The sequence below is a fragment of the Thalassophryne amazonica genome, chromosome 12, assembly GCF_902500255.1.
Source record: "Thalassophryne amazonica chromosome 12, fThaAma1.1, whole genome shotgun sequence".
Taxonomy (NCBI): Eukaryota; Metazoa; Chordata; class Actinopteri; order Batrachoidiformes; family Batrachoididae; genus Thalassophryne; species Thalassophryne amazonica.
In genome coordinates this window covers 31,566,393-31,632,814 of record NC_047114.1, presented here as the reverse complement: position 1 = coordinate 31,632,814, position 66,422 = coordinate 31,566,393, and the positions used below count along the sequence as shown (strand labels likewise).

The 66,422-nt window shown below is 40.4% G+C and overlaps 1 protein-coding gene and 1 long non-coding RNA gene across 4 annotated transcripts; one reads left to right on the top strand and one right to left on the bottom strand.

The window, feature by feature from the left end:
* The first annotated feature begins 24,884 nt into the window (after nucleotides 1-24,884).
* LOC117522506 (gastrula zinc finger protein XlCGF57.1-like) lies at nucleotides 24,885-39,185 on the top strand. Of its 3 annotated transcripts, none has more exons than XM_034183941.1 (3): nucleotides 24,885-24,961; nucleotides 36,710-37,540; nucleotides 37,877-39,185. In XM_034183941.1, exons 2-3 carry the CDS (start codon nucleotides 36,712-36,714, stop codon nucleotides 38,380-38,382), a joined length of 1,335 nt encoding a protein of 444 aa, XP_034039832.1. In that variant the 5' UTR covers nucleotides 24,885-24,961; nucleotides 36,710-36,711; the 3' UTR covers nucleotides 38,383-39,185. The 3 variants fall into 3 exon arrangements, with proteins under 3 accessions (XP_034039832.1, XP_034039831.1, XP_034039830.1); XM_034183940.1 differs by having other exon boundaries at nucleotides 36,710-38,221; nucleotides 38,306-39,185; XM_034183939.1 differs by having other exon boundaries at nucleotides 36,710-39,185.
* Nucleotides 39,186-50,319: 11,134 nt separating this feature from the next.
* On the bottom strand, nucleotides 50,320-66,107 carry LOC117522540. Its single transcript, XR_004564230.1, has 2 exons — nucleotides 66,003-66,107; nucleotides 50,320-50,733 (listed from the first exon to the last, which is right to left on the bottom strand). It is a non-coding gene; the product is annotated as an uncharacterized LOC117522540 (long non-coding RNA).
* Between the last annotated feature and the right edge of the window lie 315 nt (nucleotides 66,108-66,422).

The window sequence follows — 66,422 nt, the reverse complement described above, 5'->3', positions numbered from 1 at the left end:
ATTGTGGCAGTCAGTAACGGTTACTTTTTTAGACCAAGCAGAGGAAAAAAATATGGAATCACTCAATTCTGAGGAAAAAATTATGGAATCACCCTGTAAATTTTCATCCCCCAAATTAACACCTGCATCATATCAGATCTGCTCATTAGTCTGCATCTGAAAAGGAGTGATCACACCTTGGAGAGCTGTTGCACCAAGTGGACTGACATGAATCATGGCTCCAACACGAGAGATGTCAATTGAAACAAAGGAGAGGATTATCAAACTCTTAAAAGAGAGTAAATCATCACACAATGTTGCAAAAGATGTTGGTTGTTCACAGTCAGCTGTGTCTAAACTCTGGACCAAATACAAACATGGGAAGGTTGTTAAAGGCAAACATACTGGTAGACCAAGGAAGACATCAAAGCGTCAAGACAGAAAACTTAAAGCAATATGTCTCAAAAATCGAAAAATGTACAACAAAACAAATGAGGAACGAATGGGAGGAGACTGGAGTCAACGTCTGTGACCGAACTGTAAGAAACCGCCTAAAGGAAATGGGATTTACATACAGAAAAGCTAAACGAAAGGCATCATTAACACCTAAACAGAAAAAAACAAGGTTACAATGGGCTAAGGAAAAGCAATTGTGGACTGTGGATGACTGGATGAAAGTCATATTCAGTGATGAATCTCGAATCTGCATTGGGCAAGGTGATGATGCTGGAACTTTTGTTTGGTGCCTTTCCAATGAGATTTATAAAGATGACTGCCTGAAGAGAACATGTAAATTTCCACAGTCATTGATGATATGGGGCTGCATGTCAGGTAAAGGCACTGGGGAGATGGCTGTCATTACATCATCAATAAATGCACAAGTTTATGTTGATATTTTGGACAATTGAAAGGATGTTTGGGGAAGATGAAATCATTTTTCAAGATGATAATGCATCTTGCCATAAAGCAAAAACTGCAAAAACATTCCTTGCAAAAAGACATAGGGTCAGTGTCATGGCATAGGGTCAATGTCAATGAGCAGATCTGATTTGATGCAGGTGTTAATTTGGGGGATGAAAATTTACAGGGTGATTCCATAATTTTTTCCTCAGAATTGAGTGATTCCATATTTTTTTCCTCTGCTTGGTCTAAAAAAAGTAACCGTTACTGACTGCCACAATCTTTTTTTCTTGATTTCTTATAGTGTTTCTTAAAGCCAGAAAGTTGCCATTTGAAATGACTTTAGTTTTGTCATGTCTGTGATCTGCTTTTTTTCTACAAAATTAAACAACTGAATGAACATCCTCTGAGGCCGGTTATTCCATAATTTTTGCCAGGGGTTGTAGATGTTATTTTTTGGTACTCCTATGAAATCTAAAAAAGAAGAACTCTACGAATTTATTTTTATGTCTTACCAAGTTTTTTATCCACAAATGTAGAATCCAAAAATGCCCCCCGAACTCTACATTCTTCACAAATGAATTTAAATTATACATGAAATCCTTGAAATGTATGAATGAACCTAAAGCAGTGAAAATGTATTCCTACTTGTCTGATTGCCCCCTGGACTCCATGGACTGAATGCACTATAAGCTCCTTGCTATTTAATTATTTTATTTATCTTGTTAATTATTGAATTTCTCATTCTGTATCACTTGAATGTTCCCTCATCTTTGTAACTTTTGATGACACACAGCCATGTTTGTAGTAATAATAATAAAAACAAACAAAAAAACTATATACTGACATCAGTATATAGTTCAGTGAAATCACCCTACGTACACTCTCACGAGCGCCACCAGAAGGGACATTGTTCTCCTTTCTGTGGTATTTTCATTCGCCATGTTGGAAGAGGAATCGGAAGAAGTCACATAGATACGTCTATTATTATTATTATTATTATAAAAACACTCATAGCTGTCTCGTTATTGAACAGTGACGAGCATTTTATTTGTAACAACAAAGATATTTTTATTATTATAATTAATCCTTGTTAATATTTCTATTATTTAGTAATAATAGTTAATTTAATAATAAGTTAATTATTAATCATTATTGTTAATGATTGGTCTATGAGAGTGTTTTAGCAGATATTGATGAACATTACAAAGTTTCTGCTGTCATTGCTTTTGAAGTAGTAGTACTGCGAACCCATTGCATCCTCTCGCGGCAGGTGTCAGCCAAATTTCAGGTGACACGCACGAACATCAAACACTGCTCACATGGCACTCTTAGCACAATAACAGACTGCAGACGACCACTGTTGTATTGGCGGAGAAATTTGTCTAAGTACCACATGAATGTGGCTTTGGTCTGTGCGCTGAGAACTGACAGGAGGTGTGGCTATGAAAGAAGCAGCAATGTTGATCTGTCATTCTGGACCTTCCAGCTGGACAAGACCTACTGTGTTTGGACAGACATGAACTACCATCTGTCCACTGTGACAGATGCACTTTCACGCTGTTTCGCCGTAATCGACCAGACGTTGACCAAACTTCGCACTATGTGTGAAGGGGCCCTAAGGAATCACATGTACGTAAGTAAATGGTAAATGGACTGCATTTATGTAGTGCTTTTCCATCTGCATCAGAAGCTCAAAGCGCTTTACAAATAATGCCTCACATTCACCCCGATGTGAGGGTGCTGCCATACAAGGGGCTCAATACACACCGGGAGCAATACAGGATTAAAGTCCTTGCCCAAGGGCCCTTAGTGATTTTTGCAGTCAGGCTGGGATTTGAACCAAGGATCTTCTGGTCACAAGCCCAAAGCCTTAACCACTAGAACATCACCTCCCCTTGAGCAAAGGCTGTAAATAAGTATTCACAGCCTTTGCCATGAAGCTTAAAATTGTGCTCAGGTGCATCCTGTTTCCACCGATCATCCTTGAAATGTTTCTACAGCTGAACTGGAGTCCTCTGGGCATGATTTGGAAAGGCACACACCTGTCTACATATAAAGTCACACAGTTGACAGTGCATGTCAGAGCACAAACCAAGCATGAAGTCAGAGGAATTGTCTGTAGACCTCAGAGACAGGATTGTGCTGAGGCACAAATCTGGGGAAGGGTACAGAAATATTTCTGCTGCTTTAAAGGTCCCAATGAGCACAGTGGCCTCCATCATCCATAAATGGAAGCTGGAAATGGAAGATGGAAGACGGGCGCCCGCCCGGCGCCGGTCTAAACTGAGCGATAAGTGGAGAAGCGCCTTTGTCAGGGACTTGATCAAGAACACGATGGCCACTCTGTCTGAGCTCCAGCATTCTTCTGTGGAGAGAGGAGAACCTTCCAGACAACAATCTCTGCAGCAATCCACCAATCAGACCTGTATGATAGAGTGGCCAGACAGAAGCCACTCCTTAGTAGAAGGCACATGGCAGCCTGCCTGGAGTTTGGCAAAAGGCACCTGAAGGACTCTCAGACCATGAGAAACAAAATTCTCTGGTCTGATGAGACAAAGATTGAACTCTTTGGCATGGAAACCAGGTGTCACGTTTGGGGGAAACCAGGCACCATCTCTACAGTGAAGCGTGGTGGCAGCATCATGCTGTGGGGCTGTTTTTCATCGGCAGCAACTGGGAGACTGAGGGGAGTCTGGGAGTCAGGTTTGAGGATACAATTGAATGCAGCAATGTACAAAGACATCCTGGATAAAAACCTGCTCCAGAGCGCTCTTGACCTTGGACTGGGCTGATGGCTCATCTTTCAGCAGGACAATGACACTAAGCCGTATATGAGTGCCTAGAGACTGCAGTCGCAATGCTGCCTACTTAACGTGAATGTTCCTTCATGGAGAGTGAGCCACCATTTTCACACGGCAAAATATGGTGCCTGGATGTGAAATGTTTTCGTGTGCATTTTCAGTGCGGAAGTAAATACGCGAGTGAACACACATGGAGAAAAGCCTGCAAAATATGTGTTGAAATACCGTTCTTACCTGGATATTGAGCCAGTAAGATTAATTTACATTAAATTATGTAAGGAAAGTATTAAACTTACTCTGATACCCACACATTCCAAAATGTTAGTGTTGGAAGTTTACACAGATCCAATCTGTTCCAGCTTCAATCAATTTCTGTGCGGATGATCATTCATGAGTCACATTTTGTTTCAGGCACTGCCAGGCAATATCAAGGTACAGAAGTTGAAGTTGAACATGTCCGATATGTTCCAGCTTCCAAATTCTGCAGACATAACAAGTCACAATATCATGACACACACAATCCAGACTGGGCACACAGGCTGCATTAATTAATTAATTCCATATGGTAAATCCATTTTTGTATCATACTGAATTAATTCAGCTTTGAGTAAAATTCCATTCTAGATAGTTTCTAAATCTGTCGTATATACAGTGAGGAAAATAAGTATTTGAACACCCTGCGGGTTTGCAAGTTCTCCCACTTGGAAATCATGGAGGGGTCTGAAATTTTCATCTTAGGTGCATGCCCACTGTGAGAGACATAATCAAAAAAAAAAAAAAAATCCGGAAATCACAATGTATGATTTTTTAAATAATTTATTTGTATGTTACTGCTGCACATAAGTATTTGAACACCTACCAACCAGCAAGAATTCTGGCTCACACAGACCTGTTAATTTTTCTTTAAGAAGCCCTCTTATTCTGCACTCTTTACCTGTATTAATTGCACCTGTTTGAACTTGTTACCTGTATAAAAGACACCTGTTCACACACTCAATCAATCATACTCCAACCTGTCCACCAAAGAGCTGTCTAAGGACACCAGGGACAAAACTGTAGACCTGCACAAGGCTGGGATGGACTACAGGACAACAGGCAAGCAGCTTGGTAGAAGACAACAAGTGTTATGATTATTTATTAGAAAGTGGAAGAAACACAAGATGACTGTCAGTCTCCCTCGGTCTGGGATTCCATGCAAGATCTCACTTTGTGGGGTAAGGATTCTGAGAAAGCTCAGAATTACACAGGAGGACCTGGTCAATGACCTGAAGAGATCTGGGACCACAGTCACAAAGATTACATTAGTAACACATGATGCTGTCATGGTTTAAAATCCTGCAGGGCAGCAAGGTCCCCCTGCTCAAGCCAGCACATGTCCAGGCCCGTTTGAAGTTCACCAGTGACCATCTGGATGATCCAGAGGAGGCATGGGAAAAGGTCATGTGGTCAGATGAAACCAGAATAAAGCCTTTTGGAATCAGCTCCACTTACCATGTTTAGAGGATGAGAACAACCCCAAGAAAACCATCCCAACCGTGAAGCATGGGGGTGGAAACATACTCTGGGGGTGCTCTTCTGCAAAGGGGACAGGACGACTGCACCGTATTGAAGGGAGGATGGATGGGGTCATGTATTGCGAGATTTTGGCAAACAACCTGTTAAAGATTTTATATATATATATATTTTTATCACTGTTAAACATTTGTACCTTTGTCTTCTTTCTTATGAAAACGTTATTGTGCTGTTTTGCACCAGTCTTAAGATAACCCTGAGAATGCACATATTATTCAACTTCGTTTTAGCATGCTGGGGTCAGTCTGAACTGGGAGTAAAGAACTGGAGGTTATTTTGACCGTTGTGAATTTATGGCCTTGTGATATGTGATGCTTAGTGTGAAGAACAGGACACTCTAGGCAGATGCAGAACAGATGATAAGTGCAACAAACGAACGGGATGTGCTGACCTTCGACGATAAGATTAAAGGAAAGAAACTGTTTTTCCTTACAGCTGCACTTATTGATGTATGTGTTTATGTCACGGGAAGAAACTTGTCTTGCGTTGTCCCCCCCACCCTTAGGACAAGTTTTATGATGTGGTTAGGGCTTCTCCAATAAAAGAGCAGGAGCGCAGGCCAGACTTTAGTGTAGCTTTGGTGTACAGCCTGACTTGCACTCCTCGCGAGATAAATTTGACTTTCTGTCTCACTGGTGGTTCTTGACTCTGTTTGTCTTGTTAAAGGTTTTAAGAATGTTTGGAGGAGAAAATACCCAACATTGACTGGGGGCTACGTCCGGGATCTCAACAATACCGGAGGTGTCCGGCGGGGGTCGCCAAGTCCAGACGGAAATCCTTGGCCAAGGTCCGATCGATTGATCGTGTCTGCAATTGTCGACCGCCGGTGGCATCGTCTGGTTGACGAGATTTTCCCGAAGAAGACAGACAGGAAGTCGAGTCAGTGAGTAGAATTTCTTTGTAACAGTACTGAGTGAATGGTGATCAGATCACATAAACAGTTAAATTCTGCAAGCGATGATACAGAATCGTCTGTTAATGAAACACAGTTAAACTCTGTAAGGAGGTCGGACTCCTCTACGATGGCGAGGAACGCATGTAGTTAAATTCCGAAGGAGGGTGCGGACTCCTCTGTTTATATACGCGTACCGGTAGGGAATAAAAGTGTGATCACATAAACAGTTAAACTCCGTAAGCGATGGCGTGGAATCGTCTGTTAATGTAAAGCAGTTAAACTCCACGAGGAGGGCGGACTCCTCTACGGTTGCGAGGGACGCACGTAGTGAAATTCCGGAAGGAGGGTACGGACTCCTCTGTTTTAATACGAAGTAATACCGGTTTTGAGAATAAAAGTGTGAAAGTGTAATACTTTGGACAACGTAAGTGACAAACGTGTGTGTGGAAGCGAAGGCAAGTGATTCCGCTTCCTACGGGGAGGTGAAAGGAATCAACCACACGACGGCAAATTAATTGTCACGTCCAAAGAAAGTGAAAACTTCAGATTTAGAACACCCTAGGTGTGCCCCCGTCTGAAGTCCAAATTATAACAAGGGATAATAAAAATGGGGGGTAAGACGTCTAAAAATAAGGGAAATTTATCAACTGACGACTGGAAATTTATGGAAGCAAAAAATCCAAAAGCAACAAAGAAATTGGAGACCTGGATAAATAAACATGACTTTGACGGACGACTGAACCTGACTAGTATTCAGAAGTTGAAGGAAAGGTTAGAAGAGGAACATAACACTCTGGGGGTGCTCTTCTGCAAAGGGGACAGGACGACTGCACCGTATTGAAGGGAGGATGGATGGGGTCATGTATTGCGAGATTTTGGCAAACAACCTGTTAAAGATTTTATATATATATATATTTTTATCACTGTTAAACATTTGTACCTTTGTCTTCTTTCTTATGAAAACGTTATTGTGCTGTTTTGCACCAGTCTTAAGATAACCCTGAGAATGCACATATTATTCAACTTCGTTTTAGCATGCTGGGGTCAGTCCCAACACAATCTCTTTCCCTCAGTAAGAGCATTGAAGATGAGTCATGGCTGGGTCTTCCAGCATGACAATGACCCCAAACACACAGCCAGGGCAACTAAGGAGGGGCGCCGTAAGAAGCATTTCAAGGTCCTGGAGTGGCCTGGGCAGTCTCCAGACCTGAACTCAATAGGAAATCTTTGGAGGGAGCTGAAACTCCAAACCTGAAAGATCTAGAGAAGATCTGTATGGAGGAGTGGACCAAAATCCCTGCTGCAGTGTGTGCAAACCTGGTGAAAAACTACAGGAAACGTTTGACCTCTTAAATTGCAAACAAAGGCTACTGTATCAAATATTAACATTGATTTTCACAGGTGTTCAAATACTTATTTGCAGCAGTAACATACAAATAAATTATTAAAAAATCATACATTGTGATTTCCGGATTTTTTTTATTTTTTTTTTAGATTATGTCTCTCACAGTGGACATGCACCTAAAATGAAAATTTCAGACCCCTCCATGATTTCTAAGTGGGAGAACTTGCAAAATTGCAGGGTGTTCAAATACTTATTTTCCTCACTGTACATGGTATACAACTTCATGCATTGCACAGACATGACGCTCTGCAAGATACAAAAGGATTATTAACCCAGCAAGTGAGGTTAATAATTTGTTTATTATATGGCTGTTTTTGTAGCTGCCTTGATATTTTACATGTCCACTTCAAGCTTGTTTGCTGTTAATTCCACCAGTTCAAACTCGTCAGTGTAATAAAATTTGTTCAAAATGCACTTGCCCCCTCTTGCTCTCTCTCTTTGTCGCTCTTAATTTCTTTGTTCACTTTTTGTTTTATTTTGCTTTTAAATTTCTTGTTTAACAAGGGAAATGTGTGTCGCCTTGGTTCCTGCTGGGTCCTGCCTCTATTTCTTAGCCCGACAACTGGCCCTGAATTGGGCCAGCCAGATACTGGCCTCTCTCTCCTAGCCTGTGATTGGTTGGTGGCCGAGACGCTAATATCAGCCCATGCGTTAGCCTCACGTTGATGTGGCATGAGCGCTGCTCTCCTATTGCTTGTTTAGGAGTTGGAAATCTCACTTTGAAATGGAGGCCACTATCCGGCCGAATACATAGCCGGTTGTCGGGCTATCTTTTTCTGTGCTGTGGAGCTGATCATCACAGCTGTCACTCATTATCACCTGCAATATATCAACCCCGGTTCTACTTCCGCCTTCGCGAGAAAGTCAGTCCTCACCTCCAGAGATCGCTCACCCCGTCAGTTTCGTGGGCTGTCAACTGGCTTTGGACTTCATCCTCACTATTCCCACTCTGTCAGGATCATCTTAAACAAAGTTGCAAATGTGATATGCGTTCCGGACCGATTGTCATGGTAGACCAGAAATCAGAGCACGCGTAGCGTCGCAGCCATACAATAAACCAGTTTATCACCCAAAAGTCATGGAAAAGTAATAAGAATAACCAAAACTACTTACTTATGGAAGGAAATGTTGTCTCCCTTCTTCCTCATTGTGGCATTGCCAACATGCATTTTTCAGCTGTTTCTTGACAAGATCTATGAGCGTCGGTGTGTGCTAGCCACTGAGTTGCCCGGTGTGAAATGGCGACCACACCGCCTTGCCAGCATGCATCTCAGTGTGACTGTGACTCTAGTACTCATATACGCCTCTGTACACTAAGCACACAGCCAAGATATCAAAGGAGTGGCTTCAGCACAACTCTGTGAATGTCCTTGAGTGGCCCAGTCAGAGCCCAGACCTGAATCGGATTGAACATCTCTGGAGAGATCTGAAAATGGCTGTGCACCGAGGCGCTCCATCCAACCTGATGGAGATTGAGTGGTGTTGCAAAGAGGAATTGGCAAAACTGCCAAAAGATAGGTACGCTAAGCTTGAAGACCTGAGGCTGTAATTGCTGCCAAAGGTGCATCAACAAAGTAGTTAATGTACATGCCATTTCTTAAGTTTTTATTTTTAATAAATTTGCAAAAAAAATAAAATCATTTTGTCCTTATGGGGTGTTGTGAGTTCTGATTTGTCTGATATGAATAATTCTCTCCCATTGGCTACAGCAAATGTAATCTCAAAATAATTTGAAGGTGCTATATATTGGTTTCAAACAGGCCATTACACACACACACACACACACACACACACACACACACACACACACACACACACACACACACACACACACACACACACACACACACACACACACACACACACACACACACACACACACACACACACAGTGTCCAAAGTACCAGCAAAATAAGCAACTACTGTCCATTCAGTTGCAGGGGAGACAGTTACACTTCATTTACAGAACATACTTATGCTAGAATCTGGTGTGATCTGCTTCAATTACTCTTGCGACTGTCTGAAGAATACAGTATATATATATATATATATATTTTTTATTTTTTTTTTATTTTGGGGATGTTAGCCTAACTTACATTCCAGTCCAGTTGGTGGCGGTAATGCTCTGTATAAGATGGTTGCCAACCGCCATTAAATACGAAGAAGAAAAAAAAAAAAAAAAAAAAAAAAAAAAAGAAGAAGAAGAAGGGTCCTTTTACAGAGGCAAGTAAATAGTGTTCAAACGTGGGAAACCCGTTCAGTAGAGGCATAACTCTTATTTTGTACAAGTCATAAAAGGTGTCATGATGTTTATTTCAGCATGTGTTTGTTCTTAAAGTCATGTTTACATACTGTGTAAGGTGCTATTTCGCCGTTCTCAAGCTAGGCTAGCGCTGCTTTCCTGACGTCATTGTGTATAAACGACAGATTGGTTACCTCGTAGTTGTTTTGGTTGTGTAAATTTTGTTTTAATTCATAAATCGTATGTTCGTGTATACATTCTAGCTTTAATGGTAATTAAGAAAAGAAATGAAGCTGCCGTGTGGGAAAATAGGCTTTGAAGGAACGATGTCATCGTGATAATTGGGTGACTACGGGCACTTATGTCCTTTGATCATATTGTATGAAAAACAGAAAAAAAGGGGAAATTTCACACTTTTATAGTTATCTTTACAATGAAAGTGTGTTAAGAACTTTGTTCTAGTAGTCTATGATGACTTTTTCACCTTTTTTCAGCAACATTATATGCAAATATTGCCGTTTTGTGCTTGTCCCACACCCAGACTTTTGATCTTCAATGATAAAAATGAATGGTAAAGAAACGTTTTTTCTAATGTTTTAAAATATCTCTGAATAAAATATCAGTAAAATAATCAAAACATAATTAGGGTATTCAATGTCATACAACTGTTTTTTTTTTTTTTTTAAACAAAATGTAGTTGTCCCACATTATTGCTGTAATTTCCACCACAGCACTGTAATGTCCCTTTAAACAGTTTGTATGAAAGATTGTTTGGGTAGTTTCTATGGAGATAAACAGTGAAATCAGAGCACATGTATATAGCGCCAAATCACAACAAACAGTTGCCCCAAGGCGCTTTATATTGTAAGGCAATGGTGTGGTGGAAATTACATTTACAAGGCCAATAGTGCCCGTAGTTAAAGAATCACCCAATTATTTTGTGAAGCCTGTAGCGATTAGTACGTATTTTTGTGATAGCTACCTTTCAAAAAGTCAACTCCTGGATGGATGAAATAATGTCTTACAAAAGAATCATAAATGATTCATAAAATATACAAGTAGGAAACTAATATTTGAAATTATTCACCACATTATTTTCTATATAAATTAGGAACTGTGATGTAATTATGTATTGTGATACATAGTGAATGTTGATAGGTCTATTGTGGCACTCATGTATCATTAGACTTTACGTTGTTACATAATTTCTGGGAACAGTGATGATATTATATATCGGATTCGTCATAAGTTTTTTCGTGATTTGTATCGTAGAGCAAATGCACGCATTAAGAAGTCACCATGATTATTGTGTAATATTGTGATTGTAATATAGCAAATGTATGTTCTTGTACATTTGCACTCAGGTCTATAAGTCTGGAGACAGTCATTTGGTTTTTGTTATTTTGCCACATTACATCATGGAAGTGGTGTTGAGATGAAATATGTTTGTAGTGTAGACATTTGACTTTAATTCAAGGGATGTAACACAAATATGGCATTAATTATTTTGGAATGACAGCTATTTACAATACTATGCAGTTTCTCCAATTACAGTCACAGAAGCCTATCTCTTCTTAAAATTTGTTATGGGTGTCTTGGTGGCTTCCCTCACTAACACTGTTTAACATAAATTTGCGAGTGAACAGTGCTATTGTACTAGTGCTCCATGCCCCTCTGTTGCCCCACATGGTAAGTTAATTTTCAGGGCCATTAAGAAATCTGGCCATAAATCAATATATTTTTATATATCAATATGTTTGTAGTGTAGACTTTTGACTTTAATTCAAGGGATGTAACACAAATATGGCATTAATTATTTTGGAATGACAGCTATTTACAATACTATGCAGTTTCTCCAATTACAGTCACAGAAGCCTATCTCTTCTTAAAATTTGTTATGGGTGTCTTGGTGGCTTCCCTCACTAACACTGTTTAACATAAATTTGCGAGTGAACAGTGCTATTGTACTAGTGCTCCATGCCCCTCTGTTGCCCCACATGGTAAGTTAATTTTCAGGGCCATTAAGAAATCTGGCCATAAATCAATATATTTTTATATATCACTATGTTTGTAGTGTAGACTTTTGACTTTAATTCAAGGGATGTAACACAAATATGGCATTAATTATTTTGGAATGACAGCTATTTACAATACTATGCAGTTCTCCAATTACAGTCACAGAAGCCTATCTCTTCTTAAAATTTGTTATGGGTGTCTTGGTGGCTTCCCTCACTAACACTGTTTAACATAAATTTGCGAGTGAACAGTGCTATTGTACTAGTGCTCCATGCCCCTCTGTTGCCCCACATGGTAAGTTAATTTTCAGGGCCATTAAGAAATCTGGCCATAAATCAATATATTTTTGATCTACTGATTGGGGATACATGAAACCCAATTCTCTAAATCTGCTTTCCCTCACCTCGTTTCATGTGTGCGGTGTCATTGAAGTGAGCAGGCACACACAGCTCATTGCCTAAATTCAGCACCTAGCACCAATGTTTTAAAAGCACATTGTCACACTACTTCACATTAAATTCGTAACACACCTTTGTTTTAATCACGCACATCATCAGCACTGTGGTCACTGCTTCAGAGCATGGTGCTGATGCAAAAATGATAGGCAGCGCCCCGAGGTGAAAACTTAAAAAAAAAAAAAATATATATATATATATATATATATATATATATTGCTGTCCTTTTTTTTTTTTCCCAGATATGCACCACGTGGGTTTGTCTTGCATGACACCTGGTGGAAAGTTCTTACCATAGCACTTTACACTTAAGTAAGCAAGTTGATCTGTTTGTGGGCTTTCTTTCTGCTCACAAGGGCAAGTGGTGGGAACAGCTCCCCAACCCTCAGAGAGTAAAGATACTTTTTAAGACACTTTGCACATACTAGTACTAGTACTACTACTAATAATAATAATAAGTTTTTAATAACTAAAACTATCTATCTATCTACACACACACAGCAGGTAGAGTATTGGACACGTTGCCATTGTTCTCAGTAAATATATTTCTAAAGGCAGCACAGTGGCTTAGTCGTTAGGACTGTTGCCTCACAGCGAGAAGGTCATGGCTTCGATTCCCACCTGTGGCCTTTCTGTGTGGAGTTTGTGTGTGCTCCACATGTTTACGTGGGTCCTCTTCGGGTGCTCTGACTTCCTCCCACATCCAAAGACACACAGGTTAGGTGGATTGGAAACTTTAAAATGCCTGTAGGTGTGCATGCGGGTATGAATGTGTTTGTTTGTCTATATGTGGCCCTGCGTCAGACTGGCGTCCTGTCCAGGGTGTACCCCACCTCACGCTCTATGACTACTGGGTTAGGCTCCATTGCCCCGCGACCCTTAATTGGAGTAAGTGGTTGAAGTGTGTATATGTCTAAAGGTGCTATTGGCATGAAATTTTCACCAGATGCCAGTAAAAACCCAAGCAATACACACATACAAAGAGACCAAAACAAATAGCTACTGAAATTAAGTTATGTCTAATAAAATGGAATGAGACAGGGAAGAAATAATGACTACACGCTGACTAAAATTTATTTATTACTTTGTACAAAAGCCTTTGTTGGTAATGACAGCTTCAAAACGCCTCCTGCATGGAGAAACTAGGCGCATGCATTGCTCAGGTGTGATTTTGGCCCATTCGCCCAAACAAACAGTCTTCAAATCTTGAAGCGTTCGTGGACCTCTTTTATGATCTCTGATCTTTAATTCTCTCCATAGATTTTTATTGGATTCAAGGTAGGTGACTGGCCGGGCCATTCTAGCAGCTTTATTTTCATTCTCTGAAACCAATTGAGACTTTTCCTTGGCTGTGTGTTTGGGATCATTGTCTTGCTGAAATGTCCACCCTCATTTAATTTTCATCATCCTGGTAGATTTTTATCAAGAGTTTCTTGGCACATTTTTCCATTTGTCCTTCCTTCTATTACATGAAGTTTATCAATTTATAAAAAAAGTGACGTGATGTGCACAGTCAGTTTTCGATGTTAGTCATGCAGACAATTTACTTCACTGAAACATTTTGCACAGCATTTATATTTAAACAGAAGACTCTCGCACTAACTCCTAATTGTTTAAATCCAGGTGACTGCAGTTAAATAATTGTTTAACTGCAGGAATCAGCAGAAACATATGGATTATAAATGGATTTAAAAAAATCCACAGATCCTTTCTATTTCATGACCATTACAGAAGAAGGCTCCCGCTTCTGGATGGAGCCGCACCTTGGACAGAGAAAAAAACACAGTCAGGTGGCAGAAAGACTACAAGTAAGGGATAATTTGTCAGCAATAAACAACAAGAAAAACAGAAGAAATACTAAGGTGATCGCCGGCCACTAGCCCTAAGCTTCACTAAAAGACCCAGACTTTAGGTAAAGTTGAGGCCGTGACCTGCTTTGTTTACCAATAAAATTAATTTTAAAGGGTAGGAAGTCTAGTACCATACTATGCCAGTATGCTAGCCAAACGAAAGGGAAAATAAGTGAATCTTAAGTCTGGAGTTTAAAGTCTTTGCAGAATATGAGTGTTTTATTGACACAGGGAGATCATTCCACAAAGCAGGTGCATGATAAGAGAAAACTCTGTGACCCACAGATTTTTTTTTATTTTTTATTCACCCTATGGACACTAAGTAGCCCTGCACCCTGAGAACGCAGAGCCCGGGCCGGTAGATATGGTTTAATTAGGTCAGGTAAGTAGGGAGGTGCTAGGCCGTGAATAATTTTATAGGTTAATAGCAGAACCTTAAAATCTTATCTCACAGGGACAGGAAGCCAGAGAAGAGATGCCAAAATGGGTGTCATGTGGTCAAACTTTCTGCTTCCTGTCAAAAGTCTGCCAGCAGCATTTTGAACCAATTGGACAGCGCAGTCTCATTTGAGGGTGGGCGCTGAAGGGGTAAAATATGATGCATATGATGTAATTTCTCTACTTACGGGGACAGAAACATGGCACTTCCTTTGAGTTTTTGGATAACACACAAACAAAGTGAAAATGCAAAGAAAACGTGAGGATGTGGTGAAAAGTGGATATGTGTTGGGGTTTATTTTTGACCCGGAGCTCAAACGTGTCAAGGTGGTTGTGCAGGAGAGAGAACGTAACTACAACCCCTGGCAAAAATTATGGAATCACTGGCCTCGGAGGATGTTCATTCAGTTGTTTAATTTTGTAGAAAAAAAGCAGATCACAGACATGACACAAAACTAAAGTCATTTCAAATGGCAACTTTCTGGCTTTAAGAAACACTATAAGAAATCAGGAAAAACAATTGTGGCAGTCAGTAACGGTTACTTTTTTAGACCAAGCAGAGGGAAAAAAATATGGAATCACTCAATTCTGAGGAAAAAATTATGGAATCATGAAAAACAAAAGAACGCTCCAACACATCACTAGTATTTTGTTGCACCACCTCTGGCTTTTATAACAGTTTGCAGTCTCTGAGGCATGGACTTAATGAGTGACAAACAGTACTCTTCATCAATCTGGCTCCAACTTTCTCTGATTGCTGTTGCCAGATCAGCTTTGCAGGTTGGAGCCTTGTCATGGACCATTTTCTTCAACTTCCACCAAAGATTTTCAATTGGATTAAGATCCGGACTATTTGCAGGCCATGACATTGACCCTATGTGTCTTTTTGCAAGGAATGTTTTCAGTCTTTGCTCTATGGCAAGATGCATTATCATCTTGAAAAATGATTTCATCATCCCCAAACATCCTTTCAATTGATGGGATAAGAAAAGTGTCCAAAATATCAACGTAAACTTGTGCATTTATTGATGATGCAATGACAGCCATCTCCCCAGTGCCTTTACCTGACATGCAGCCCCATATCATCAATGACTGTGGAAATTTACATGTTCTCTTCAGGCAGTCATCTTTATAAATCTCATTGGAACGGCACAAACAAAAGTTCCAGCATCATCACCTTGCCCAATGCAGATTCGAGATTCATCACTGAATATGACTTTCATCCAGTCATCCACAGTCCACGATTGCTTTTCCTTAGCCCATTGTAACCTTGTTTTTTTCTGTTTAGGTGTTAATGATGGCTTTCGTTTAGCTTTTCTGTATGTAAATCCCATTTCCTTTAGGCGGTTTCTTACAGTTTGGTCACAGACGTTGACTCCAGTTTCCTCCCATTCGTTCCTCATTTGTTGTGCATTTTCGATTTTGAGACATATTGCTTTAAGTTTTCTGTCTTGACGCTTTGATGTCTTCCTTGGTCTACCAGTATGTATGCCTTTAACAACCTTCCAGTGTTGTTTGTATTTGGTCCAGAGTTTAGACACAGCTGACTGTGAACAATCAACATCTTTTGCAACATTGCGTGATGATTTACGGTCTTTTAAGAGTTTGATAATCCTCTCCTTTGTTTCAATTGACATCTCTCGTGTTGGAGCCATGATTCATGTCAGTCCACTTGGTGCAACAGCTCTCCAAGGTGTGATCACTCCTTTTTAGATGCAGACTAACGAGCAGATCTGATTTGATGCAGGTGCTAGTTTTGGGGATGAAAATTTACAGGGTGATTACATAATTTATTCCTCAGAATTGAATGAGTCCATATTTTTTTCCCTCTGCTTGGTCTGAAAAAGTAACCCTTACTGACTGCCACAATTTTTTTCCTGATTTCTTATAGTGTTTCTTAAAGCCAGAAAGTTGCCATTTGAAATGACTTTAGTTTTGTGTCATGTCTGTGATCTGCTTTTTTTCTACAAAATTAAACAACTGAATGAACATCCTCCGATGCCAGTGATTCCATAATTTTTGCCAGGGGTTGTACTCTGGTTAGCTGTGTAGGTTAATGCTTATCAACACAATTTCTCACATTTGCCTTGTCTTCCCTTCTCCACTGGGAACTGAAAAAAACTGCACTTTTCGTGACTGCTCGGTGATTGCAGCTGAAAACAAAACCGTACACCATTGTTTTTCGTGTGAACTTATGCTGTGTATATGCTGCAACGGGAGCGGCTGTCCCCATAAGTGGTCAAATATCACTCAGGGTTCAAACCAGACTTCGCTGCCCTATAGGAGACCCCTAATGCTGGACTTCGGTAAACCAGAAACTAGAACATTGCAGTAGTCCAATCGAGAAGAGACAAATGCATGAATCAGGGTCTCAGAATCAGCCATAGACAGGATGGGAGGAATCTTAACTATATTTCGCAGGTGGAAGAAAGCAGTCCTCGTAATATCTCTAATATGGAGGTCAAAGGGCAATGTAGGATCAAAAATTACCCTAAGGTTCCTCACTTTGTCAGTGTGATGTATGACACACGAGCTTAGGCTAAGCATTAGCTGGTTAAATTAATGCCGATATCTCACTGGACCAAGAACCATCATTTCAGTCTTGTCAGAGTTTAAAAGTGGGAAATTGCTGGACATCCATCTTTTCACTGATGCAAGGCAGTCCTCTAAGGATTTTATGTTGATGAGATTACCAGCAGTTATCGGCATGTATAACAGTATCATCAGCATAGCATTAAAAGGCAGTCTGAGGTATGTGCCCAAGGGGGTGCTATATAAAGGGAGAAAAGCATTAGGCCTAAGATGGACCCTGTGGAACCCCAAATTTCATGTCACTAAGGTAGTGTTACTGTACAAAACACAGTGAGAATGATTGGTCAGGTATGATGTCAACCATGCAAGAGCACTCCCAGTAATCCCAAAATGATTCTCCAACCTGTCGAGTAGAATACTGTGATCCACGGTATCAAATGCAGCACTAACATCTAACAGCACCAGAATCGCAGTTGTGTGTGAATCCATTGCAAGCAGAAGTTCATTCACCACTTTAGTGAGAGCTGTCTCTGTGGAATGATATGTTCTAAAAGCAGACTGCAGTGGCTCAAAGAGATTATTCTCAGTAAGGTGGTCCACAGGTTTTTGTGAAACCACCTTTTCCAGAATTTTAGAGCAAAATGATAGAGTTGATATCGGTCTATCTTTTTTTCAATATACTAGGGTCAAGATTAGATTTCTTAAGTAATGGTTTAATCACTGCACATTTGAAACATTTAGGAACAGATACTGAAGTTCATGACAGATTAATAATTTCCAACACAGCTGGCCCAAGAGTGGGCCACAGGTCCTTAAACAGTTTTGTTAGTATTGGGTCGAATAAGCAGGTTGTGCTTTTAGTAGCCATTACAAGTTTTGTCAGCACCTATTGAGATCCTATCAAATTCTGTAGGCAAATGAGGATGATACGATTTGCATATTTATGCTCAATATGGCTGTATCTAACGGTGCATTACACAGCAGAAACAAATCAGAGTACAGTGTCTGTAGTTTTAGCCTTCACAACTGTACGACCATTTTATTTCAGCATTGTTGTATAAACCTGAGGAAGTTATTCACAAAATATATTTTAGAGGGTTATTGTTGCATTTATATTTATCACAGATAACAGAATAGTCAATGGCTCAGTTGTGAAAACAGAGATTAGAGAAGACCTTTTTCCAATGAAGTCAGTCATCCAGTGACATCCAAGGAGAAACAGACACTCCTGTTCTGACCTTTCACAATATGTCATTGATGGTAAATTATTTGTCTACAACAGGTTTCTGAAATCCTGCTCCTGGAGGGCACCTGCCCAGCATGTTTTACAGCTCTCTCTACTCCACCCACAGCTAATTAAGTCAGGTGTGCTCAGTCAATCAAAAGCTGGGAAACACCAATGTTAATTGAACAGGTGTGACTAAAACAAGTAGACATGAAAAATATGCATGACAGGTACCCTCCAGGAGCAGGGTTGTAAAGGCCTGGTCTAGAACTGTCGATCCTTAAATACAATGGGCCTCATGTATCAATGTTGTGCACTTGTGGCGTAAATTTATGGCGTAAACTTGAAATACACCAAAGTCGCCGTGACATGTATCAAGCAGTGCGCACCTGCCCATTTCTGATGTACGCCTGACGTGATCTTGATAAATGCGGCGGGTGGAAATGATCGTAATTATAATAAACACGCCCATAAATATTCAGACTCCGCTTCAGACACACCCTCATTTTACGACATGGAAGCCAGGAAGATGGCAATGAAAAAGAACTTCACCAATCACGACGCGTGCCAATAGAGCCTCAAAAGCGGCTGTCGTATCAATTGTTTTGTAGTATATAATCAATAAAGTGTTACAGTGGTCCCTCATTAATTGCTGGAGTTACGTTCTAAAAAATAGCCCGAAATACGCGAAACCACGACGTAGTCAGCGTTATTTTTTACAATTATTATAGACGTTTCAAAGCTGTAAAACCCCTCACTACACAGTTTATACACTTTCTCAATCAGGCATGAACATTTTCTCACTTTTCTCTCGTGTGTAAACACTCTCAAAGTTCAAACCTTAGTAGGAAAATAATACCAAACTGTTTCAGGCCCAAACATTTGTTTGAGAAATAAAAATAGAAAGTTTTCCTATAAATAATTATGATGGCATTTAGAACTAACAAATTAATTTTAACGATCAACGAACGAGGTCGGACACATAAGAAATTATTAATAGTGACTCACCAGTATTTCACAGATCGCTGCTCTGCGTCCTGACGCCGCGCCTTTTCCACTCACATCTCGCTGCAGCAGGTGTTTGTTTCCGTGTGACAAACACAGTTATGAGTAGTTGTTGGCGCTCTTTTTTCTTCTGGGCGACAAGATTCTTATAAACAGATACACAGAACACTGTAAAAAAAAAAAAAAAAAAAAAAAAAAAAGGCACGCAAAATTGGACTAAATACTCCGCGAGACTCCGAGGCCACGACAGGTGAATGGCGTTATAGCGAGGGACCACTGTATTGTCTTTTCACATGTCAATAATTCTTGACATGTGGATATTTGCTCGCTCAATTAATAAGAAATGCCTAATCTGTCAGATTTCTTTATTTTTTAAATGTATTTCTGTATTTATTGTGACAACTGAATGGAGATGACAAAACCTGGTTGCAGCATGGGCGAATTAAGGGAATGACGAAACTACAGTTATCATCAATTTCATAGTCTAAAACGATCACACCACATGAAGTTAAGCTCAGTGCTGCTCTGGCTCCAAGCTCGAAGTCTGGAGAAAAAGGCGAGCAGTGCTTTCTTTGCAGTCAGCGCTGTAGCCACGGATCGTGCTCCATAACAATCCCGCAAAAGCGGGATTTGTATTGATTATTATGTAGTATATTCAGGAAAGTGTTATTTATGTAACATATGCATTGATTTGTATAATGGCACTGTTTATCATGTTGATCATCTTCATTTTTATGTGGATTCCAGCGCTGGTGTTGTGGGCTGGGGTGTTTGGTTGGTTTTGTTTTTGTTTTCTGTTTCTCCTTCCAGGTGGTATGCGTTCAGGACTGAGTGGCTGAGTTGAGGACCTCACCCTGAACACCTGAGGCTTGTTATCACGTGCAGTTCATCAGGACTCACAGCTGTGGTGCATCTGTCTTGATGAGGGCATGGTTGCATTTAAACCTGGAATACACAGTGTGTATTTGCCAGAGACTCGACTTTGTGACCAGACGGGTGAGATCGACGTTGGGAGAACAATCTCACCACTACGGACGCAGAGACCGCTCCAGGTTTGACGCCACGGTCTGTGAAAAGAGGATTGGGTGAGGTCTCACGCTCTTCAGCACACTTCCTGAGGTATTTTGGGTTTTTATTGACTTTCATGAAGTAAAGTCAGTAAATTTGGTGTCCCTCACACCTTGTTATATGGAGCTGTTATGCTATGCTAATTGTCTAAATCAGCTTCTACTGCAGTGGAGTTTTGAACTGAGTGTTCCGTGCCTGCAGGGAGAGAAGCTGATTTTATATTTAGGCCAGGAAGTGTTTTGCTGATTGTGTGCACCTTTGAGTTGCTCTCTCAGTGTGGAGAGTGTTGGACTCACCTTACGGTTTCTTCTTTCACAGACTCGGTTTGTCACGGCCACCTGGGGGGGTGTCGGCGGGGTCCTTGGGTCCAGAATGGCTGTGGCTCCGGACCTTTTGTGCTGCTGGGAGCGCGCCATTTTGTCACCTCGCCAGACCGTGGACTTTGGGTCATTTTCACTAAATACACTATGTTAATTAAAATTGGTTTTCCTTTGAACCGTGCTCTGCTTCTTTTATGCTGGGTCCTGTCAAACACTGGGTCGGTTCTCCGCCCGCGTCCGACACATAACAGCTGGTTCATTTTGGTGTATAATTTACGCCACCTCTCGACCTGGTGTATATTTTCAGCGCAGCGTACGCCAACGACCACATTGATAAATGCCAAGTAGCGCAGCCGTTTTGGCGTACACCCCATATATGCTCAAATATCGCCGTATGCAATGTTGATACATGAGGCCCATTGTGCTTCCCAAAATAAAATACAATGAAAGACAAAAGTTCAACTCATGAATCCTCTAGTTTCTTTAGCTTTCACTCAGTGTAGATACTTTTTAAACACTGTCGGGTTGTGCAGGTCTCACATATAAAATAATCCGATATGTACAGTAGTGTTCAGAATAATAGTAGTGCTATGTTACTAAAAATATTAATCCAGGTTTTGAGTATATTTCTTATTGTTACATGGGAAACAAGGTACCAGTAGATTCAGTAGATTCTCACAAATCCAACAAGACCAAGCATTAATGATATGCACACTCTTAAGTCTATGAAATTGGGCTATTAGTAAAAAAGTAGAAAAGGGGGTGTTCACAATAATAGTAGTGTGGCATTCAGTCAGTGAGTTAGTCAATTTTGTGGAACAAACAGGTGTGAATTAGGTGTCCCCTATTCAAGGATGAAGCCAGCACCTGTTGAACATGCTTTTCTCGTTGAAAGCCTGAGGAAAATGGGACATTCAAGACATTGTTCAGAAGAACAGTGTAGTTTGATTAAAAAGTTGATTGGAGAGGGGAAAACTTATATGCAGGTGCAAAAAAATTATAGGCTGTTCATCTACAGTGATCTCCAATGCTTTAAAATGGACAAAAAAAAAAAAAAGACGCGTGGAAGAAAATGGAAAACAACCATCAAAATGGATAGAATAACAACCAGAATGGCAAAGGCTCACCCATTGATCAGCTCCAGGATGATCAAAGACAGTCTGGAGTTACCTGTAAGTGCTGTGACAGTTGGAAGGCGCCTGTGTGAAGCTAATTTATTTGCAAGAATCCCCCGCAAAGTCCCTCTGTTAAATAAAAGACATGCAGAAGAGGTTACAGTTTGCCAAAGAACACATCAACTGGACTAAAGAGAAATAGAGGAATATTTTGTGGACTGATGAGAGTAAAATTGTTCTTTTTCGGTCCAAGGGCCGCAGACAGTTTGTGAGACAACCCCCAAACTCTGAATTCAAGCCACAGTTCACAGTGAAGACAGTGAAGCATGGTGGTGCAAGCATCATGATATGGGCATGTTTCTCCTACTATGGTGTTGCGACCTATATATCGCATACCAGCTATCATGGATCAGTTTGGGATGTGTCAAAATACTTGAAGAGGTCATGTTAGCCTTATGCTGAAGAGGATATGCCCTTGAAATGGGTGTTTCAACAAGGCAATGACCCCAAGCACACTAGTAAATGAGCAAAATCTTGGTTCCAAACCAACAAAATTAATGCCTCGCAGATGTGAAGAAATCATGAAAAAACTGTGGTTATACGAGGTCTATTAGAAAAGTATCCGACCTTATTATTTTTTTCAAAAACCATATGGATTTGAATCACGTGTGATTGCGTCAGACAAGCTTGAACCTTCGTGCGCATGGCGTGGTTTTTTCACGCCTTGTTGGTTGCGTCATTCACCTGTGAGCAGGCTTTGAGTGTGGAATGGTCCAGCCCGCCCTCGTCGTTTGTTTCATTGCCAGGAAATGGCGGAATGATTTGGGCTTTTTTTCCATCAGAATGTTTTTCAGAAACTGTTAGAGACTGGCAGCTGGAAACCATTAGAAAAATTTATCTGGCTTTCAGTGAAAATGTGACGGGCTTGGGTAGAGAATAAGGAGTGTTTACTGTTGCTTTAGAGATGGCCCCACACGGCTGTGGGGTGCGCCGCGCTCCGCAGCCGCCATCGACAGGCTTAACGACCATTTCATTTCTAAACGGATGGCTGTCTGGATCCGTGACCATCGTGTGCCATTTCTCTGGTTATCACAAGAGCTGGACATCAACCATTTTCTGGCAGATTTCACTTTAACAAGAGATTTGTCATGGAAAGCCGAGCGGGAAGGCTTCGCGCGTCACGATGGATTCGCTACTGGAGCGAGGACAAAACCACCTCCGTTTGATGTCACAGGACGGCTTTGAGATGGCGCTCAGACAGCTGTCGGTGGTTTTTCCATTGAGTGATTATCCGAGAAATTGTAGATGTACCTGGACATGCCAGAACATGTCCTGTGAGGCTTCCATCACGGTGTTGCTGTGCGCCATGCGGCGAGCGCGAAGCCTCCGCGTCCTCTTTCCAGACAAAAAACTCCCTGTATAGTGGAATGTGCCGTTCATTCCAAACTGGACGCTGTGTTTTATCCGGGACGTCGTCTGACTAGTACAGGAATTGTGAAAAGACGTGGACATCAGCACTTTTTTGGCACATTGAGACAGACGTGCGGAGGAATTCCGTGCGTCGCGGCGATGCCGCATGGCGCAAAGCAACGCCGTGATGAAGCCTCACAGGACATGTTCTGGCATGTCCAGGCACATCCACAATTTCTCGGACAATCACTCGATGGAAAAACCACCGACAGCTGTCTGAACGCCATCTCAAAGCCGTCCTGTGAGACCAAAACGGAGGTGGTTTTGTCTCGCTCCAGTAGCGAATCCATCATTATGTGCGAAGCCCCGCTCGGCTTTCCATGACAAAATCTCTTGTTAAAAGTGAAATCTGCCAGAAAATGGTTGATGTCCAGCTCTTGTGATAACCAGAGAAATGGCACACGATGGTCATGGATCCAGACAGCCATCCGTTTAGAAATGAAATGGTCGTTCAGCCTGTCGATGGCGGCTGTGGAGCGCGGCGCACCCCACAGCCACTGGGGGCCGTCCTTAAAGCGACAGTAACACTCCTTATTCTCTACCAAGCCCGTAACATTTTCACCGAAAGCCAGATAAATTTTTGTAATGGTTTCCAGTTGCCAGTCTCTAACAGTTTCTGAAAAAATTCTGATGGAAAAAAAGCCCAAATCATTCCGCCATTTCCTGGCAATGAAACAACGACGAGGGGGCTGGACCACTCCTCACTAAAAGCCTGCTCACAGGCGAATGACGCAACTGACAGGCGTGAAAAAACTCACGCATGCACACGAAGGTTCAAGCTTGTCTGACGCAATCACACATGATTCAAATCCATATGGTTTTTGAAAAAATAATAAGGTCGGATACTTTTCTAATAGACCTCGTACAACTAAATACTAGTTTAGTGATTCACAGGATTGCTAAAAAAGCAGTTTGAACATAATAGTTTTGAGTTTGTAGCGTCAACAGCAGATGCTACTATTATTGTGAACACCCCCTTTTCTACTTTTTTTTACTAGCCCAATTTCATAGCCTTAAGAGTGTGCATATCATGAATGCTTGATCTTGTTGGATTTGTGAGAATCTACTGAATCTACTGGTACCTTGATTCCCATGTAACAATAAGAAATATACTCAAAACCTGGATTAATCTTTTTAGTCACATAGCACTACTATTATTCTAAACATTACTGTACTGAGATACATGGGCATAAATACCATTCAGGAATGATACATTTTATTTTTATTATACAATAATTTTATTTGGTGTAATATTATGAAATTTTATCAAATTCTTTAACATAGACACATTAAATTAGAATAAGCCAAATGTGGCATTGCTTACCTTCAAATATTTCATGAAAGATGAAGGATCTTTTTCAATAGCACATTGGCGATGCCTCTGCTCTCCTTTTGTTCACCACTGGGGGCAGCACTATAAACAGTTGCAGAAAGCACCGTGCAGAAGAAGCCAACTGTCATTAGCCTGTTTGAAGAGCATAACTTTCCTCTTGTGAACTGGCATGACATTTTTCACAAATTATGAACTGGGCAAAAAGTTCATATATATATTTACTTGTTATACTGCCTGCCACTATTGTATATGTTGATTCCTGTTCCTGTGACCTTTGTTGCAAGAGCCTCGTGACCTTTGAACTTTGACAAGAGTTTGAAGATGTGAAAATAGCAAGGTAACAAACACTCAACCAGCTTGCAGTGTTAAAACAGACCAGTCGATTGGTTCATACGAGTGCACTTACAGTTGTGGTTGGAAGTTTACATCCACTCATTTACATTTACATTCATTGACCTTTTTGCTGAACAATAGCTCAAACCATCAAGAAATTCAAAGAGAGCCATACAGTACAGAACAAGCCTGTCAGATGTTGGAAACAAAAGATTCTGGAAACAAAACTACCGAGAGATGTTGTTGTGGAGACATCAGACAGAGTCCTTGATCACCAGACGAGAGTCTAAGTGTTTTAGCTCTGCTCAGTTGTTCAGAAGATCTCGTTAAAAACGTCTATAAAAGATCAAAGTCTCAAAGCAACAGTTTTTATTTGCTGGCAAAGGAAGCAAAATTCACAGAGTCATCAAGAACACTGGAACATTTTTGATTTGCACTTGTTTGCGTTCAACTTAAACACTGTGAAGAGGGCAATGTCTTCACCCCAAAGGGGGGTCTTTTCTATCTATAGCAAGTCTTCCACCAATAGAAAAACACCTGTTGATGCATTTTTGGAAAGTATCCAGGTTTGGTGAGTTCAACTCTGGGTCACAGAAAAATCACCATTCAAGGCTTTGCAGGTGCAGGTCTTGTTTTATTTTTTCTTCCTGCTTTGGCCCTCTGTCAGAGCTTAATCCAATCTTAAAAAAACAAAAACCAAATTATCATAATTTTCCTCTGGTATGGTATTTTCTTTTTTTAAATTAATTAGGTGAGTACTGTTAAGCAGGTTAGGAAGTGGGAACCTGGCCCTCACCATATCATTTTCTCTTAATCAGTGTTCCCCCGTCCATTACAACATGTTCACATTGTATTGATGTCACTCATAGTTTTAAGCTGCCAAAAGGCCTTAGCAGGTGGCCGATTCCATACCAGGCCATCTTTTGCTTTATTATCCCACAGGATGTATAACCATCTACATATAGTGAAGTTGTAAACTGTCACTCAAATTTAGCCTTACAGTTACTCATACATTACTGCTGTTTACTACCGTCGCCCCTAACTTTTGCAGAGTCACTCTCTTAAGTTGTTCCCCTATTTGTTTCATGAGCAGCATTACTCTTCCACTCATGTCATCTTGGCTTGCCATACAAAATGGATGCACCTGACCTTTTTTTTTTTTTTTTTTGAGTGAGTGGCATTGTCGCCCACCGAACGGTCTCCCCTAAAAATCGGCCCACCCTGCCTTCACTGTGCATGCGCGGTTCACCGATTATATATCACCTTGTTTCTGCTTAAAACTGCACTCCAGTCATCATCTATCTCAGCGACAGATAATTGAAGCTTTTGTACAACAATCATTTCCACATAAATTCAGCATTATTTCATAATAAAAGAGGGAGGAAACAGCACGAGCTGCTGGTGCTGCGTTCACTAGACCTCCGTCATTTCAAAGTATCAGTAGCGACTCACCGATTATCGTCTCGTTTCTGCTTAAAATGGCCTAGTCTCTGCTTAAAATGGCCTTGTTTCTGCTTAAAACTGACTTTAGAATGATTTAAGAGGTTTTACCTTGTCATCTGATAATCACATTATTCCCTTTGATCGCTTTGGGTGTAGAGAGTCTGTCTCAGACGAGCTGCTGTGGTCCCAAATGATGCATTTGCAGTGGAGGCAGGGCGGACCAATATTTTTGTGTGTGTGTGTGGTTGTGGGGGGGACCGTTCGGTCTGCGATAGCGGTACCCATGATTCCAAATCATTACTTCCCACTTAAAGTCCTTAGAAGATTGCCTTGGGTCAGTGAAAAGCTGGATGTCTAGCAATTTCCTACTTTTAAATTCTGACAAGGCTGAAATGATGGTTCTTGGACCAGTGAGACATGGGCATTAATTTGACCAGCTAATGCTTAGCCTAGGCTCATGTGACATACATCACACTGACAAAGTGAGGACCCTTGGGGTAATTTTTGATCCTACATTCCTTTAAAGTGTAGGTGACACCAAAAAATGTGCACAAATAATCAGTAAAAATGATGGAATGTTGATATTTTTTAAAATCCTGAACAATAAAAGTTGATAAGTGCGCCGGTGAAGGATAAATGACAGGTGTCTGAAGCCTGCATTCTATTTCAGCCCTCAGCTGCAGCCATATTGTTGCTACATCATCACGAGAACGGGACCTGCTGTTTCAAGCCCAAATCAGTTGTAAACACGCCGGAGGTCGAGCTGTTTTCTGACGATTTGTTTTTTTTCTAGTGTGAAGCGTTTTTTTTTTTTTTAAGTCCAGTCTGAAGATGATTCTGAAGTAGCTGTGGAGGACACAGCCTTATGGCTTTGAGCCTTATTTAAATGACAATGAGGGAGGCGAAACCTTGGGGGAAACCTTCAGTCTGACAGTGACAATATTGGCAGAGTTCAGAACAGAATGGTGATTATAAAAAAATAAATAAATAATGTAGGCAATTTCGGCATGCGGGTGAAGGTGATAAACTGTTTTTTTGTTGTTGTTGTTTTGCCAGCTCTTTGGTCATAATCAGCTGATTAAAAAAATATTTTGTTTTACTATCTGTGACATCAGAAAAAAAGTGATGAGGAAGTGTGGATTTTTTTTATTTCTGTTGTTTTTTTCTTAGAAACAGATACACACATTTAAATATGAAAAATGACACGAGGGACTGATATCAGCTGTTTTTAAAATAAATCTTGTTTCCTTCTTGAATACAGTTAGTGTACTGTACATTAGTCGTGTAATACATTATTATTAAATATTAAAACAATTCACACAAAGAGTAAATAATATAGTCTTACCTGTTCGTTTCAGTGAGATCTTCAGTCTGATGAAAACGTATCCACATTTGGAAAATGTCTGAAAATAATTTAATTCCTTGTGCTGGCTGAAGAAAAGTCCCTTTGTGAGACGGCAGTTTGGTGCTAGGTGACAGCGCCAGCACAGGTGTAATCTGTTAATTGTGTGCCAGTTCAAGCCTCTGCTGTACCGGTGCGAGATCGGCACAGTTAGCTACAGGTGTAATCCATTAATTGCGGCTGATGGATCAAGTCTCTGCTGTGAACAGATCCTCCTCTTGTTCCACAGTGGGCCGCTTTGCACCGCAAGTTGAAAGACTCGCTCATAACATCTCAGTCTGCATGCGATGAAATTATCCCATGATCCACAAAACGGTAAAATAAAATAATGTGAAAATACTTTTCCTCCATGTGGATTGGAGAAGCCGCAGACACCGTGCTTGCACGCCTCGTCATATAGTGTTCCACCTGCCCAGTAAATAGGAATCTGCTGACGAGAATTAACACCGTGCAGCACCAACCCGAACCACTCTGTGGAAATGGGGCTGTCAGTAGCCTGTAAAAATCCATAAATTAATGGGACCATTAAGATAATGGTTCTCAGGCTGATGCCACTTCCTCCTTCTTCTCCAGCACCGTTCAAAATCTGAATATCTAGAATAAATTTAAAAAAAATTTGTTTAATTTTAGTCTTAAATACTCAAAAAAATAAATATTACATATCATGTCACCTACACTTTATCCTCCATTAGAGATATTACGAGGACTGCTTTCTTCCACCTGCAAAATATAGCGGAGATTCGTCCCATCTTGTCTATGGCTGATGCTGAGACCCTGATTCATGCATTTATTTGTTCTCGATTGGACTACTGCAATGTTCTATTTTCTGGTTTACTGCAGTCCAGCATTAGGGGTCTCCAGTTGGTTCAAAATGCTGCTGCCAGACTTTTGATAGGAAGCAGACGTTTGACCACATTACACCCATTTTGGCATCTCGTTACTGGCTTCCTGTCTTGGTGATATCAGATTTTAAGGTTCTACTATTAACCTATAAAATTATTCACGGTCTAGCACCTCCCTACTTAGCTGAGGTAATTAAACCCTACATACTGGCCCAGGCTCTGCGTTCTCAGGGTGCAAGGCTACTTAGTGTCCCTAGGGTGAATAAAAAAAAAAATCTGTGGGTCACAGAGTTTTCACTTTGTGGAATGATCTCCCTGCATCAATAAAACAGTCAGATTCTGTAGAGACTTGCAAGGCCAGACTTAAGACACATATTTTCCCTTGCCCATGGCTAGCATACTGGTATAGTAAGTTACAATGCTTTCTATCCTTTTAAATTCATTTTATTAGTAAACAGAGTGGGTCGCGGCCTCAACTTTATCTAAAGTCTGGGTCTTTTAGTGAAGCTTACGGCGAGTGACTGGTGATCACCTTAGTATTTCTTCTGTTTTTCTTGTTGCTTTATGCTGACAAATTATACTGTATTTGTTGTCTTCCTGCTGCCTGATTGTTTTGGGTTTTTTTTCTCTCTGTTTGAGGTGCGGCTCCATCCAGAGATGGGACTGTGTGTCTTCTTCTGCAGGCCTCTCGTCCTGGACACCAACATGGACTCACAAAATTTTCTGTATATTCCTATTGTCAATTGTGTCGGTAACATGGCCCAAGCAGTGGGTCACCCCTTTGAGTCTGGTCTGCTTAAGGTTTCTTCCTCTAATCATCAGAATGAGATTTCCCTTACCACTGTCACCTGTGTGCTTGCTTTAGGGGCTGATAAGGTTAGAACTTACTTGTGGGAAGTGCCTTGAGGCAGCTTTGTTTTGATTTGGTACTGTATAAATGAAATAAATTGAATTAAATTACCTCGTCGTCTGGGGCAAATTTTTGTATTTTTTTTGTCCAGCTTCTGTTCAGAGAATGGAGAATCTGTATTATTTATCGTACATACACTTCACTGTGAGAGACAGAATCTAAAAAAAAATATCAGAAAAATCACATTGTATGACTTTTAAATATGGTGCACATTTACACATAAGGGGGTTCAAGATGTACAGATTCCCTTCAGATCCCAACAGATGAAAGATTTGGGAAAATAAAGTCAGCTGTGTGGGATGGAAGCTGACTTCATCATTTTCGTGTGTGTGTGTGTGTGTGTGTGAGAGTGTGAGTGAGATGGTACCTGTAACACGGACCTGTTGCTCGTTGTGGTTTACTGATAAAAGAAAAAAATGTTGAAAAGGTTCATTTACTGTGTGCATCGACCAAGAGCCTGTGTGTGTGTTGTGTAAGGTTGTGACCGATCCAATCCAGTATCGGGATCAGCTTCCGATACCGAAGTAATTCAAGTATTGGGAAATACTGATCCAACCCGCAACAGTTTTTAATACGTGAGGAGCCACTGTGAATGCTCTCACTGCTGGTTGTTTGCTCTCTGGTTTTGTTACTTCCAACGTGAGGGGGAAGGTTTCTGAAGCCAAGCAGTTTGAAAGAGCTCTCTTCCACAATGTTCTAGTGGCAAATTTCTGCCCAGCTCTCAGGCTCAAATTGTCTGTTCGTGGAGCAACGATTTTCCAAAAAATGAACTGAATTCTTGCTGAAAATGTGTGCTGAAAAGTTAGTCACTTCAGCGTCTTGAGGCTGGGATACACCAGCTTAACGTGCAGCTGAGGAGGACAACTGAACAGAGATTCTGTCCGCTGAAAGGGAAAAAAAAATCTCCGTTAAAGTCCTGCGCATGAGCGCCAATGATGATACATTTAGAAATTTACAGTTTTACAGTTGAAAGGCTTCATGTTTCCAAAAAGTTTGAAGTTTGCACAGCACGAAAACAGTGAAAGAGAAAGGAGAGAGAGGCAGAGGGAGAGAGAAAAAGAGAAAGAAAGAAACAGAGGGAGAGAGAAAGAGAGAGCAAACAAGAGACAGTGAGGGAGAGAGAACTTTAATTTTTACTCAACACTTGCTTAAACATGTTTAAACATGTCAATAAAGCTCCACTGATATTGAAAATTGAGGGAGAGAGATAGACAGACAGAGTGCTGTCTTTTCTCTTTAAGTCTATAAAATAAGGCTATAAGAGTCTATTAAAAAATAAATAAAAGTACTTAATTCTGTCACCAAAACATCAAATCTAGGCTTTCATCTTAGATACACCTTCTGGCAAACTGGAGCTGAACTTTCAGGTCTCCTCTTAAAAAAAAAAAAATCCTCATATAAAATCAACAATCATCATAATAATATTAAAACAAACACAACTCTGGATTTGAAAAGTATCTGCATCATCCAAATTCAGGTATCGGGATTGGATCGAAAGTGAAAAATGTGTGTCTTAATGTGTTATGTTTGTATGTATGAGTTTACTGCCGCTGAAAACCTGTTAAGTTTATTTTTAAAGAAAAAGCAAAGGTATATATTTTTTTAAAGCCCCTCCTATCCAGTTAATTAAAGCAGTTAAGTCATTTTAAGTTCCAAGCCCTACTTTGTTTCATGTAGTGTGTTCAGAGTGTTTCCAGGTATCATGACATAACCCAAATTATTATTGCTACTCTCATGGAGAATTACATGTATTCACAATCATCAATCTTCTCACTTCTTATTTCCTGCTCAATGTTTCAAACAAACCAATACAGTGGGGAAAATAAGTCTTTGACCCCCCTGTCAGTTTTGCAGGTTTTCCCACCTACAAAGAATGGAGAGGTCTGTAATTTTTATCATAGGTGGGTGATTCTTTAACTACGGGCACTATTGGCCTTGTAAATGTAATTTCCACCACACCATTGCCTTACAATATAAAGCACCTTGGGGCAACTGTTTGTTGTGATTTGGCGCTATATACATGTGCTCTGATGTCACTGTTTATCTCCATAGAAACTACCCAAACAATCTTTCATACAAACTGTTTAAAGGGACATTACAGTGTTGTGGTGGAAATTACGGCAATAGTGTGGGACAACTACATTTTGTTTAAAAAAATCACAACAGTTGTATGACATTGAATACCCCAATTATGTTTTGATTATTTTACTGATATTTTATTCAGAGATATTTTAAAACATTAGAAGAAAAACGTTTTTTACCATTCATTTTTATCATTGAAGATCAAAAGTCTGGGTGTGGGACATGCACAAAATGGTAATATTTGTATATAATGATGCTGAAAAAAGGTGAAAAAGTCATCATAGACTACTTGAACAAATTTCTTAAAACACTTTCATTGTAAAGATAACTATAAAAGTGTGAAATTTCCCCTTTTTTCTGTTTTTCATACAATATGATCAAAGGACATAATGAGTGCCCGTAGTCTAAGAATCACCCAGGTACACTTCAGCTGTGAGAGACAGAATCTAAAAAAAAAAAAAATCCAGTAAATCACACTGTATGATTTTTAAATAATTAATTTGCATTTTATTGCATAAAATAAGTATTTGATTCCCCTAGAAAAATAGAGCTTAACAATTGGTAGAGAAACAGTTGAGGTCAGACGTTTCCTGTAGTTCTTGACCAAGTTTTCACACACCGCAGCAGGGATGTTGGTCCACTCCTCCATACAGATCTACAAATCTTTCAGGTTTGGAGTTTCAGCTCCCTCCAAAGATTTTCTATTGATTTCAGGTCTGGAGACTGGACAGGCCACTCCAGGACCTTGAAGTGCTTCTTATGGAGCCCCTCCTTATTTGCCCTGGCTGTGTGTTTGGGGTCATTATCATGCTGGAAGACCCAGCCATGACCCATCTTCAATGCTCTTACTGAGGGAAGGAGGTTGTTTGCCAAAATCTCGCAATACATGACCCCACCCATCCTCCCTTCAATACGGTGCAGTCGTCCTGTTCCCTTTACAGAAGAGCAGCCCCAGTGTATGATGTTTCCACTCTCATGCTTCAGGGTTGAGATGGTTATCTTGGGATTCTCATCCTCTAAACATGGTAAGTGGAGTTGATTCCAAAAAGCTCTATTTTGGTCTCATCTGAACACATTACCTCCCATGCCTCCTCTGGATCATCCAGATGGTCACTGGTGAACTTCAAACGGGCCTGGACATGTGCTGGCTTGAGCAGGGGGACCTTTCTGCCCTGCAGGATTTTAAACCATGACAGCATCATGTATTACTAATGTAATCTTTGTGACTGTGGTCCCAGCTCTCTTCAGGTCATTGACCAGGTCCTCCTGTGTAATTCTGAGCTTTCTCAGAATCATCCTTACACCACAAAGTGAGATCTTACATGGAATCCCAGACCGAGGGAGATTGACAGTCATCTTGTGTTTTTCACACTTTCTAATAAATAATCATAACAGTTGTCTTCAAAGTCAAAGTGTCTTTATTTGTCTCCCTAATGAGAAATTTTGGCTTGGACAGAGGGGTCTGCTACACAACAACACATCCAGTACACAGCACCCATACATCAAAACAACATTCTTGTACAGCCTTGTGCAGGTCTACAGTTTTGTTCCTGGTGTCCTTAGACAGCTCTTTGGTCTTTGCTATAGTGGACAGGTTGGAGTGTGATTGAGTGTGTGAACAGGTGTCTTTTATACAGGTAACAAGTTTAAACAGGTGCAATTAATACAGGTAAAGAGTGCAGAATAAGAGGGCTTCTTAAAGAAAAATCAACAGGTCTGTGAGAGCCAGAATTCTTGGTGGTTGGTAGGGGGGCCAAATACTTATTTCATGCAATAAATGCAAATTAATTATTTAAAACTCATACAATGTGATTTTCTGGATTTTTTTTTTTTTTTTTTTTTTTTTTTTTTTTTTTTTTGGATTCTGTGTCACAGTTGAAGTGTACCTATGATAAAAATTACAGACTTCATTCTTTGTAGGTGGGAAAACCTGCAAAACTGACAGGGGGTCAAATACTTATTTTCCCCACTGTATCCCTTTGCAGTCAATCTGATATTTGAGCTTATACTCATAGACCTCTCAGGTATCCATGTCATGAATTAACTTTTTCCCCATCTGAATGATGTGTCAGTGACCTCTGCATGAACTCTTCAACCTGTCTTAAAGTCAGCTGCAGAAAACACCCTGTGCTTTGTTTGAGGGCACTACAGCAGACACAAAACCTATGAAAAATCTTCTGTCGCCCCCACCCCCTCACATTATTTTTGAGCTCATGGAGGTGACTGTGGGAGACTGTAGTGTTTTGTTACCAGCGGAAGTATCATATTGGGTCTCCCAGTTCTCTTTTCCCAACATTTTTCTGCTTTTGAGTGTTACACCCTCTTCTTGAAGGTCTGGTTCTCTCATGTAGCTTTCTTGGTCGTTAGCATGTTCTATGAAGAGTTTTTGCTGGATAACATCCAGATGGTGCCGAAAATCTCTTATTTTGTCAGTGTCTGCTTTTGGGTAGCTTAGCTTCCTTTGCATTACTGTTCATTCTTTCTCCAGTGTATCCCATTCCTCCAGTTTTTCTTGGAGTTCTATAGTAACATTTTCCCAGTCTTCTGAAGTAATGGGATGTGACTCCCATTGTTGCTGTTGTTGTGCTTTAATGCCTTCATAGAAGGGATTTCTTCCTTTTTCGGGGGTGGTGAACCATGGGCCTGTCGTCTTGTTTGCTTTCTAGCGCTGGACTCCTCAGGCCAGTTCTCTTGCTGTGGTTTGTAAGGATTTTTGTGATTGGTGCCATTCTCTGGTATATTCTGTGGCACTCTGTGGTTGCTGACGTTCCATCAGCTGTTGATATTGTCTTTTATCATAGTCTGATACACTTTTCTTTAATGTAGCTTTCACATATTCCCTTCTATTCTATTCTTAGTTCTTTTTCCCCACTGCAGTCTGTCACTGCCTTTTCCGCTTGAATGTGTATTTTCTTCACTGGCCTCTATGGTTGTAGACACACTCTCTTTCAACATAGTCTGATGTTTCTTTCTTCACAGGAATGGTGTTGAAATATATCGACAGTTGCCCTTGAAATGTAGAAATGTAATAAAACCTCAAACATTTTAATTTAAGAAGCTGAAATCAAGGAATTTTGACTTTTTTAAAACCAATAACTGACCCAAAATGATTAATCAGTTCTTCCTATTGCATATAGTTATTATTATTTTTATTTCTACTTCTATTTTGTCAGTTTATTTTTAAATGGACCACAATGTAAATAAATGTTTTTAATTTCTTGTGTCATCCATGTATTTTTAATACATTTACAGTTATATTATGTACATATATTACATACACACATATACGAGGTCTATTAGAAAAGTATCCGACCTTATTATTTTTTTCAAAAACCATATGGATTGAATCACGGTGTGATTACATCAGACATGCTTGAACCCTCGTGGGCATGCGAGAGTTTTTTCACGCCTGTCGGTTACGTCATTCGCGTGTGGGCAGTCTTTGAGTGAGGAGTCGTCCACCCGCTCGTCGATTTTTTTCATTGTTTAGGAATGGCTCAGAGACTGTTGCTTTGTTTGATAAAATTTTTTTCAAAACTGTAAGGCACAACTGAGTGGACACCATTCAATAAATTCAGCTGGTTTTCGGTAAAAATTTTAACGGCTGATGAGAGATTTTGGTCTGGTAGTGTCGCTTTAAGGACGGTCCACGGCGTCTGACAGCGATCTGTGCTTCGAGACGGCAGCGTCTCGCCGTTTCAAGTTGCAAACTTCCACATTTCAGGCTCTGTTGACGCAGTAAGTCGTCAGAGAACAGAGAACTTTCAGAAGAAGTCGGCATGAGGAGTTTATTCGGACATTCCATTGTTAACGGTCATTTTGTAATGAAAGAACGTGCGGGCAGAGTCGCATGTCGGGCTGGACCCAACCGCGGGGGGTCGCGGCAGGAAAAACACCTCCGTTGGAAATCTTAACAGGCAAGTTGGAACATGCCCAAGCTGTTAAACAATTTCTCAGTTACTCACTTGTTGAAAGCCATTAAAAGCCGCCTGAATTCTACAAATGGTTTTCAACACGGAGGTGTTTTTCCTGTCGCGGCGCACACAGATTTGCCGAGTCGTCACGGAAACGACTCGGCGAATTTGCGCGTACGTCTTTCATTAAAAAAATGTCCTTAAACAGTGGAATGTCCGCATAAATTCCTCATGCCGGCCTCTTCTGAATCTTCTCTGTTCTCTCACGATGTCCTGGGTGAATTAAGCCTTAAATTAGGATGTTTTCAGCTCGAAACAGGCCGACGACAGCGCCTGGAAGCGCTGCAGGACGTCCCGCTCCGTGGGAAGTCCTTACACCGACAGAAACACCCCATAATCTCTCATCAGCCGTTAAACTTTTCACAGAAAACCAGCTTAATTTCTCGAATAGTGTCCACTCGGATATTCCTCACAGGTCCAGAAAAATTTTTGATAAAGCAACGCGCGCCGTCTCGAGCAGTGTGTGAAACAAAGGAATTCAGCCGAGAGGGCGGGACCACATCTCACTCAAGGCCTGCCCACAGGGAAATGACGTCACCGACACACGTGAAAAAACTCACGCATGCGCACGAGGGTTCAAGCATGATTGGTGTAATCGCATGTCATTCAAATCCATATAGTTAAAAAATAAAATAAAAGGGTCGGTTTATTATCTAAGAGACCTCGTGTATATATATATATATATATATATATATATATACTCAACAAAAATATAAACGCAACACTTTTGGTTTTGCTCCCATTTTGTATGAGATGAACTCAAAGATCTATGAACTCTATGATCTATTATGATTTAGAATAATTAAAACAAAAAGATTGGCCAGAACATTTGACACTCAGCTTTGATTGTTCAGGCCACTTCTGTCATGTTTTATAATACCAAGGTGAAAAATGTATCAGAGGTTCAATTGAACTGAGCATGAGTTGTGAAAATGTTTCAGTCCAAGAACTTGTGAAATTGAAACCAAGCAGTCCTGATGTACAAGTCCACAGCATCAATTCCATCAGTGCAGTAACTTACTGTTGTCAGCTGACACTCTTGCTGTCTTTATTTCAATTAATATTATTATTAATTTTGATTTAATTTTCCTCCTTACAGACATGCTGCATCTCTTACTAACCAAAAAAGAAATGGCTTCTGAACAACAGGACCTGAATCTGAGATTTGACCAGAAGGATATTAAAGAGGAGCAAGAGGAGCTTTGGACAGATGAGGAGGGACAGCAGCTTTACCAGGAGGAAGAGGAGGATATCACACAGTTACCTTTTACTGTTGTCCTTGTCAAGAGTGAAAATGAAGAAAAACCACATTCATCACAGGTTCATCAAAGCCAAACTGTGGAGAGCACAGAGGCAGAGTCTATACCTGGTAGCTCAACTGCACACAGACCGTTGACAGCACAAGCTGATGGGGAGGACTACAGAGGACCACAACCGTGCAGTAACTTGCATCAGTGTCATTTTTTCCTACCATATGTTAATGACGGTTCTGAAACTGAGACCGATGATAGTGATGAATGGAAATATACCAGCAAATGTTGTTCAGATTTAAATGGTCTGAAAAATAGTGATGCCTCTGTTAGTGACAGCAGGTATAACATTGCTAGGAAACAGTTTAATTGCTCTGAATGTGGAAAAGCATTTGGTTTCACAAACTCTTCAAAACAACACCATGGAATTGAACCAACTGCGAAACTCATTAGTTGTTCTGACTGTGATGGTAGGTCGAGGCAAAAGGACCATCTGAACACACAAACAAAAAGCCAAAGAGCACAGAAAATGTTCGGCTGCTCTGAATGTGGTAAAAGATTTGAATTAAAGGGCAATTTGAACAGACACCTGAGAATTCACACAGGAGAAAAAACATTTGGTTGTTGTGGATGTGGTCAGAGATTTGGAGAAAAGAGTCATCTGAACACACACATGATAATTCACACAAGAGAGAAACCATTTGACTGTTCTGATTGTGGGGAAAGATTTGGACGAAAGGGCAGCTTGAACAGACACATGAGAATTCACACAGGAGAAAAACCATTTTGCTGTTGTCGGTGTGGTGAAAGTTTTGGATATAAAAGCAGTCTGAATACACACATGAGAATTCACACAGGAGAGAAACCATTTGGTTGCTCTGAGTGTGGTAAAACATTTGGACTCAGGAGCAGTCTGAATAGACATACAAGAATGCATACAGGAGAGAAACCCTATGGCTGTTCTGAGTGTGGGAAAAGGTTTGTAGAAAGGGGCAATCTGATTACACATATGATAGTTCACACAGGAAATAAACCATTTGTGTGTTCTGAATGTGGCAAAAGATTTGGACAAAAGGTCCAACTAAATGTACACTTAAGAATGCACACAGGAGAGAAACCATTTGAGTGTTCTGAGTGTGGTAAAAGATTTGGCGACAAAAGCGTTCTGAACTCTCATAGAAAAATTCATACAGGAGATAAACCATTTGGCTGCTCTGCGTGTGGAAAAAAATTTTGGAAAAAAAGTGATCTTGGCAGACACATGAGAATTCATACAGGAGAGAAACCATTTGCCTGTTCTCAATGTAGTAAAAGATTTGGACAAAAGATCCAGCTGAAAGTACACATGAGAATGCATACAGGCAAGAAATTATTTGGCTGTTCTGAATGTGGGGAAAGATTTGGACAGAAGATAAAGCTGAATTTACACATGAGAATGCATACAGGAGATCAGGACAATGCTCACCCAACACAAACTTGTTTACAGAAATCAATGCATGGACAGAATATATCTCCCTTTTAGAGCAGGTGGTCTAGGTCTCACTGAAATCAACCAGGTTTACAGAGCATCTATAATACGTATTGGCCAGTACTTAAAGATTTCTGAAGTAGTAGTGATGAAAAAGGTAGCGCTTGACAATGAGACCTTCTCCCAACAGGCCTTGGTTATAAAATTGGCAGTAAACGTTGGGAGAGACCTCTTAGAAGAAAGAGTAAGCAATGATCTGACACATGCAACAAAACTAGCAAGACAGACCAGGGGAAATTTATTAAAAAAGAACAAATCTTACAGTGGACAGATGGAAACAGTACAGAAGGGCTGGATGACTCCAAGAAGAACTTGAAAATAAATACATGGGTAAATAAGGAGCAATATCTTGGCTTAAAAATGGGGAACTTGATTTTGATGGAGAAATATTTATAGTTGGAGCACATAGGGGCATCTAACAGAGGGTTTAAAAAATGGCAGGGATTACACAAAATAATCAATGCTGATTCTGTCAGTGTAAACCATCAAATATCAGCATGCCAGACCCTTGTAGACAGACATTACACATCCCGGTGCAGTAAGATCTGTCAATACCTACACTGGAAAGTATGCAAGGAACTGGAGGAAGTAAAGGAAAACATCTGGGAGCATGAGCCAGTACCAGTCTCTTCCAATGGAAAAGAAACTCTCCTATGACAAAGCGATCCCAGCAGAAAGACATATCGAAGGAGGTGCAATAAAACCGAATATTGTCATCTGGAACAAGCAAGGGAAAACAGACAATATTATTGATGTAACAGTCCCCAGTGAGTATGGCTTGAATAGAGCTGAAAGGGGAAAGTTAACAAAATACCAAGACTTTAAAAATGACCTAAGAACAACATGGTCATTGAAAGAAAAGGATATAATACTAGTTGTGATGGGGCAACAGGGTTTATGAAGAAGAACCTGAAGAACTACCTTGGGGCAATTCCTGGTCACCCAAATGTCCATGAGATGCAGTTATCAGCAATTAAGGGAATGGTCACCCCCAAAATTATGCAGTTGTCAAAGATGAGTACAGCATTTCAAAGCTTTATGTAAATTGTAATCTAAGGTTGTTAAAAATATGAAATTATCCTTTAAACACAAGTGAGCCCTTTGTGTTGTCAGGATATTTAGCTGAATAAAGTTTTTGGTGGTATTCACAGTATTGTTATTTTCATAGTGTAACGCAATGGAGCATCCATTGTGGAGGCTGAGATGAAATGCAATTGTGGTTCTGTGCAACTACGTACATCAGCCAACCAAACATTGTGTTCACTCATGAGCACTTTATAATGCACTTTCAAATTAAGGTGTTTCTGACATGTCCAGATTTTAAAATGTGCACAACTCAGTCCTCCACTGTGGATACAGTAAGATCATGGTTGCTAAAATCTTTCCCTGAGACCCCTTGGGAACGTACAAAATAAAAGTATACCTTCAGTGTAGAAGGTATTTTGTGTGCCTTACTACATTTGATAAGTGGAGCATTCCACTCTGCACACCTACTCCCTCCAGATCTCCAAAGTAAAGCAGAGTAAGTCTTGGTCGTACTCAGTTGGGAGAACACTTAAGAACACCTGTGTTTCTCCATGTAGATCTGGATTTGTCATAAAGTGCATCTGATGTAAAACGTGTGCCGGATCTTTATGTGGGCCTCTTCCTGATACGATGTGATGACCTTGAACAACTGGGACAAGTAAATAGCCAGTGCACAAAGAGTTTTTCCCCTTCATACTTCATCTCATGTTTAAAAAAAAAAAGTCATTGATTTTGGCATATATTCATGTGATCAGAAATGTGCCATCAGAAGCTTAAACTTTACAGTGTACAATGTGGATGCAGTATGTATGAGGGGCAAATGAGACATTTTGAGCCTGACCCAGAAAAAGGGCATGGTTCTCCATCTTTTGCATTCTGAGAAAGCAGCATTGCACTCAGTCAGTCAAAATGTCACATATTCTTGAGAAATGGTGGTTTCTGAGAATGAAAAAGATGGAGAACCACGCCCTACTTTTTTTGGGTCACGCTCAGAGCTTCGCAATGACACCTCGTACAAATGTTGCTTATATGACAAAAACCTTTAAGATACATTATTTGTGTATAAGCATTTCACACTAAAAATTGCATCCCCATGCAAATTAAGTGGAAGCCATCTTAAGATACCAGTGACCACACACAAGAAGAAGAAATAAAGGCAAAGAAGAATACCCAGGGAAGGGCTAACCAAAGATTTGGTTTCATTGTGATGATAATTTATTTACATCTGTGTTCTTTTGTTTTTCATATACCATCTGATGGTTCCTAAAGAAAGCTCAATATTTACACTTTTGGAGGTCAAAGATGTGTGCTGGGGCCATAGTGTATTATGATATACAAGTAAGAAGGGCTGGTGTAAGATTTTTTTGGAAGGGGGTTTGGCAATTTTGTGGAGTAAATTAGCAGACAAATTAGTGGTTGAATTTTTTGTTTGTTTTTTGTGTTTTTTAGAACTTTTGGAGTGGTGCTACATTCAGTCATGTTGGCTAAAGTGATCCCAGGTAAAAGACCAAAATTTATGTCCCCACAGGGTCATAAATGATCCCAGGTGTCATCAGATCAGGTGTCTAATTTGTTTATACTGTATATATATATATATATATATATATATATACACTCAACAAAAATATAAACGCAACACTTTTGGTTTTGCTCCCATTTTGTATGAGATGAACTCAAAGATCTAAATCTTTTTCCACATACACAATATCACCATTTCTCTCAAATATTGTTCACAAACCAGTCTAAATCTGTGATAGTGAGCACTTCTCCTTTGCTGAGATAATCCATCCCACCTCACAGGTGTGCCATACCAAGATGCTGATTAGACACCATGATTAGTGCACAGGTGTGCCTTAGACTGCCCACAATAAAAGGCCACTCTGAAAGGTGCAGTTTTATCACACAGCACAATGCCACAGATGTCGCAAGATTTGAGGGAGCGTGCAGTTGGCATGCTGACAGCAGGAATGTCAACCAGAGCTGTTGATCGTGTATTGAATGTTCATGTCTCTACCATAAGCCATCTCCAAAGTTGTTTCAGAGAATTTGGCAGTACATCCAACCAGCCTCACAACCGCAGACCACATGTAACCACACCAGCCCAGGACCTCCACATCCAGCATGTTCACCTCCAAGACGTCTGAGACCAGCCACTTGTACAGCTGCTGAAACAATCGGTTTGCATAACCAAAGAATTTCTGCACAAACTGTCAGAAACCGTCTCAGGGAAGCTCATCTGCATGCTCGTCGTCCTCATCGCGGTCTCGACCTGACTCCAGTTCGTCGTCGTAACCGACTTGAATGGGCAAATGCTCACATTCGCTGGCGTTTGGCACGTTGGAGAGGTGTTCTCTTCACGGATGATGCCAAGGAGATGTGTTGCACTGCATGAGGCAAATGGTGGTCACACCAGATACTGCCTGGTATCCCCCCCAATTAAACAAAATTGCACCTTTCAGAGTGGCCTTTTATTGTGGGCAGTCTAAGGCACACCTGTGCACTAATCATGGTGTCTAATCAGCATCTTGATATGGCACACCTGTGAGGTGGGATGGATTATCTCAGCAAAGGAGAAGTGCTCACTATCACAGATTTAGACTGGTTTGTGAACAATATTTGAGGGAAATGGTGATATTGTGTATGTGGAAAAAGTTTTAGATCTTTGAGTTCATCTCATACAAAATGGGAGCAAAACCAAAAGTGTTGCGTTTATATTTTTGTTGAGTATATATATATATATATATATATATATAGTGAGGAAAATAAGTATTTGAACACCCTGCGGTTTTGCAAGTTCTCCCACTTAGAAATCATGGAGGGGTCTGAAATTTTCATCTTAGGCGGATGTCCACTGTGAGAGACATAATCAAAAAACATTCCGTTAATTACAATGTATGATTTTTTAATCATTTATTTGTATGTTACTGCTGCAAATAAGTATTTGAACACCTACCAACCAGCAAGAATTCTGGCTCACACAGACGTGTTAATTTTTCTTTAAGAAGCCCTCTTATTCTGCACTCTTTACCTGTATTAATTGCACCTGTTTGAATTTGTTACCTGTATAAAAGACACCTGTTCACACACTCAGTCAATCACACTCCAACCTGTCCACCATAGCCAAGACCAAAGAGCTGTCTAAGTACACCAGGGACAAAACTGTAGACCTGCACAAGGCTGGGATGGACTACAGGACAACAGGCAAGTAGCTTGGTAGAAGACAACAACTGTTATGATTATTTATTAGAAAGTGGAAGAAACACAAGATGACTGTCAATCTCCCTCGGTCTGGGATTCCATGCAAGATCTCACTTTGTGGGGAAGGATGATTCTGAGAAAGCTCAGAACTATACACAGGAGGACCTGGTCAATGACATGAAGAGAGCTGGGACCACAGTCACAAAGATTACATTAGTAACACATGATGCTGTCATGGTTTAAAATCCTGCAGGGCAGCAACGTCCCCCTTCTCAAGCCAGCACATGTCCAGGCCTGTTTGAAGTTCACCAGTGACCATCTGGATGATCCAGAGGGGGCATGGGAGAAGGTCATGTGGTCAGATGAGACCAAAAAAGAGCTTTTTGGAATCAACCTACCATGTTTAGAGGATGAGAACAACCCCAAGAAAACCATCCCAACCATGAAGCATGGGGGTGGAAACATCATATTCTGCGGGTGCTCTTCTGCAAAGGGGACAGGACAACTGCACCGTATTGAATGGAGGATGGATGGGGTCATGTATTGTGAGATTTTGGCAAACAACCTCCTTCCCTCAGTAAGAGCATTGAAGATGGGTCATGGCTGGGTCTTCCAGCATGGCAATGACCCCAAACACACAGCCAGGGCAACTAAGGGGGGACTCCGTAAGAAGCATTTCAAGGTCCTGGAGTGGCCTGGCCAGTCTCCAGACCTGAACTCAATAGAAAATCTTTGGAGGGAGCTGAAACTCCAAACCTGAAAGATTTGGAGAAGATCTGAATGGAGGAGTGGACCAAATCCATGCATGCCAAAATCCATGCTGCAATGTGTGCAAAACTGGTGAAAAACTACAGGAAATGTTTGAATTTTTTTTTTTTAGATTATTTTTTAGATTCACAGTGGACATGCACCGAAGATGAAAATTTCAGACCCCTCCATGATTTCAAAGTGGGAGAACTTGTAAAATCACAGGGTGTTCAAATACTTATTTTCCTCACTGTATATATATATATATATATATATATATATATATATATATATATATATATATATATATATATATATATATACACACAAAGGGAGGAGCACAGGGTGTCTCACCAAAATGAGACATGTCTCGCCCCCTCCAGACTTCCAGCTTTCTCTCACACAGCCCCACCGACCACTGAGGGACAAAGAGGGGGTCTCTACCAGTCGGGCGCATGCCAGTCTGGGTGCCCCATGCCCTGGCTCCCTGGAGGAGTTTCATTCATCCAGGAAAAGCTTAGGGGAAAATCCACACCTTGTGTCACAGTGCAGTGTTGACGGTTACAAATGGGCTGATTTCGATTATGACTTGGGAATTCTCACGTTTGTCTTTACTGAGGGACTGGAAGTATGGAAGCCCATTGTATGGAAGTTAATAAAAAAAAGAAAAAAAATAGCTTGATCTCATAATTATGAGATCTTTTTTGTAATTACAGTAGTGTTCAGAATAATAGTGCTATGTGACTAAAAAGATTAATCCAGGTTTTGAGTATATTTCTTATTGTTACATGGGAAACAAGGTACCAGTAGTTTCAGTAGATTCTCACAAATCCAACAAGACCAAGCATTCATGATATGCACACTCTTAAGACTATGAAATTGGGCTATTAGTAAAAAAAAAAAAAAAGTAGAAAAGGGGGTGTTCACAATAATAGTAGCATCTGCTGGTGACGCTACAAACTCAAAACTATTATGTTCAAACTGCTTTTTTAGCAATCCTGTGAATCACTAAACTAGTATTTAGTTGTATAACCACAGTTTTTCATGATTTCTTCACATCTATGAGGCATTAATTTTGTTGGTTTGGAACCAAGATTTTGCTCGTTTAGTAGTGTGCTTGGGGTCATTGTCTTGTTGAAACACCCATTTCAAGGGCATGTCCTCTTCAAGTATTTTGACATATCCAAACTGATCCATGATACCTGGTATGCGATATATAGGCCCAACACCATAGTAGGAGAAACATGTCCATATCATGATGCTTGCACCACCATGCTTCACTGTCTTCACTGTGAACTGTGGCTTGAATTCAGAGTTTGGGGGTTGTCTCACAAACTGTCTGTGGCCCTTGGACCGAAAAAGAACAATTTTACTCTCATCAGTCCACAAAATATTCCTCCATTTCTCTTTAGGCCAGTTGATGTCTTCTTTGGCAAATTGTAACCTCTTCTGCACATATTTTTTATTTAACAGAGGGACTTTGCGGGGGATTTTTGCGAATAAATTAGCATCACACAGGCGTGTTCTAACTGTCACAGCACTTACAGGTAACTCCAGACTGTCTTTGATCATCCTGGAGCTGATCAATGGGTGAGCCTTTGCCATTCTGGTTATTCTTCTATCTATTTTGATTGTTGTTTTCCACTTTCTTCCACACGTCTTTGGTTTGTTGTCCATTTTAAAGCATTGGAGATCATTGTAGATGAACAGCCTATAATTTTTTTTTGCACCTGCGTATAAGTTGTCTTGCTGAAATAAGCAGGGAAATCTGCCGGAAAATGGCTGATGTCCAGCTCTTGTGATAACCACAGAAAGAGCACACACGACGGTCTCGTATCCACACAGCCATCAGCTCAGAAATGGTCCGGTGGCTTGTGCCGTGTCGTCGCAGCTCAGAGCGCGGCGCGCTGAGCGTCCTTAAAGGGGTCCTTAAAGCTGTACTAACAGACCTTATTCTCTGTGAAGCCCGTAAAATTTTCACTGAAAGCCAGATAAATTTTTCAAATAGTTTCCAGGTGCCAGTCTCTAACAGCTTCTGAAAAAATTCTGATGGAAAAAAACCCCAAATCATTCCGCCATTTCCAGACAATGAAAATCCGACGACGGGGCAGGACCACTCCTTCCACAAGGCGTGCTCACAGGCGAATGACGTCACCGACAGGCGTGGAAAAACTCACGCATGCGCACAAGGGTTCAAGCTTGTCTGACGTGAAAACATATGAATCAAATCCATATAATTTAAAAAAAAAATAAAAAGGTACAATACTTTATGGACAGACCTCGTATAGCATTTGTCGTGTTTTTAATAGTGTTTCAGATTTGTGTATTAGTGTTAATAAATTTGCTGCTAAGATATTTGTTTTGCAAGTAGAACAAACCTCCATCAACCTTACAGCTCTCTCAGCTACTATGATTAGAGAAGCATTTCACAGCTTTGGGACACTTAAGTTTGGATATTGATGACAGCAGGACTTCATAATCTGTCTCTGAATAGTGTTGGTTAGAAAACCAGGCCCGCGACCATGTAGTTGCAATGAAATCACAAGTTACCCTCAGCTGTTCTCGCCACTTTGCAAGAAGGAAAAATGCAATAAGTGCTACAATTCCTCGTGAGTTCCACCTGGCACTGAGTGTTGGCAGCTTGTGCCATTTGATGTGAGGCCATTTTTCCTCCATTTTGTAAAACTTGTATGCTTCACAAAGCTCAAAAGGAATTTAAAATCATGTCTCCAGCCAAGGTTCTCATATTCTGGTATCAATTCTGTGCCCATGTGTGCATTTTGCAAATCATCATACTGTTCTAAAATCTCATCAATAAACTTGTAGTTAATGTTAGGTGACCGTATAGGAAAAAAGAAGTCCAACACATGTTGCAGAACAAGATCAAGAATGTGGTGCTGGCAGCCGATGTATTGAGGTTCATCGAATCCCTTGTGTCGAAATGTTCTCTGAAGCCTGGCTACAATACAATTTTTGTGACCAGTATTGACTGCTGTTGTCAGAGATGATCATCTGAATACTGTTCCATGCACTGTACTCATCAAGCAGGTCATTGGTATATAGATGTCTGCAGTGGTTCTACTGTCACAAGCCAAAATGCCAAGTTGTAATGTTCTTCTGTCATTTTTCAAGTACACAACTTGGTACTCATTGTCAATTTTCTTACCATCAAAATGCAAACAAAATTTCTCTTCAGAGATCAGTTCCATGAGGCGGTTCTTAACTTGTTCTGCATCTCTGATTATTCGACGCCAGACAACAGACTGTGATGGTGTTGGGACACTAACTCCATCTTCAGCCAGACTTTGAAGCACCTGTGACGCTTTTCTGGTTGACAAAGAGTGTTTAGACACCAGTTTGGCAGACTTTGTTGAGTGGCATGTTCATGTTTATCTATAAATGGACTGCATTTATATAGCGCTTTTCCATCTGCATCAGACGCTCAAAGCACTTTACAATTATGCCTCACATTCACCCCAATGTCAGGGTGCTGCCATACAAGGCGCTCACTACACACCGGGAGCAATAGGGGATTAAAGACCTTGCCCAAGGGCCCTTAGTGATTTTCCAGTCAGGTGGGGATTTGAAACCATGATCTTCTGGACTCAAGCCCAACACCTTAACCACTAGACTATCACCTCCCCCATCATCTATTTTACCTTTATTTTTTATTTAATTATTGTTTGATAATATATTTTAGCAATATTTATTTGTATATATTTTCTTGTTATTTCTTGATACTTGTTAATTCTTTTCTTGGTACGTTATTTTTAAATAGTATAGTGTAAACTCATATATTTTTAAAAGTGATGTGGTGCTAGGTGCGGGAGGTTTTTTCATGATCCAATGAAATAAACTTCAAAAAAGTGATCTATGGGTAAACATTCATCAAATGCAACATCAGGAAAATAAAAGTTTTGAAAAAGGTTTTGTAGTCATAACCCTAGTGGACATGCACCTAAGATGAAAATTTCAGACCCCTCCATGATTTTAAAGTGGGAGATCTTGCAAAATCGCAGGGTGTTCAGATACTTATTTTCCTCACTGCAACTGTGAAAATATCTAATAGATATATGTGTCATCACTGAGACATTCCACGTACATTAAGTGGCAATAAACAGCTGACGTGAATAAAACAGCATAAGAGCCATTTTAACCCACGTCAGCTGCTTTTTTTTTTTTAAAGGGATTATTCAACATTAATTCTCTTTTAAAAAAGTTCCTTATAGAGATTGACAGTTTTATGACATTTGAGAGAGTCAACAAGCTTAATACTGATTATATATTGTTCAAATTCAGCCAGAAGTCCTTCTAAATTAAAACAAATGCATTACGATCAGGCGGGTCGTTTTGTCCGATGTGAGTGAAAATCCGTTATACACGATGTTTATTACATGGAAAGACATAAAAAAAGCATTGGGACTTTTTCTTATGTCTGCTAAGTGCAAATATAGTTTTTATACATTAACGCTTTAGGTGAGTTTTACTGTACATTAATACATGAGAAACATCCCTCAATAAGAAGTATTAGAACAGAAATACAGGTGGTAGATTTGTTTTAATCACAGAAAAAAAAAAAGAAAGATCAAGTAGTCATTTTTTGTTTAACAGTCACTTTTTGTATCAAAACTACACTGATTACAATAAATCAAATCATGCAACTTCTAACCAGTTTTACAATAACAATGTGTTGGCTATAACATTTTGTATAACTTAAAACAATGTGTTAAACACAATATGATAACGATAGCAAAGAAATACTCTTTGTCCAAGACACAGTTATGCTGGCCATCATGTTAGTCATTTGCTTGAGCACTGAGCAGCTACATTATTCTGGGATGCCTGGGCTCCTTTTGGCCCATTTGGATCCACCTGTGCATACTAACTCACACATGCCCTCTTCTCTTATTAACACTAGTAACCTCCTTTCTTGGATGACATGAATAATCAAGGTATTTAGCCATCACCGGTGTGATGGCTAAATACATTAAATACAGGCGGCCCTTCACTTACAATTACCCTCTTGTGCTTGCAAATAAATGAGGCAGTTGTGCCTCTCCAGATTGTATTCATCAGTGTGCAGCTGAAGCATGGAAATACTTTAAAACTAAAATTCAGACAGCATTTCTTTATCATATAACTGCAGTCACTAAAGCATGAATATAAGCATTATTTAATGCCTATGTGGGACTGGACCATTCTCTGACTCATGGAAATTACCTCTTATCTGCCCCAAACAGGCCAAGTTGCCTTTGTAGGCCTAACAGCCAAATAGTTTATCTTTTGTTTTTCATTTGTCTCGAGTTTCCTTCTAATAGAGTGCGCTGTGCTCCAGACCTGGGGTCTAAAGTTGCTCTATATTTTTTTTTTTATTTCTCTTCAATTTCTTTTTTTTTTTACAGAGTGTAATGGGCCCCAACCCTGGGGTCTACAGTTACATCCTAATCATTAATCATTATTGGCATTGTATCCGAGGGCTCTCTTCAAGATGGTAACTGTTCCTTTAACTGCGGATATCTGCACCTCATGGGCACTTGGGTGACCAGGGATTGCCTCAAGATATTTCTTCAGGTTCTTCTTCATAAGCCCTGTTGCTCCCACCACGACTGGTATGATATCAATTTCTTTCAATGACCACGTTATTCGTAGATCATTTTTAAGGTCTTGGTATTTCGTGATATTCTCCCTTTCAGCTCTATTCAGGCCATAGTCATTGGGGACTGTCACATCAATAATTTTTGCTGTCTTCTCTTGCTTGTTCCAAATGACAATATCAGGTTTTACTGTACCTCCTTCGATATGTCTTCCTGCTGGGATCTCTTTGTCATAAAAGACAGTCACTTTTCCATTGGATGAGACTGGTGCTGGCTCATACTCCCAAACGTGTCCCTCTACTTCCACCTCCAGTTCCTTGCATACTTTCCAATGTAAATACTTACAAATCTTGTTATGCCGGCTTGTGTAATGTCCGTCTGCCATGAGGATCTGACATGCTGATACTAAGTGGTTTACACTCTCAACAGCTGCATGACAGAAACGGCATTGATCATTCTGTGATATTCCTGCCATTTTTTTGAAGCCATTTGTTAATAGTCCTTGGTCTTGCGCTCCAACTATAATTCTTTCCCCATCAAAACCAAGTTCTCCGTTTGTAAGCCACCGCACAGATCCTTCTTTGTCTATGTATTCTTTTTCAAGTTCTTCTTGGAATCGGCCAGCCCTTTTGTGCTGTTTCCATCTGTTCATTCGATGTCTATATCTTTATGCACTTTCATGTGCTTGTTCAGATAACTTCTTTCTCCAAATCTTTTATTACATTGGGGACAGACAAATGGTTTCTCTTCTGAATGACTTCTCATGTGTGCAAAGAGATTACTTTTTTTCCTAAAGCTTTTGCCACACTGAGAACAGCCAAAGGGTCTCTCTCCTGTATGAATTCTCACGTGCCTGTTCAAATCAATTTGTTGTCGAAATGTCTGACTACACACAAAACAAACAAATGGCTTGCCTCCTGTATGGATTCTCATGTGTACATTCAGACTATCCTTTACTCTAAATCTTTTGCCACAGTTGGAACAACCAAATGGTTTCTCTCCTGTATGAATTCTCATGTGTCTGTTCAGATCACTTTTTTGACCAAATATTTTACCACACGTCGAACAGCTAAATGGTTTCTCTCCCGTATGAACTCTCATGTGTCTTTTCAGATCTATTTTTTGTCCACATCTTTTACCACACTCAGAACAGCCATATGGTTTCTCTCCTGTATGAATTCTCATGTGTGTGTTGAGCTCAATCTTCTGTCTAAATCCTTTACCACACTCAGAACAGTCAAATGGTTTGTCTCCTGTATGAATTCTCATGTGTCCTTTCAGGTTGCTCTTTTGTCCAAATCTTTTGCCACACTCAGAACAAGCAAATGGTTTCTCTCCTGTGTGAATTCTTTTGTGTCTGTTCAGGTCACTTTTTTGGCCAAATATTTTACCACATTCAGAGCAGCCAAACAGTTTCTCTCCTGTAATAATTCGCAAGTAAGATTTGCTGGCTCGCTGTGTTCCTCCATAGTCCTCTCCATCAGCTTGAAGTGTCAGTCTTGTGTATGCAGATGAGCTACTGGTCTGAGCCTCTGCCGCTGTGCTTGCCTCAGTTTGGCTTTGTTGAACATCTGATGACTGTGGTATTTCATCATTTTCATTCTTGATGAGGACAGCAGTGAAAGGTAAGTTTGTGATATCAGCCTGGGGAAGCTGCTGTACTTCCAGACTTGTACAGGGTTTGTCTTGTTCCTCTTTCATGTCCTGCTGGTCAACACTCAGATTTCCTCCTGCTGTTGAGAAAGCATTTCGTCTTTGCTCACCAACAGCTTCAGCATGTCTAAAAGGAAGTAAATAAATTAAACATACAATTAAAATATAGCAGCAGAGTGGTGTGTGTGACCTGCAACACAAAAGGAAGCCATATACACAAAAATGCAACAACAATACACACCGCACCTGGATCATAGACAAATGCACACTGTTTGTCTATGATCCTGCATGAATGTGCATGTTTAGACTATAAATTTTTGTATTTTACATATTTTCAGTGAGTGAGGGTCACAGTAACAGGGCGTGGTTTAAATACACAAACTGAGGCAACAGGTGCAATAATCAGCAGTGTGAGGAACAGTGTTGCCACAGTTACTTTGAAAAAGTAATCCAATTACTGATTACTGATTACTCAATTGTAAAAGTAACTAAGTTAGATTACTAGTTACTTTTTTAGTTACTTTCCCCAGCTGCCGACAACAACCCACGTCAACATGACAATGATACCTGTTTTGCCAAAACTCACTTTATACTCACCCTTTCTTGACTTCAATGAAAATAAATACTTGTTTTATAACAAGTAAAATAAAGACCTCTTTCTTGACCTCATATTTAACTGTTGACAGCACTGTAACAGTAAAACTTGCAATTTCAAACCTACATTGTTTATAAATGTAACTATTAAATTCTAACATTTTTCTAACATTTAAATTCTCTCTAAACATTTTACTTGTCGAAATTATTATTATTTTAAGCAATATTAGTAGTTGTAGTAAAAAACGGCTTCAAAACTGGACCTTTAATCTAGGGCTGTTGTGGGGGGGGGGCACATCCCTCCCCCACGCCCCCATCCCATCTGGATTCGCCCCTGCTTTGGCGTTTGAGCACAAAGAATGGATAACATTTATTTATGCAGAAAACAGGACCAGATTTACAGGTAAGAAAGTTTTATTGCGTTTTCACATCATGTGGTCCTCAGAAAGAGAGTTTAGGTGCATTTGAGTGGAAAATAGTGTTAGTTGTTGACGCGTCGCCGAGGATCAGCTGTATTTAAGGAGACGATACGGAGCAGCTCAGCTCAGAATTCTAAATAAAGGAGGAAAAAAGTATAAAAATGTCTTCGTAAAGCTCAGTGCAGGTGTGCTGATCACTGCCCTTTAAGAGGTGAGGACAAGTCGAGCAGCTGCAAAAAACCGCGGATGAAAAGCTCACAGCTCGCTTAAAGTGGGACGTTCAGTCGAACCCCGACCCCCTGCCCACGGACCAAGTTTAATGCTGCTATCGACCCACAATGAAAAATAATAGTAACGCAGAGTGACATGGAGAAGTAACTTTAATCTGATTACTGACTTGGAAAGATTAACGCGTTAGATTACTCGTTACTAAAAGAAGTGGTCAGATTAGAGTAACGCGTTACTAAGTAACGCGTTACCGGCATCACTGGTGAGGAACAACCAGAACACAAGGGGGCAGCAAATATCAAGACTTTTACCAGTGACAGAATATAACATGACAATAATACTTTCACCAAAATACACCTTAAGTAAAAGATGCAATCACAAAGTGAAACTTGATAAACTCAATATAAACATAAGCACAAAAAGCACTAGAGAAAATACCCAAAATACATAACTACTGGAAAAATGACTCAACCAGGAGTGTAAAGCCCTGGTCACAGCAAATAGTAAAGCCATGAATAATGAGCCACGTATGGATTTATCAAAATTTCAGTGATTATTCGAATAATGAGCCACGTAAATGAACACTGTGCAAACAATTAAAAAATATTGCATAAGTGTGAGTCACTGCACCAGTGCACCGCACCACAGCACAGCTCATCTGAACGATTATGAGATGTTAAATCTATCATAAACATACTTTTACAGCTGCTCATAAGAAGGAATGAACATGCAACTGTTTTAATAAGCCATTACAATATAAACATTACAAGTAATTATCTTTTAAACTGTTCCAAATATTTTCTCCACCTCATGAAGCACAGGAAAAAGAGAGAGGGGAAAAAAAAGGTCCCGCTGAAACAGTCCTCTGTGATTCCAGAAGCGATTTGAGTTTTTTCAACAGTCAAACTCTGAGAAAAATAAATAAATAGCCTTTTTGCTTAACGATTCCCTTATCGATCCTTCAGAGCAGCGGTTGTTTTTGAGGGTGTTTGTCAGGAAAATGATCATTCCTCTACATTGATTACAGACACTGCAACGGCTTTGTAATCAACCGTTTCTGCAGCGCGACACCACTTTGAAGCGTGAACCAATAAAATAATGCTTCAATCCACTAGCTCATGGTTCTTTGACTCGCTGCTCTTCAGAAACAGCAAGTCCGCTTCTTAATCTCTCTCAAAGCCATTAAAATATCATGAGTCACTTTTGTGTGGATTAAAGTCACTAACTGGGACTCTTGTCTTGTTACAGTCAAGAAACGAGAATCGTCCTCTGTTCCATTGGCACAGCTCCAAACACTGCGTGGCTCTCTGCTGAGACAGAGTCCAGTCAGAATTAATAACTTCAAAACGAATTGCCGCTTTGAATAAAATGACACCGCTTACAAACGTAATACAGACAAGAAACTACAATCGACTAAAACTTTTTTTTTCCTCCCAAAATGAGACGTGCTGCGTTCTTTATAAATTACATCCTGACGTTCAGTGCAGCCAACTGCAAGAGCTCAGCTCAGATGTATGGAAAGACATTCATGCCAATAATGTCTGAAAGGAAATGCTTTTGACAAAAACTATAGATTTTGTTGGTTTCTATTTATGTCCAGAGATCAAGGATCCACCGTATTTATTTACTTTAAGACTCAATAAAATGTTGTTCAATTTCAATTCAATCGGCTTATAAAGCGCCAAATCACAACAAAAGCCATCTCAAGGTGCCTCACAGAACAGTTCAACATAAAAAAAAAAAAATTTCAAATACATAATTAAAAACAGAAGTAAAAGAAGAAAACAGATATAAAAAAAAATATTCATAAGAAAGAGAATAAAAATAGGCTTTAAGTCTTGACTTAAAAATGTCCACGGACTCTGATTGCCTCATGGTCGCAGGAAGACCATTCCACAGAGTGGGTGCACGATAAGAAAAATCTCTTTGACCCTTTGACATAGAAAACCTGTGAAGCCTACCTTTAGTACACAAAAAATTCACAAGAGGTATTGATAAGGGAATCGATAAGGAATTGGATCGATAAGTGGAATCGATAGATAAAATCTTATTGATACCCATCACTAGACCTGACCAGAGTTTCATACAAGGAGACTAACGGCCGAGAACCAAGAAGGGTAAGGAATCACGGACAGCAGACATTAGAAGAACGGACAAAGGTAACTCACATGACACACCCACATGCAGTCACATGACTGACTTCAGACATAGACATGACAGCTGACAACAAGCAGATGGAGAGGTCAACACACTTGCACACGTGCAGGAGAGAGAGAGAGAGAGAGTTACTATTGTACATTACTATTAAAAGTTGATATATGAGCCCCTCAGATTTGTCTGAAATGTTTTTTTTTTTTCTTTTTTTTTGTGGAAGGTCTATGGGTAGATAGAAAAATCCTAAGTCCCTAAACCAAACAGATTTTTTTTCTTGGGCCTCTGGAAGCGCAATTTTCTTGAGGGCCAAAATTGGACTTTTAAAAAATTTAGGTTTTGAAGTTGAAATATCTCAATGGACCAATGACTACCCAGCTTCATTTTCATTGGTGTCAATCTGTGATGGGAGGAGTTACAGAAAATTGCAAAATTTTGGAGGGCAGTCGTGGGCGCTGCCTATAGGGGCACTGCAAAACACTACTTTTTGCTGAAATGACACTTATGACTGTACTGCACCCTCAACATCCAAAGCTAGTTTATGCATGATATGAATCCATTAGCAAGCCCAATACTATGTCACTTTAAGTTAATGTGGGATAATGAAGGTGCAGGAGCATAGGTGGTGCTCAAGTCAGTCAAAACATCAAATTTGATGATTTTGGGGCATTGCATATCTCCATGTGCCCTCATCAAATCTGAATGAAATCTTTTTAAATACGCAGCCCTGTATGTCTACTAACTGTCATATAAAGATTATAATGGGATTCAGCTATATAAACATTTTTCTCACCATGTTTTGACTGACTTGGGGGGGGGGGGGGGGGGGGCTGACAAATCTGAGACAGTCATATATTATGCACCCCCTGATTCTGTAAAAAACTGCCTCTATTTTTTTAACGAAATCTGCAGGAGTGGATAAACTAACATCTCTACTTCATATAACAGTTTGCAGAATTTTGGGGACTCCTCTTACACAGCTTTTTTTTGTTAAGTTCATTTCTTGCTAGGTTCCATCTCGGAGCCAAGTTTCGTTGAAATCTGAGTCAGCATGAATAACACCCTAATGTAAACCTGCCTGAACTTTAAAAATATTGGCTCTTAACCACAACCAAAACCAAAACCATATGCAGACATCAATTATGCTAATCATTGTAGATTTGTAACTGAGGATAATTTCTACAATGTGAAAAACCAAAACCCAGTTACATATTCCTACTGGTTGTAGTACAGGTGCTACTACAATAATGAGCACAAACATACAATAAAAAAACGCCCTCAAAATGCAGTAGAAGATATTTTTATTGGGGGGTGGGGTCATGCCTGCAGACTTCCGCAACACCTGCCACCACCTACTCATTTAAAATGACCACTTATTTGTTCTGCTGTGTAACTAAGGATGGGTATTGATAAGATTTTAATCGCTATCGATGCCATTATCGATTCCGCTTATTGATACCTCTTGTGAATTTTCTGTGTACTAAAAGTAGGATTTAAAGGTTTTCTATGTCAACAACATTTTATTGAGTCTTAAAGTAAATAAATATGAAATTGGTCACTGGATCCTTGATCTCTGGACTTAAATAAAATCTCCATAGTGGATCCTTGATATCTGTACATAAATAGAAATAAAATCAGTAGTTTTTGTCAAAAGCATTTCCTTTCAGACATTAATGGTATGAATGTCACTCCATACCTCTGAGCTGAGCTTAGCTAGCTTGCAGGACGTCTCATTTTGGGAGGAAAAAACGTTTTAGTCGATTGTACGAGTAGTTTATTGTTTATATTACATTTTTTATATTACATTTCATATTATATTTATATTATGTTTGGAAAGAGGTGTCATTTGATTTAAAACTTTGAAGTTAGTAATTCTGGCTAGACTTCAATGTGATTCAGCAGAGTGGCGCAGGGTTTGGAGCTGTACGGATGGAACAGAGGATGATTCTCGTTTCTTACCTGCAACAAGACAAGAGTTCCAGTTAGTGACTTTAATCCGTACAAAAGTGACTCATTATTGACATCTTTAAATGGCTTTGAGAGAGGTTATGGCCTGATCACATGGCATACGACGATTCCTGAATGAAGGGAAAAGGAAAAAAGTCGCAATTGGTTGAGAAAAGGTGCACAAACGAGCTTTGTCACCGAATAGCCTGTGAACCAAGAGCACAAACGGGACGAAATAGGAACAAAACAAAACCGAAGCTAACGTTGATCTCGACGCTTTAAATGAAATGCGCCTGGAGCCACTGATGGAGCAGTGTGTGTCTGCATCTCTGAGTTCCAGGACTTGGCACTGAGACGCAGCTCATAGCGCCTGAGTCCTGGAGAAACTGCAAACAGAAGCTGTGGAGATCTGTGCGCACATCGAGGACCGACCTGCTCTGGTTCCTCGTCCAGAAGGAGGGATCATCTCCTCATCATCAGAATCTTCACTGTCTGATGACACGCTATGCGCTCCGTCTTTCTCCAATAAAAAAAAAAAAAACATCAAAACAAAATACAGACAAATTGAGGTTTTCAGTGACATTCGTTCAAATTTTTCAACAGTTTCAAACTCCTCATGAAGCGCCAGCTGCAAGAACAAAGCTGCGCGAAGGTTAAATGATGCCAACTAAAGTCAATGAAAGTAGGGATGTCCCGATCCGATCACGTGATCGGAAATCAGGCCCGATCATGTGGATTCAGACTTGATCAAAATCAGACGTTGCATCCCGATCAGGAATCCGATATAGATTTTATCCTCATTATTTTGATCAGCGCTATCTCAAGCTCATTATTGCAGATTAATGGGCCTTTCACGCGTCGGAAGCATCAGAGGCGTCAAGAATTTGTCTAAAAAGCATTATTTTCAATGAGACGCGTTGCTTTTTAGAGGCGTCAGAAGCGTCATGTCAAAAGCTGAGCTTCTGACAGGAGCGCGCATTGCTGCTTGTCGGCATGCCGACGCGGTCAAAGTTCAACCCAATCTTTTTTTTTTTACTGAAATAAACCCCAAAAACATAAGTTCAACCCAATTCAACTTTCAACGCGTTAAGCTGTGATATAGTGTCGCGCTGTCCAATAGGAACGACGCGTCGGGCCAAAACACGGAAGACTAGTGGCAGAAACCACTGATCTGTACAAAACAGAAACATGTCACAGGACTGCTCATTTATAGAGCAGTTTTCTGAAGAAAAATCCTTGGAAATGCTTTAAGCTGTTGTTTGTTACCTCAAAATTTCTGATTACTGTTTAAAAAAAGTTTAGAACACTTGTAATTAAAATAGCTAAATCAATAAATGGTTCTTTAGAAACCTTTCATCTGTAAATTAAAACCACCTGTTATTTCAGATTAGATAATTTCTTGTTTAACATAAGGAACCTTGGACATTTATTTTTAGACAAATAAAATAACATGGAAATTTGTACATTTTTAAAGTCTGGTAGATTATTACTTGATTGTTCAAGCTACCTCAAGGAGAAGTGCACTGTTTAAGTGATAAATAATAAAATAAGGTGATTAAAATGAAAATATTCTATATTTAGCATTTGTTCATTGTTCATTCAGTTTTTGAAAGTATCGGATCAGGACTCGGTATCGATACTCAAAATCAGATGACTCGGAATCGGATCGGGGCCAATAAACCTGATCGGGACATCCCTAAATGAAAGTCCAGATTTCTTGTTTCGTTTGGGCTTCGTTACCCTTCGTTAAGTGCCGTGTGACTAGGCCATTTAAGAAGTGGACTTGCCACTTCTGAAAAGCATTGAGCAGTGAACCAGTGAAGCAGTGGGTCGGAGCACTTCTTCATTGGTTCAAGCTTCAAAGTGGAGCCTTTACAGAAGTGGTTGATTACAGACCTGCTGCAGGGTCTGCAATCAATGTAGAGAAGTGATCATTTTCCCGACAAACAACCTCAAAAACAACGTCCGCTCTCAAGGACCGATAAGGGAATCATTAAGCAAAAAGGCTATTGATGTCGGTGGATCAAATCATTTCTTAACGATTCTCAAAAAGAACTGGTACTTGATACCCATCCCTATGTGTAACACACTGATGATTTTCTACCACTGCTCCATACAGCAATCATAGTATCTGTGCAGAAGCTGGTTATGATGCCCAGCAACTTCTTGGCGCTCCCACAAAATATAACTTGAATGTTTCATGGTATGTATACAGAGGCAACACTGCAAACATTGTGACACTGCCCAGAGACAGTACTTCAAGTATGGACCTGACTGCCCATTACAAGACCAAACATTCAACAAAATACAACTGACATGCTCAACTCTGCCATTAATATGAACTGAGATTGTCCCCCAACACAAAAGTCACAAATCAGAAAAATGTTTGCACTCTCAAATGAATGAAGATCAGGAAATCATTACAGATTTCTCTGAAAAGATGTTTTCATCAGAAGAGCCATAGCAATTATTAAGCATTCCACTGACAGAAATGAGAAAACCCTTTCATAACAGAAGAAACAGAAAAGGCAGAAAAAATCTCTGGACCAACAAAAGTACAGAAAATTACCAAATAAAAGCAGAAATGATAAAGTATGGCCCAGAAATACTATGTCAAGACATTGCAAAACTAGTCAGTGACTATGTTTACATGCAGCCAATAACCCTTTCATAACCGGAATATTAGCAATAACCCGGTTGCGCACGGCCATGTAAACACCCGCAAAAACCCGAATATGTTCATATTCTGTTTTTTAAAAACCCAAATAAGCTCATATTCCGGTTTTTAAAAACCTGAATAAGACCCATGGGTTACTCCTTTTCTAACCCGAATATCAGGTCATATAAACGCGCATCGGGATATCCCCAAAGAAAGGAACATTATTTTGTGTTCTGCGCATGTCCTATCCGCAAGGAATCTTGGTCTTTTGAGTACGGCAACTACTTGTATGCGGCGCGCGCAGCCCACCGGACACCACAGAAACAGAGATAAATAGCGCATTGTGTTCTGCGTCCTTATCAGGTGGGCCGGTCGCGGCACCGGTCGGCATATCACCGCGATTGATCTGCCTCCAATATGCTTACCGTCTGCGGGCTTAGTAAACTCACACCGCCCCCCTCTCTTCTGTGCGTGCCTGCACCAAATCTGGCAACAGGTCCAGAGATGACGCTTGCTATTTTGATGCAGAGGCAGCCCGCAGGAGAGAAATGAGAAAATGTTAATGCCTGTTTGAGAAAAGTGTGTAGTCAGGGGTTTTACACAAAGCAGGATTTGCACGAACGCCAGACCAAATCAAGCACCAGTGGATGACGTGCGTCGCTGTTTAGATGGGGATATTCCAAATGATACCAATGACCATGTATATGAGGTCTGTCAATAAAGTAACGGTCCTTTTTATTTTTTTCAAAAACTATATGGATTTCATTCATATGTTTTTACGTCAGACATGCTTGAACCCTTCCTTGTGCGCATGCGTGAGTTTTTCCACGCCTGTCGGTGACGTCATTTGCCTGTGAGCACGCCTTGGTAAGGAGTGGTCCCGCACCCTCGTCAGATTTTCATTGTCTGGAAATGGTGGAATGAAAAGGACTTTTTTTCCCATCAGAATTTTTTCAGAAGCTGTTAGAGACAGGCACCTGGAAACCTTTCGAAAAATTTATCTGGCTTTCGGTGAAAATTTTACGGGCTTCACAGAGAATAAGGACTGTTACTACAGCTTTAAGGACCCCTTTAAAGATGCTCGGCGCCGCGCTCCGAGCTGCGACGACACGGCACAAGCCACCGGACCATTTCTAAACGGATGGCTCTGTGGATACGAGACAAGAGATTTTCTCATGGAAAGCCGCGCGGAGGCTTCACGTGTAAAGACCGATTCGCTTTGGAAGCGAGACAAAGGAACACCTCCGTTTCGGCGTGTCAGAGGACAAGTTTGAACATGTCCAGCTCTCCACAATTTCTCTGATACTTACTGGACTGGTAAGCATTGAAAGCCGAGATAGGCATGTCCAAACTTGTCCTCTGGCACTCCGAAACGGAGATGTTCCTTTGTCTCTCTTCCAAAGCAAAACGGTCTTCACGCGCGAAGCCTCCGCGCGGCTTTCCATGACAAAATCGCTTGTTAAAAGTGACATCTGCCGGAAAATGGCTGATGTCCAGCTCTTGTGATAACCAGAGAAAGAGCACACGATGGTCTCGTATCCAGAGAGCCATACGTTTAGAAATGGTCCGGTGGCTTGTTCCACGTCATCGCAGCTCGGACTGCGGCGCGCCGAGCATCCTTAAAGCTGTAGTAACAGTCCTTATTCTCTGTGAAGCCCGTAAAATTTTCACCGAAAGCCAGATAAATTTTTCGAATGGTTTCCAGGTGCCTGTCTCTAACAGCATCTGAAAAAATTCTGATGGAAAAAAAGTCCTTTTCATTCTGCCATTTCCAGACAATGAAAATCCGACGAGGGGGCGGGACCACTCCTTCCCAAGGCGTGCTCACATGCGAATGACGTCACCGACAGGCGTGGAAAAACTCACACATGCGCACGAGGGTTCAAGCATGTCTGACGTAAAAACATATGAATGAAATCCATATAGTTTTTGAAAAAATAAAAAGGACCGTTACTTTATTGACAGACCTCGTACAGGAGTAACTCTGTCTGCTTAAGCATGTAAAAGGGGTTATTCCTAATGATTCAGAAACCGGAATATTGACCCTAACCCGAATATTAACGGCATGTAAACGTACTCAGTGATATGGCAAAAACCCAAAGCAAGTGAAAGATGGGATCCTAATACCACTACAGAATCCAGGGAAAGAGCCAGGACCACCAGGTCAGACCCATCATCTCCTAAAGTGGGCCTTGGAAAAAAAAAATATTAATAATTTTGGCAAGGGCCAAAGGCCTGAAGGGTCTGGGGGGTCCTAACCCAGAAAAGTTTTAAATCTCAGATCCATTCTGGTGCATTTTAAGATCTATTTACCCCCCCCCCCCCCCCCCCAAAAAAAAAAAAAATCTCCCAAAAATGTAATTTTTTTTTTGGCTCAGGTCAAGTTTTCCATCCCAGTCTTTTCACACAACTTGTATTGTGCTATCAGCCTTTAATAATGATAATAAAAAAACATTTTGGTTCAGAAAATTACAACAGAAATGACAATTCAAATGGAACAACATGAGTATTTATGGCACATTAATTCATCAACTTGTTAAACCTTCACTCATGAGTTTTCCTAGTTTTGGCAGGAGCAGTGAAGCTATTGATTATCTCTGTTTTCAAATTCTTGGCCACCTTAAAATCCTTATAAATGCATTTTTACTTCAAAATTAATTTCTGTTTACTACACATTTTTAAGCTAAAAACTTTTCTAACATTAGAAAACTTGTAATTAAAACAGTTTTAATACTACTACTACTACTACTACTACTAAAATTCTTTAGAAATATTTGTGGTTCATCTGTAAATTTAAGTCATAACTTATCTGTTGTTTTTAGTGAGATAATTTCTTGATTAACATTATAAGGAACCTTGGGCAGTTATTTTAGACAAATGAAATAGCATTAACAGTAATGTGTACCTTAAACAAAATGAAATATGAAACAGTGCTGTTATTTTCTTTGATTACATGATAGTTAAAAATGTATTTAAAGTTGATACTTTTCTTGCAGCTATGGCAGTAACAATTAAAAACTGTGTAGCTTTATTTGGTAACAATAGAAATAGGTCAAACAATTTTATGAATATGGCTTAACATTCATTGATTTGACTGCCTGCAGTTAAAAGCTAACTTTAGCTGATAAACTTAGGGAAATTAGTCTAATTAGTGTCTACCTACTAAGTAAATAATAGCTCTAGCATCAAAATTAGACATCATGGAAGTGACACAGATATTTTGGTAAGAACTGGTATAATTAGAGTTCTGCTGGTAATCAAATGGGGATATCAAACCACATAAGCATTGCTGCTGATAGACCAGCAGTAGTTATCCAGTGGTTATCCAAACTAAACATCGTTGGTCAGTTCCACCTTGTCATTAACCCAATCTTTGTCTTTAAAATCGACTTATGTATCCTGAATGTAAAACAGCCCTGATGTGGATGTGCTTGGGCAAGCAAAATTTTTGGTAAGATTTTTATTTTTTTTTTACATCCCTGTTGCTTGCGAAGTATCTTAACTATAATGTATGCACAGCCTGGCCAGGTGCTTGCACATACCTCCTCGTATCACTTATTTTGCAGGTCAGGAATTTCGCTCGACACCGGGCTTGGGGCAACTACTCCACAAAAGATGCCCAACTGACTTAATGCTTGTTTGTAATGAGCATCAATATTTAAAATTACATTAGGTGTTAGAATTCCAGGTATCTTCACCAGTAGTGGTTACAGTACTGAAAATGCATACTGAAGTGAAAGTACAATTACCATATTTTCCAAAGTATAACCCCTTGATCACATTAGCTACAAATGACAGAGGCAAAGCGATGAGTTGCCATTCATTTTCAATCAGAGTGGGCATTTTACAGAGACAAGAGACAAGTGGTCCCTACCCTATGCCGCCAGCTTGGCAGGGCCAAAATAGACCAGAAGTCTATTTTTTGCAAATGTCAAGTGAAGAGACACAGGAATTGCCCATGATAGTGAAGGCATGTAGCCTGGGTCCCACTGAATAATGAAGGATGAATAATGAGCCATGCAGCATGTTTCAATCCGATCCGTCTGTCGATCTCACACTCCATCCGTCCCTCGCTCGTGAACAAGACCCCGAGATACTTACTCCTCCACTTGAGGCAAGGACACTCCACCGACGTGAAGAGGGCAAGGCACCTTTTTCCAGTCGAGAACCATGGCCTCGGATTTGGAGGTGCTGATTTTCATCCCGGACCCTTCACACTCGGCTGCAAACTCCCCCAGTACACGCTGAAGATCCTGATTTGATGAAGCCAACAGAACCACATCGTCCGCAAACAACAGAGATGAGATTCTGTGGTTCTGAAACCGGACCCCCTCTACACCTTGGCTGTGCCTAGAAATTCTGTCCATAATGGTAATGAACAGAACCGGTGACAAAGGGCAGCCCTGCCGGAGGCCAACGTGCACTGGAAACAGGTTTGACTTACTACCGGCAATATGAACCAAGCTTCTGCTGCGGTCGTACAGGGACTGGATAGCCCTTAGCAAAGGACCCCGGGGTAGTTTATTTAATATCTTGTTAATGGATCACATGAGCTCCACTGTGTGTGTGTGCACTGCGCAATGATCCAAATGAGCATTTAGGCAGAACGCCAGCTCACAAAAGAGTGATTTTTCAGTCAATATTGGACAAACACAAAGTTAAAATATGGATGACTGCGTAAAGTGGATGTGTGTTTAAAGCCGCGGAAGAAATAACTCCAGTGAAGCCGCTAAAAGCAGCGCCGAGCTGTGCAGCAACACAGAAGGAGAAGTGTGCAAAAGACCGATTTTGAAGGCATAACACAGTTAAAAGTTGTATCATGGTGACTTGTAAGCTGCGGAAGAAATAAAGAAATATCTATATCTATATATATTTTTTTGAAAGTGATCCACAGGTGTATATAATTAAAGCCACCACCTCATTCTGTATGCAGAACAGCACTGCGTGCAAAAGAGCGATTTTGCAGAAATAAACGGACGAACACAAAGTTAAAGTGATCACGGTGTAAAAATGACTGTGTTTAAAGCTAGGGAAAAAATAAAGCCAGCAAGCCACGGATGGAAAGGAAGCCAGTGAGACGGAGCACAGAGGCGGCTGTCCAGGAATGGACAACAGCGGCGCGCGCGCAAAAGAGCGAGTTTGCAGAAATAAATGGATGAACATAAAGTTTATAGCGGGATCATGGTGTGTGTGTGTTTAAAGCTGCAGAAGAAATAAAGCCAGCAAGCCGCAGAGCCAGCAAGGAGCACAGACGCGGCTCTCCAGGAACCCGTGGTTCGGTTCTAGCTGGTCTGGTGCATTACAGGTGGACAGCAGCCTGATGCACAGTGCACAACCGCGGGACTGTACTGGAGCGTCTATTTTTGGACTGCATTTAAAAAATGTAACATCTTTAAATGCTCTGTGAATTGAAAACCCACACTTTAAAGGGACCAGTGTGGGAGGGCTGGAGGTTTGGACCAAACCCATGCCTAAACATGCGCCAACATGGTGTTATCATGGCGCTATCATGGCCGTATTTGTAAATTATTGTGGAAAATAAGTATTTGGTCACCCACAAACAAGCAAGATTTCTGGCTCTCACAGACCTGTAGCTTCTTCTTTAAGAAGCTCTTCTGTCCTCCACCTGTTACCTGTATTAATGGCATCTGCTGGAACTCGTTATCTGTATAAAAGACACCTGTCCACAGCCTCAAACAGTTAGACTCCAAACTCAACCATGGCCAAGACCAAAGAGCTGTCGAAGGACACCAGGAAGAAAATTGTAAATGTGCACCAGGCTGGGAAGAGTGAATCTACAACAGTCAAGCAGGTTGGTGTGAATAAATCAACTGTGGGAGCAATTGTAAGAAAATGGAAGACATACAAGCCCACTGATAATCTCTCTCGATCTGGGGCTTCACGCAAGATGTCATCCCGTGGGTTCAAAATAAACATGAGAACGGTGAACAAAAATCCCAGAACTACACGGAGGGACCTGATGAATGACCTGCAGAGAGCTGGGACCAAAGTAACAAAGGCTACACACTATGCAGAGAGGGACTCAAATCCTGCAGTGCCAGGCGTGTCCCCCTGCTTAAGCCAGTACATGTCCAGGCCATCTGAAGTTTGCCAGAGAGCATATGGATGATCCAGAAGAGGATTGGGAGAATATCATGTGGTTAAATGAAACCAAAATAGAACTTTTTAGTAAAAACTGAACTCATCATGTTTGGAGGAAGACGAATGCTGAGTTGCATTTCAAGAACACCATATCTACTGTGAATGGGGGTGGAAACATTATGCTTTGGGGCTGTTTTACTGCAAAGGGGACAGGACGACTGATCAGTGTTAAGGGAAGAATGAACGGAGCCATGTATCATGAGATTTTAAGCCAAAAGCTCCTGCCATCAGTGACAGTATTGAAGATGCAACGTGGCTGGGTCTTCCAGCAAGACAATGATCCCAAACACACTGCTCAGGCAACAAAGGAGTGGCTCTGTAAAAAGCATTTCAAGGTCCTGGAGTGGCCAAGCCACTCTCCAGATGTCACCCCCATATAAAATTTGTGGGAGTGAGTTGAAAGTCCGTGTTGCCCAGCAACAGTCCGAAAACATCAATGCTCAGGAGATATGAATGGAAGACTTACAGGAAACATTTGACCTCTGTCATTGCCAACAAAGATTATGTTTCAAAGTATTGAGTTGAACTTTTGTTATTGACCAAATACTTTTTTCCACCATAATTTACAAATAAATTCTTTAAAAATCCTATAATGTGATTTCCTGGATTTTTTTTTCATTTTGTCTCTCACAGTTGAAGTGTACCTATGTTGAAAATTACAGACCTCTCTCATCTTTCTAAGTTGGAGAACTTGCACAATCAGTGGCTGACTAAATACTTTTTTGCCCCACCATACATTGGTTGCATGCACAAAGGATCAAAAAAGGATCAAACAGGCGTAACTTTTATTGTAAACGTGGAGGTCTTTGGACCCGGAAACAGATTTATCATGTGATGCATTACGTCAGCGCTTAACAACCGGATATTAAATAGCTATTATTATTATTAACAACAACAACAACAAACAACTATATTACATTAATTTTGCTTCCACACCCTAAGCTTTGCTCGCAGAAACGACCATGTTATTTGGGCACCACTTCTGCAAACATGTGCGCTTTGGAAGCTGCATGTACATGTTGTTTGAAATGATTTTGTCAGTTTCCTTCATTTCTAAAACCTTTTGGCTACAAACCCACACATAGCACACCTTAAAACGACAAAGAAATCAGCAGACCACAGCTCGGTTGGACTAGCTTCAAATAAACATCACGGTAAACAAGAAAAAGCACTTTCTAGCTTGTAAAAGTGAGTGAGACGCCTCTTTTTAACATTTTCCTACTCATACAGCCTTACCTCTTTACAGCACGGCCTGCAGGCTGAAGCTAACCGAGGCAGCTACGGAGAGGAGCGACACTAGCTGCTGGTCGCCGGGCCCCGCCCCGCCCCCTCCTCCTTTTCCGCCGGAGGGGAGGAGGCGGAGGACCAGCCAGACTGCATATGGGCATAGATCGGTGGCACACGCTGGCAAAATCGGGCAGGAATCTGCCCAGTGACGTCACATACAAGGAAGTGGGGCCCTTTTTTGATGTTCTGCTTTAGTTTTCCGTCTCAGTGTGAAAAAAACAACAACAACAACAACAAACAAAAACACACTTAACACGGCTCAAAAATTATGCAGCGAAAAATAAACATGCATAACCAGCCAGTGCTGCTTCCAGTGCTCTTCTCATAATGTTCTGGCAGAGAGTACCATGAAAAGTGTAATGCTGCCCC

What these genes read in the sequence shown, in the direction of transcription:
- LOC117522506 (XM_034183939.1), top strand. Translation starts at nt 36,712, where the DNA reads ATGCTGCATCTCTTACTAACCAAAAAAGAAATGGCTTCTGAACAACAG.